This window comes from Myotis daubentonii, chromosome X, assembly GCF_963259705.1.
Source record: "Myotis daubentonii chromosome X, mMyoDau2.1, whole genome shotgun sequence".
Taxonomy (NCBI): domain Eukaryota; kingdom Metazoa; phylum Chordata; class Mammalia; order Chiroptera; family Vespertilionidae; genus Myotis; species Myotis daubentonii.
In genome coordinates, this window is record NC_081861.1 from 30,872,076 (window position 1) to 30,937,390 (window position 65,315).

Below are 65,315 nucleotides of genomic sequence, written 5' to 3' on the forward strand. Positions count from 1 at the left end.
ATTACTGCTTCCCGACTTTTGCCCATTCCTCACCTCTTTACCAATCCAAATGTTCAACTTTATTCAACATAGAAAATAAGTATGATTTTTTTCAGTGGCCCCCCTAATGTTGAGTACATAGCTCTCAACTCCCATAACACAACCATGCACTTGGTAATATAGTTGCCTAATTTTCGTTCCCAAGTAGTTTCAGTATGTACAATGTTCCTGCAACTAGATCAAAGTGTCTTTGAACATAGGGGATGAATCTTCCTCTTGTTATGTTTGCTCCATAGCACGCAGCAAAGATCTGGGGGCATAATAGATATTTGTTAGCTTGAGCTCTGTCCTCTCTATGAAAGGGGGACAAAAACACTTCTGGTGTCAGAGACTGCTTAGAACATGGGAAAAAGACCCTAATTACTTTGGAAGCAGCTGGTTGCCTATACTTTTTTTATTTTTAAACTTTGGGAAATAAGGAGAGAGCAGCCTCCTCTAGGGAATCTAGGAAATACTTGTGAGTAAACATTTTTCAAGTCTTATATATCCTGCTGTCTGCACTGGCACTCAAGAAACCATATCTGGGCTGTATACCACGCCCTCTGGGTGTTTCTGTCTACTGATGACACTGAGTGGACTAATAAATTAGTTCTGAAGAAGTGAGTCAGACGATGAGATCTTCAAGTGGCATAGAAGGCTGATAGGGAGTATGCCTTGGCACAGGCATACTATTCCAGTGGGGCAAGCTGCCTCTTCTACTCATCACAATCAGAAATGTCTTCTCAGAGGAAAACAAGACATGAAGGCATGTGATAATCTATACAAATTCTATTTTAATATCAATTTGTATGGAAACAAGCAGGTGTCAGCGTTATGCAGACACAGAAAAAAAGGGAAAGAAAAAACTCTAGTGATGACTGATCTTGTATTTACATCATTTGGTTTCAACAGGGACAGGAAGTTTTGCTGTTAGCCTCCTGTGGGAACTCCAGTTTCTGTACCTTCCCCTGCTGCCTCTCAGCATCACGATAGAGCAGGGATTTCTGCGCCTTCAATCGGCAAGCCAGGCACATGAAAATTGACTCTACGTTCTGGCTCTCTTTGGGGTCCTTGGCCGATGTCTCAAACAAGAGCATGTTGTGGGCATCGGCAAATTTCAGGGCTAAGTTGGAGGGCACCTGGATCTGTTCCCTCAAGTCACACTTGTTGCCCACAAGCACTTTCGGTACTAGCGGGGGCACAGCATGCCCATTGCATTCTTGGATCCACATTTTGAGGTTGGTGAAGGATGTCATCTTGGTGACGTCATAGACAAAGACCACTGCATGCACATTGCGGTAGTAATGCTCGACCATGCTTTTGCGGAAGCGTTCCTGACCTGCTGTGTCCCACACTTGAACCTGAAAGATACAAAAGCCCATGTTTGGAGTCAGGAAAGGAAACATGAATAGACAGGAGAAAACATGGTTCTGTGACATTATAAAGCTGAGGTGACAAGCCGTGACACAGGAAGTAGTTCTTTGACAGATTGGCAGAATGGATTTATAAAAGTGCTAGAGGCCCAGTGCATGAAATTCATGCATGGGAAGGGTCCCTAGGCCTGGCCTGCAATCAGGGCCGATCAGGTTCCCCTCCTCCCCACCTCCCTGCCTCCCTGCTTCCTCCTTCCCTCACTCCCTCACTGTCCCACCATGTTCTGTGCCGCCCCCTGGTGGTCAGCACACATCATAACAAGCAATTGAACTCCCAGTCTCCCAGGCAAACTCCCTTTGCATATTAGCCTTTTATATATATACTAGAGGCCCGGTGCACAAAAATTTGTGCACTCGGTGGGGCGGGGGGTCCCTCATCCCGGCCTGTGCCCTCTCGCAGTCTGGGACCCCTCCGGAGATAACGACTTGCTGGCTTAGGCCTGCTCCCGGGTGGCAGAGGGCAGGCCCAATCCCTAGGTGCAGACCCTGGTCAGGCTCAGAGCAGGGCCGATTGGGGAGTTGGGGCGCCTTCCCCTGTCATGCACACAGCAGGGCAGATTGGGAGGTTGAAATGCCACCCTCAGTCACGCTCAGGGTAGGGCCGATTGGGGGGTAGGGGCACCACCCCCTGTCACACTCAAGGCAGGGTCAATGGGGAGGTTGTGGCGCCACCCCATCATGCACAGAGCAGGGCCCATCAGGGGGGTTGGTGCTCCGTACCCTGTCATGCACAGAGCAGGGCCAATCAGGGGGTTGGGGCGCTGCCCTGTCACGCACAGAGCAGGGCTGATCAGGGGGTTGGGGCGCCACCACTCTCACACTCAGGGCAGGGCCAATGGGGAGGTTATGGCTCTACCCCGTCACACACAGAGCAGGGCCTGTGGGGGGGGTGGTTGGGGCGCCGCACCCTGTCACACACAGAGCAGGGCTGATCAGGGGGTTGAGGCGCCACACCCTGTCACACACAGAGCAGGGCTGATCAGGGGGTTGAGGCGCCACACCCTGTCACACACAGAGCCGCAGGGCAATCAGGGGGTTGGGGAGCTCCCCCTTATCAGGCACAGAGCAGGGCTTATCAGGGGGTTGGGGTGCCTTCCCCTGTCACGAACAGAGCAGGGCGGATAGGGAGGTTGTGGCCCCGCCCCCGTCACACACAGAGTCACAGAGTCGCAGGGCAATCAGGGGGTTGGGGCGCTGCCCCCTGTCACGCTGATCCCGGTGCCGGGAGGCCTCTCGGCTTCGCTGATCCCGGTGCTGGGAGGCATATTACCCTTTTACTATATAGGATAGAGGCCTGGTGCGTGGGTGGAGCTGGCTGGTTTGCCCTGAAGGGTGTCCTGGATCAGGGTGGGGGTCCCCACTGGGGTGCCTGGCCAGCCTGGATGAGGGGATGATGGCTGTTTGCAGCTGGTCACACACCCTTCAGGGTGGGGGTCCCCACTGGGGTGCCTGGCCAGCCTGGGTGAGGGGATGATGGCTGTTTGCAGCTGGTCACACACCCTTCAGGGTGGGGATCCCCACTGGGGTGCCTGGCCAGCCTGGGTGAGGGGATGATGGCTGTTTGCTGCTGGTCACACACCCTTCAGGGTGGGGGTCCCCACTGGGGTGCCTGGCTAGTCTGGGTGAGGGGCTGAGGGCTGTTTTCAGGCCGACTGAAGCTCCCAACTGCTCCTTTTTTTTTTTTTCATTCTGGGCCAGCTTTAGCTCTGGCTCCAGCTCTGAGGCCTCTGCTGCTGAAAGAAGGTATCTGGTTTGTTTTGGTTCTATAATCAAAACAATGTATAACTCCAGCTCTGAGATCCCAGCTCGCTGAAAGCAGGTTTCTGGGGTTTTGTTTAGCTTCTATATTTGTTACAATGTTTCTTAAACTGCAGGCTCAGAGGCCGGCAAGGCAGGCGGGGAACGTTTGTTTCCTCCATCACTGAAGCAAGCAAGCCTCATGTTAGTTTCAAGCTGCCTGGCTGCCGGCCGCCATCTTGGCTGGAAGTTAATTTGCGTATCTCGCTGATTAGCCAATGGGAAGGGTAGCGGTCGTACGCCAATTACCATGTTTCTCTTTTATTAGATAGGACTAGAGACCCAGTGCACAAAAGTTTGTGCACTTGGGGGGGGTGGTGGTTCCCTCAGCCCAGCCTGCGCCCATTTGCAGTCCAGGGCCCCTTGGGGGATGTCCACCTGTCGACTTAGGCCCACTTCCCAGGGGATCAGGCCTAAGCTTGCAGTCAGACATCCTTCTGGAAGCTAGGGAGCCCTCGGAGGATGTCCAACTAAAGGCTTAGGCCCCCAAGGGAGCTGTGATGAGGAAGCTGGGGTGACAGAGGAGCCATGCTGTCCCGCCCCGCCTCTCCGGGTCAGGTTGCACAGGGGACTCCCGCCGCCCCGGGTCGCAGATAGCAGGCCTGGATGGTGGCGGGGCAGGTGGGATGGTGCTGACCCGCCCTGCCTGCAGTATGCAAATTAGCCACCATATTTGTTGGCAGTTAATTTGCATATCACGCTGATTGGCCAATGGGAGGCGTAGCGAAGGTACAGTCAATTACCATGTTTGTCTATTATTAGATAGGATAAAAGTATAGAGAGAAGTTTCTTTCAGGATTTATAAAGTTTTTCTTAAGATTTTTAGTTGAAAATCTTGAGTTGAAAAACCTTATGGTTTTTAGTTCAAAAACTGGCATGTACATGAATCAACTTTTCTGAGGGCAATTTGGCAATGTTATCAAGAACCTTAAAAATGTTAAAAACTCTTTGAGCCTATAATCTCACTTCCAATCATCTACCAGATATACAAAAGAAATAGCAGATATGTGGTCAAAATTTTGTACAAAAGTCTTAATCACCATGTTATTTATACTTTTTAAAAAACAGGAAACAGCCCTGGCTGGTTCTCAGTGGTTAGAGAATCAGACCGAAGGGTTACGAGTTCAACCCTGAGTCCTGGCCAGGGCGTTTGCAGGAGGCAACCAATCGATGTGTCTCTCTCACCCCTTCCTCCCTTCCTTCCACTAAGTCTAAAAATCAATGGAAAAAATATCCTCGTGTGAGGATTAAAAAATAATAATAATAAATAAATAAAAACAGGCCCAGATGGAATGGCTCACTGGTTGAGTGTTGATCTATGAACCAAGAGGTCACAGTTTGATTCTTGGTCAGGGCACATGCCCAGGTTGCGGGCTCAGTTCCCATTGCGGGGTGTGCAGGAGGCAGCTGATGAATGATTCTCTCTCATCATTGATGTTTTTATCTCTCTCTCTCTCTCTCTCTCTCTCTCTCTCTCTCTCTCTCAGAAATCAATAAAAATGTTTTTTTAAAAAACAAACAGGAAACATCCTAAATGCTCAGTAGGAGAGGAATAGCTAAAGTTTATATAGCTATACAGAGAGTTATTATGCAGCCATTAAAATCTTTTCACCTCAAAAAAAAATGTTTTCAAAGAATAAATGGTGGAGGAAGTGTGCACAAAATATAAGTGAAAGCAGGATATGAAAGTTTTCATATGCTATGGTCCTAATTTTTTTTAAAAAAATTAAGCATAGTCATATGCATAGGAAAGACTGGAAGTGTATACAACAGAACACTAATGATTGTTTAAGGGCAATGGGACTATAGGTAATATTTATTTGGTTCTTTTTTGTTGTTGTATTTTTACAAATTTTTACTCTAAGTATTCATCACTTTGTTTTGGGTTTTGTTGGGTTTTTTTATGACTTTTTAAAGAAAACAAAGTTAGTGTTTAAATTTCAGCTTTTAGCTCAATTTATTTTGCTCACTTCTTTGTTATGTAAATGATAATTTAGCTCACTGGATTTTTCTTCTGTATCTCACCTTTTTGGATAAAGGCCAAATTATGAAGGAAAAATGCTGATATAAGTAACATATACCAGGACGCAACTTCCAAGGGACACTCTGGAGTCGACACACATTCTGCCCAATCTATTTCTCTTTATACATCCAAAATCTTGGACAAGAGAAATTCATATGCAGAATGATGGTCCCTAAGCCTTATGCAATTCTCAGTTATCAAAGAAAATGTGATTATGGTCACTAATTGACTACTGTGGTTCTTAAAACGAAGTATAGCCTTTATTTGGAGTTATTGGTCAGTCAATGTAATCTAGTAAATATAATTGAATCTCCTTGCTCAGTGAAGATCTTAACAGGGCCCCAGAGTCATCATTCTGAACATCAATTTTCATTGTCTAGGCTCCCCTTCATTCCCTCTGTGGACATGGCAACCATATATATGCCTTTGGCATGACCTTCAGATTCACCCATTCTTTTTTGGTGTTGTTAATCCTCACCTGAGGATATTTTCCCCATTGCTTTGCACAGAGTGGAAGGGAGGGAGGAGAGAGAGAGAGAGAGAGAGAGATGAGAGAGACACATCAATTGGTTACCTCCCACACGTGACCCAACAGGGGACAAGGAGTGAACATGCAACCCAGGTACGTGCCCTTGACCTGGAATCCAACCCTTGACTCTGTGTTGTGCCAGCTGACACTCTAACCACTGAGCAACACCGACCAGGGAAGATTCACTCGCTCTTGTTTTTTGATTTTCATTTCCCTAGGACAGACCCTCTTCTCCTCACTTCTGGACTACAGTGAAGTTTTTTGGATTCTAGATGTCTCTACTCCAGTGCTTCCTCATACAGCTTTCAAACTAGCCTTCCTAAATCCCTGCTTTTCCAGCATGTCATCCATCTCATTAAGAAATTATGTTAGCCTTCTTCTGCATGTGGCATCAAATGGAAAATTCTGTCTGCCGTAATTTTACTTCACCCAACCTCGTTTCAAACTACTCAGCTACACCTGGTTCATTTCCTCTGTACCTTTGGTCCTGCTAGTTCAACCTTCCCTACATAATCGGTTGCCCCCTCATTATCCTACCTAGATCTTGTTCATTCTTCTAGGCTTGGTTCATGCCCCCACCTTCTTCCTAAAACCTTCTCCACCTTCTCTTAAATTCTCTTTTCCTAGGCATTTCTAGCGCCCTTTGAGTCCATACCACACCATTCAGAATATATTTATTTGTTCTCTAGATGTTTCATCATTGCTCTTGGCATCTCTCCAGCTAAACTGTAAGCTGTCTTTTTCTGCATCCAATCACTTATCAATATGGTTGTCGTCGAAACTGTCATCATTATCAACAAGCAGTTTTGGCCTGAGCTACCAAAACTACCAGCAGTCTGGCATCCCAGGTATCTGCCAAGGTGATTTCAGAGACAACATTCAACTTTGGTTATGTGAAAAACATAAGTCCTTGAAGACTGATTTGCTTTGGCATGCAGAGCCAGAAAAGATTTTCATTTCTTCCACTGCTCTGGTCCTCTGAGCAGGACGAAAGAGAGAGCAGGCCAGGGGAGGAATGGAGGTCAGTGGGAAGAGAACAGGTATAGCACAAGAATATCCTGATCTCTAACTCTTGCCTCTGAATAAGGCTGAATCCCTAGCAGCCCTCAGGCATATGGCAGATGCTTTACCACCATGAGCTCAGGACTCTAAAAATACCTGCCACTAGCAAGAACAGGGGTGGGAGTGTGTGAGGTGTTTGGGGCTGAGTAGGTTGGTTGTTTGGCTTTTCTTTGGCTTCAAAATTGTGTACACCACCCGAGCTGCCGGAACTACAGGGAGGCCAACTCTGCCTTTCCAATGTTACGGGGAGCCTTGAAGCTTTTATTTGGAGGCTCAGAATTTAAACTGGAGGCACTGCTCTCATTCTAGCTCTTTATAAATCCCACTTCAAACTCTTTGAGCCCCTGTTTGTGGTGAGAAGTGAGCCAGGAAGCAGGCTTCTCACAGCAGAAAATCAAAAAAGCCATCACAAAAGGAAGAGCACAGCAGTCAGGCTCACTGGACACACACATGACCTCATTTTTGTTTGGAAGTTTGATGTTCCTATTCTTCTCAACATCCTTATAGGCCCCTGTCACCTTCTTCCTCTTTTTCAGCTGGCACTCCTCTCATCCATCATTCATTTCCTGTGGGCACTGTATCTACATGTTGACCCTGGGGGGACAACTGCCCCTTAACCACATACATGCTCCTCCAGTCCTCTTTTCTCTCCAAGGGTCAGTGGGAAGTAATGGAGTTAAACCAACTTGGATGCAAATCTCAGCCCAATTACATACTACTAGTTAGGTGTCCTTAGGCAAGTAACTTAGTCTATCTTCAGTGTCCTCCCCTGGAAACTAAGGATAACCATAGGAATCTTGTAGTGATGCTGTGAGGATTAGCATTACTTGTAAGTACATGGCACAGTGCCTAATACACACTCTCCCTTCCTCCCCGGCCCCAAACCTCCACCATCAAGTCTGGCCCAACAAGTAATTGACCGGGCACTGTTGAAATGCAGCAGTTTTGGAATTGGGAGACCTGGTTCCTAGCTCCTTCACTTACTAACTGAATAAATGACTAGGCAAATGAAATAACACAAGAAAAAAGAGCTTTTGCAAAATATAAAGTGCTCTGCACATCTTAGTTGTTGCTATTGACTCAGAAGGCCCATCAGCCCTGCCCTAGTAGCTGCTCCTTGGACCCATTGGTTCTCATCCTGGAAAGCGCAGAAAGCTTGGCTTCTTGTTGATGAGATAGAGCCAAGGCACAGGCAGTCAGTGGGGAGGGGAGGACAGAGGAATGCAAGCAACCTGCCATGGTGGCTGGGGGTAGGTCCAATCAATATAACAGGGATGTTGGAGGAGGGTCGAGGGGCACATCCTGGGGAGTTACCAAAGATAAATCTAGCCTTTTTCATCGTTTTCCTGGGGCCACCACTGCCTAAGCAAGCTTCAGCAAGTCCCCCACTCCCTGCACATGCTCATAGCTGACACAGATATTTCTTTTCCCTAGGGAACATATCTGGCATCTTTCCATAGATGATGCATGAATGTCCTTTTGTTGGAGGCCAGCGGGGGAGAGTAGATGTAGAAAAGTGGAGAAAAATACATCTGTAACCTCCTGAGGGTGCCTGAGTGGATGATGGGAATAGTTTAAAACAAATATCTTTTTCACTAGCTGGACTGTCCCATCTGCGTCTAAGATACACACAAGGCTGCCCCAGCGGTTGGCAAAGAAGGACAGAAACAAAGAGGAACTAATGCACAGAAAGCGAGGAAACAAGGCAGAGAAACACACACTGATGGGTAATTAAACATTAAGCTAACTGGCAGAAGATGGAAGCTCAGAAGCCCTAAGGAAGACATGATGTCATTCTGACTGCAGGCAGCTTCTGAGGGAACACTTAGCTCAGCCTTCGTCCACTTGGTAATGTAACACAGGAAGGTGATTTTTCAAATGATCAGCAGAGAAAGAGATACCCACAGTCTTGGTTGGCGCCTGCCCACAGCCATGGCTAACCTGCAGTTTGCCTGGTCCGCAGGGTTAGGGCTGAGGGGGTGCTAGGTGTAAGGAACCAAACTGGGGAGGAGGAAGTGCTCCCATGAAAATTTACAAAGAATGGCTCCAAAATTAGTTCTGAGTCTCCCCTCTAATACCTCCTTCATCCCACCCCTCACACACCCCCATTTGGCATTTTCCAGTGCTTCTAGTCCGAGACAGGCTCAATATGACTTAGCTAAAGCTAAAGGAGACAGTTCCATAATGATCATTATGGGAAACTCCACTCTTTCTTTGGAGGTTGGGGTATGCCTCCACCAAGGTTGATGTCAGGAGCGACTGTCAGCTTTCCCATACGATGTGTCTCTGTGTCCCTGTCACAAGTGACTGCATAGGCATGGACAGCAGGACAAGCCCAGAGCAGGCATTTATTATTGAAAAATCACCAGAAGGGAAATAGGAGACCTGAGTTGTAGGCCTGGCCCTGTGTGATCTTAGGCATGTCACTTTCCCTCTCTGAGCCTCAGTTTCCTATCTGTAAAATGTGGATGTGGGGTTAAAGGTTCTCTAAGGTCTCTTCTATCTCTGAACATTTTCTGATTCTCACGGCTTGAGACAGTCAAAGTACAAAAAGTAAAACCTAGGTACTCAGCTCAGTGTCTGGGGTGCAGTTAAAGGAGACACCTTGAAGGATTCTGGGTCCTGGGACTATAACCCTGGTCCCCTGGCCTAGAAGAGACTATCAGGCTGCTATGCTGGATGCCACTTGCCCCTGTGCACACTCCCCCAGGCCAGATATTGCCCCTGAGGGTAGAGTGAGGTGGTAGAGAGCATGGGCTCTGAATCTAGGTTGCAATACTGGTCCTGTCACGAGGAAGGCAGGATAATGAGGTGGTGAAGTGCTTGGTTAGGTTCAAAGGTCAAAGACTAAAGCTCAGATCCATATGCCTTTGAGCAAGTTATTTAATCTCTCTAACTTTGATCTCCTTATCTATAAACAGGAATGATAATGACAGTCCTAATTTCATAGGTCTGCTGTGAAGATCAAATATGGTAGTGCATGTAGAGTAGCCAGTCTGGGCTCTTGGTTTATTCACAAAGCAGGAGTTTATTAGTAGTAGTAGTATTATTATTTACTCATTGGAGGCTTTTCTTGATGCTCATGTTAACTAGTAAACACTGGATTATAAATGTTATGATGGGGAGCGTGTGAAGACACATTGAATGGAGACACCAAATTGGGTTTCAAAGCCTCAGGGATGGCCCTGGTAATTAAGAGAGTTGTCCCAAATGTGCTGAATCAGTCATCCCCCAACAGGGATTGACGGTATATGCTACCCTGGGACACAGGGAAGCAGCCCAGTAGAGGCCACACCCTACTCTTGGACTAAGAAGAGCTCACTGAGTCCTCTTTCCCAGGCTCCTTTGAGAGCTGGCATTTTATAGCCTGACAGCCTTCTATTGCTGGCTGTGGTCTAGGGCCACTTCAGCCTGGCACACAGGACTTTTCTCTCTCCCCCAAAGGGAGAAGCCTTTGGCAGCCACCTCCTAGTGTGGTTTTGTTACTTGTTTCTTGAGAAACTCCAGGCCAGCCGGAGTGTGGGGCCAAATCTCCTTTGAGATCATGTGCTCACTGCCACGCTCTGCCATCTTCCCACGGACAAGCTGGTCTTCGCCTGCTGGCTTTGGCCCTGAGGTTGCAGCAGCTTTAGATGAGGCAGGGTCAGCATCTCCCCACTCCCATAGCTCACCCTGAGATCCTTCAGAATCTGCCCTCAGAGAGCTCCTTCAGAAGTGTCACAAGGTTTCACCCTCTTGAAATATCATCTTCCCCTAAAAAGCCTGTATTGAGCACTTCTCTGCACGTGGTGTCCTGCTCAGCTCTGTTTCTAGTGACTCACACTGTCACAGGCTCTGCCCCTTGGGAAAAGTCCAGAATCTTTGGCAGAGACTGTAAAATCCAGTTTGGCTAAGTATTGGGCTGTTGTAAGGGAAGGAAACTTTTAAAAATTTCCCCAAGGGCATTGGGTGGTGACCCTCTTCCACTCATTTTCACCTCCCATTTTACACTTTCTAGTTTCCTCCTCTCTTCTCCCCCAGACTCCCAAACACTTCCTTTTTCCTCCATGTAAATTTCAGGTGGACCTCTTTCCCCTCTCTTAAACCCAGAGAGCTGCTTGGCTCAATGTGACACTTGATTTTAAACAGGCAGTAGCATTACATTTTAAGGGTCTTAAGGGTCTAAGAGCACATCCATAAGTATATTTCTACTTTGGATTGTTAAGGCATGCTTTAGAAATTCCAGAATCTTACAACTTTACATTAAAGAAGCTAGACACCCCAGAGAAAGTCCTAAACAAGCAACCGTCAACATAAAGCCCTGGGAGAGGAAAAAGACAGATACCTACTTTGACTTTGAAAAAGAAATGTAGCAATTCCTCCAAAAATGCAAGGGCTGAAAGTGATCACTATTACAAAACAGTGCCCTATATTCCTGACCCTGGGACTCAGTTGTTCTAGAGAGCTCTCCCTTATCAATACTGAGCTGTCCATCTTCCTGAAACATCTAGCATCTTGGCCCAGTTTCTGAAGCCATTTTAAAACACATTCATTGTAGCCCTAACAGGTTTGGCTCAGTGGATAGAGCGTTGGCCTGCGGACTCAAGGGTCCCGGGTTCGATTCCAATCAAGGGCATATACCTTGGTTGCGGGCACATCCCCAGTAGGGAGTGTGCAGGAGGCAGCTGATCGATGTTTCTCTCTCATCAATGTTTCTAACTCTCTATCCCTCTCCCTTCCTCTCTGTAAAAAAATCAATAAAATATATTTTTAAAAACCCACATAAAACCAATAAAAACATTTAAAAAAATAAAACACGTTCATTGTGAAAACCAAGAAGTCAAGAATCTTGCAGAGTTTACAATGTTTTTCATCATTTTCCCCAGTTGCTAAGCCCTTCTCTCCATATCACTCTGAAGATGGGCCTTGTGGTATTTGGCTTTTGACCAGCAGGAGGGAGCTTTTAACCTTTACCTGACGGGGTCTGACCATAAGCTCAAGAAAAGGTCAGCTATGGGTCCAGTGGAGTTGGTCTTTAGTGCACAGTGTCTTTTGAGGTGACTTTCCTACCCATGGACCTGCCCCCTTCCTACTCCCCTGACACATGAAGCTGCCCTTGTCATGTCCTCCCTCCCACTAGCCTCTGCGCATTGAACTATTCCTGTCCTATTGAGTTTCCACCTTTTCTGAACCAAAAGTGAGTACAAATGGTCAGACAAGAATATCTGTACTTAGGCTACTTCATTAACTACTGAGAAGGGAGGACCAAGACACTTCCGTTGACCCTCAGATAAGTTGCTCTGCATTTTTACAAAGGCCTGCTGAAGACAATACCGACACAATGAGTAATGGCGAATAGCGACAAATTTGAGAAGGACTGTTCCAAAAGAAGTAGTTTTGTCTATTATGAAGGGCTGGTGGGTGACCCTGTCTCCGTTTCTTTGAAAGGGTTCATGACTTTGTGCCAGAACCATCCTACTCCACCCCTATTCCATTTCAGCCCCAACAGTAACCATAAACTGTAATTTTCTATGGATTTCCATCCTTTCCTCCCCTCTAATGCCTTAACCAGAGTGGGGGTTTGCAGCCTATTGGCCCCCAAGAGGTAGAAGAGACCTCAAGATATGTAAAGTGCTTTGGGATCCATCCCACACCAGGACCGACTCCCTCCTGCCTCCCTCTGCCCACAGGTGCCGCTGCTCCTGGCACAGGGTAAGGATGGTATCACACATGCTTTTCCTGGCGGAAGCTGTCAGGTAGAGGCAGAGGGCATGAATGCACCTACTCCGGCCTGCCCCCCAAAACGGGTGAGGTTGGAACCCCGCGGCTGAGAGAGGAAAAGGGGGATGAGGAGGTGCCAAGGGTCTTGGGCTCAGCAAACAGCGACACAGCCACGCGTCTGAGGCTTCACAACCACTAGATCCAAGCCTCAGGCGAGGCCCCCTCCCAGAGCCCACCCTTCCTGGACCTGACCGGCTGCATCACCTTGATCTTCTCGCCCTCGATTTCCACGGTCTTCTCCCTGAAGTCCACACCGATGGTGGCTTCAGTCTTGTCCGGGAAGGTCCCGCCGCAGAAGCGGAAGGTCAAGCAGGTCTTGCCCACGTTGGAGTCCCCAATCACGATGATTTTGAAGATGCGAATCTGCACGTACTGGTCCAGCGACGAGTCGAGCTCCAGGGATGCCAGACCAGCGGTGGAGGCAGGTTGCAGGCTCCCATGGCCCAGGATGGGCTGCGCCATCTCCCCAGGACGGGACCAAACTGGGGCCCCAACCCCCCTTGAGGGCTCCACACAAAGAAAACGGCCACGTTAGTGCGCTCGAGGCGAGCGAGCTTTGTGCGTGTGTGTGCGTGTCCGTGAGTGTGTGTCCGCGCGTGTGTGCGTGCGCCGGCACCGTGCGCGCGCGCGTGCAGGGGGTGCCTCTCAACCTAGGTCCCCCTCCTTCTCCTCCAGCTCACCCTCCCCACATTTCCGAAGCACCAACACAAAAGCCAGGCAGGGAAGGGAGGCATGGAAGAGAGACAGCAAGCCGCGAGCCTTCTCCTTCTGCCTGTGCCTCAGACCAGACTCGGGCTTGAGACCCACAGCGCGCCCATAGCTGCTGCCGCGCCTTAGGCTAGGATCCTCCCTTGCCCGGTCCCCAAGGATACACCGCAGGGAGGACGCCTATGAGGAAAGGGGGGTGGGGAGAGCGGCGCACACCACTACGGGATGGTCTTCCCTTCTCCTCGCCCGCATTTAGCTTATAGATCTCGGGCTTTCCCACCCCCACTCTCTTGAAGCACGCGGGGGTCAGCGGGCCAGGAGCATAGCTGGGGAGGACAAAGCTGCACCCTAAGGCATCTCTGGAGCACTTCGGCCTTGCAGCAACATTACTCTACTGGGCGGGGCGGAGACACTGAGCCGAGCCGTCTTGGCCCCGTCCCGAGCCTTGGGATAAAGGGATGCTCTCTTATAGAGGAAGCAGGTGCACTCGCGAGCCCCGAGGAGGAGCCCGGGAGGGCGCTGCCAAGACAAGCCTCGGGTAGCGGAGGCCCGCGCAGCTGAGAGGAGGGAGCCAGGGGACCCTGGTGTGCGTGTGTAGGGGGAGTTACTGTTTCTGTCATAGACTTGCCAGATGTAGAGGGGCGCGTGCCAGGCGCCAACCTCCCCCTCATCACACCACGAGCACCCATCCTCTGAATGTTCAGGAGAGCGACTCCCATTGGCTGCTGCAGTCAGTTGTGTTTGACTGGCCAATGGGGAAGGCCCGCCGTGGGAGAGGGCCAAACAGGGAGTAAGGGAGGGGGGAAGCTAGTGGTGGCAGCTCCAGCAAAAGGGGACTTTGTTCCCGGGACTAACCATTTCAGGCCCAGGTGGAGGGATCTTGGGACAAGGCATAACCTCATAGTGTCTTGCATTCCCGCGCTCTCCATACAATCATGTCCTTCTAGAATGGTGGAGTGTCAAAAGGAACTGCAAACCGAGGGTTCACCCCTCTACAACTGAATGTAGAAGAAAGTGGTTGGGTCTAATTTTCCAGAAGCCTAGATTATGCTTGGAAGATGATAAATGAACAGAACTTTCTTATGGTATTAGGGGGCAGCTTCCCAAAGCTTACTAAGCATCACACATCTTGGTCAAGATGAGTATTCCCTCCCCTGAAAGTGACTTCAGGTTCAGAATTTGTTTGAAATAATTTTACTGAGGTATAATTTACATACAATACATTGTACCCTCTTTATGTTTGCTTTTAAGACTTTATCCATCCTCCCACATATGTCATAGGAATAATATTGACATATGCCAATAGCACCAATATGAGCTGTTTGCTAATGCCATCAGGGTCAGGGATTCCAGCAGCACACATGAGCTGCCATCTTATTTGTATGTAAGGCTGAGCTGCAGAAGAGACAAACGTGACTAAATCCATCCCAATATGAGAAAAACAATTTTTTTAAAAAGAAAAAAAACAATTCAATGCATCATTGATAGGTCTGTAATGCAACTGCTCAGCCAAGTCCAGGTTACACAAAATGGTTAGGAAGACAGGGTCTTCTAGTTAACAAGCTTTTTAGCTGAGTTAGCAGATATATTTATAGCTAACTCTTTACACATATATGTGGGTCACCCATTTCTAAAATCCTAGATTATGCTATTCAATATTAAAACCATCTCAAGAAGGATTTAATCTTTGTTGACTAAACCAAGGTCATCATTATGAATACCAATTCTCATTTTATAGTGTGGATAGCTATCATCATTTTTTTTTGGCTAATGTCTAGGTAATAGTTTTCAGCAGCATTCTTCTCTGCATTTGAAGCTAAATCTGGTAATCATTATCTACAGAAGAGTAGCCCTGGCCTGTATGGCTGGGTTGCTTAGGCATTGGCCTGTGCACCCAGGGGTTGCTGGTTTGAATGCAGGAGCCTGGCTCCATCCCCGGTGGGGGGGAGGGGGCAGCCCATGGATGTTGATGGATGTTTTGCTCTTGTATCAATGTTTCTTTCTCTCTCTCTCTCTCCCCTCCTTCCCCTCTCTAAAATCAATTTAAAAATCTAAAAAAGTTATACATTCCTGTACTTCTGAACACCCATTATCCTATATTTTGTTTCTTTTGTTCTATTTCTATTACAGATGTCCCTCATTTTCCCCACCTTTGCCTCCTACTCTGCCCCCGCCCCCCTAGGCCTTCACCCCACTATTATTGTCTGTGTCAAAAGGCTATGCATGTATCATATGCATACGTATTCTTTGGTTGATTTCCCACTCTCCTCATTCTCCTCCCCTCCTGAACATTATCCTAAATGAGTAAGGGAACTCTGAATCATTTTCACCCAGTAAAGACTGCTTCCTGAATTAAACTTTCTAAAACAATGCCTTTGTAATTTCACCCTCTATCCCTATTTTACTAAAAAAAAAAAATGTAATCACCTACAAGATTAAGGACAAAATATTTGGCTAGCTCAAATCTGGTCCCACATTATTAACCTGTCCCTATTAACTTCCTAGTATGTACTCCCTGCCATTGTCGCCTGAAAATGTACTGGGTTTTGTTCATTTTTATACCTCCAAGCCTTTTAATTTAAATAGCATGGTGCTTTCTCATTTAATCTTCATATCAAACCTGTGAGATTTAGTAGACGAGGAAAGTGAGGCATAGCTAAGTGACATGCCCAAGTGGCAGGGCCAGGATTCAACCTGGGGCAGACTGCATCCACAGTTAACGGTGTATAAACACTAAAAACATTTCCTTTGGTCCCAGTGTATTCACCATCTGAAATATCATTTCTCCTCCTCCACTATTTGAATTTTTCTACTCATCCTTGAAGACAGGCTCAAGTAATACTTCTTGCGTGAAGTCCTTCCTTAGCTATCCCATCTCATAGTCTTTTCTCTTGCTCTGGTACTACATCACATATATATTTTAAATGACCAGTATATGTCATCTCCCCAACTATATAGTGACCACTTCCTATACTTTTCATAAACCTCTAGATCCCCCTTCATAGTAATGGCCAAGTGGCAAGTGTTCAATAAATACCTGTTAAATGAATACGTAATCCAAAACTTTGAGAAAAGACATATGTTATGTTTTGCATACAGCCAAAATTTTATTTCCAATTTAGCTTACATTTGGTAGAGTCAAAACACCTATTTATACTCAGTCACCGCACCTACCCACACCCCCCCCCCCCCGCCGTGCCCCAACTCTAAAAGTCCTGTTTAGGAATTCTCACAGTGTCTGAAGCATGAAAACTTTGCCAGCATCCTGCTCTCAAGCACGGAAGATTGACAGGAGACTTTCCGCAGCACCCGATACAGCATCTAGGAATTAGAATTGCACAATATAAAAGCGATATGGGGCAAGAGAGAGCGGAATGAATACTTGCCCTAGAAGCAGAGGTTGGGTGGGAAAGTGCCAGCAATTTGTAAAAGATCAATCTAAAACTGGGAAACCGGGAGACCCAGCTCGGACCTATATGTTAAGACTGGAAGTGGAGTCAAGCCAGAGAATCCGGAAGGCTTAGTACCCAGTAGCTTGTGGTCTAAAACAAAAGAACAAAATTCAGTGCTGGGGCCATGCTTCGTGAGGTGCTGTTATCATTTTCCTCCAACAACACAGCGGCAGCACTGGCCACAAAAGCCAGGCCAAGCGGCCCTACGGGTCTCAGCTTGGACGGCTTTCTGAACTCGCTCAGCTGAACTCACTGCTCCCCATCCGTGGAAACTTACAGCAAGTCCAGCGCGGACTTTGCAAGCTTGGGAGAAACTAGGCGCATGCGCAAACCTTCTCCCCGTGTGGGCCAATCACAATGCGGAGCTGAGTACTAGGCCTGCGCAGTAGGTCTCCGGTAGCACTTCCTCTTCCCCAGTTCTAGCAAACCTGCTGAACTGTCCAATGCCCACCCGGAGCTGTAAGGAGGAGCCTGCGTGGAGTGCGTGTGCGTGAAGCGGAGGGGGGGGGGAGTGGGCCTGGGCCCAGGGTGTTTGACCGGTCAGTGCGTGAGAAGAAAGGAAGGAGGAGGTCCTGAGTAGCGGCTGCCGAAATGTACCGGTGTGGAAGCCTGGCCGCGGGTGCTTTGAAGCAGAAGCTGGCGCCCTTGGTGCGGACTATGTGCGTCCGAGGCCCGAGGCAAAGGAACCGGCTTCCAGGTGACTGACCCATACCGGGCAACCCCCACCTCCTTAGACCAAGGGCCTGGGCTGCTTAGGCTCCCAAAGCCTCGCAGCTCTTCCCGCCCCCACACCCGGATAAACTTAACACGCTCACAGTCGCATGAATTCCAAGTTGGCGGGATCCATTAGTTTTGCAAGCTGTGCGCACCTGACCTTCAAGGGAATTGAACCCAGTAGTTGGCTCGAGGCCTTTTCCTGGGAGGATTTGCTGTTCAATTATAACAGAATAGCTGGATGTTTAGTGTTATCCAATGCCACCTCCGGGCCACCCCTTGTCCACTTTTTTAGACAATGAGGTTAAGTAGACTTTGTCATTTACGACTGTGAGACTTTAAACAGAACATTTAAGCCCCACGCCTTAGTTCCTTCTGTAAATCGGGATATTACCTGCTCTACCTTCCAAACCCCAGATGAGATCCGTAGATTTGAGTGGCCTGTGAAACACAAACAGTGCATTGCAAGTAAAGAGTGAGTGAGGTGTGCTCCGGACACCAGGAGAGTTGACCCATAATTAATTTGAGGTGTCTGGTCAGTGTAATTCTTGGTGGTCTTTAATGCTTCCAAGAAAGAGTTTGTAGAACGCATAGTGTTTGCTTTCCATGAAGTTGTTTCATCAGATTTTAGAGCTGGAAGGGATTCTGTGGTAAAGTTCAACCCATTCATTTTATAGGTAATAAACCGAGGCACGGAGAGGTGAAATTTTCTTGCCCAAGGTCATGTACTTAATTAATAGGTAGAGCAAAGGATAGTTTGCCAGTCTCTAGGGCCCTAAACCCTTGCTTCAACTCCACACTGCTCTTTAGCCCATTGTGCTTCAGATATCTCTGAATTTATCGGAGCATGTCTTGTGCCTGCTCATTTTCAATCAGCACAATTTCATGGAGGTAAAGAATTATCCACCTGTAGGAGGTGTGGGTTTATTTATTTTTAAATCAGTGGTTTTTGAATGACTGTTGAGGACACTCACATTTGCAATGTCAGAAGTTATCCTTTGAGACCTTTCCAACATGCAACCACCTTCTGGGTGATTTAAAAATAAAAAGTGGAAAATGCTTCTCTTATTATATTTGGAAAGGTGCATTTGAAAAGTTTTTCCAGTTGCTATGCCTGAAGAAAATGTTTCCTGATGGGTGTGTATCTGAGATATGTCCTAAGACATATTGCCCATGGAACTTAAAAAACCTCTACCGTGGCTTTTAAACTAATACCCTGTCTATGATGGCATCTGTATGTATGTATGGGTTTGTGCAATGAAATGAGGTAGCTCTATGCAAGTTGCACAGAAATTTTGGTAAGCTGAAGCTTTTCATCCACATTGGCCTTTCAAACTTTGTGCACTTATTTTGCTTAAAACTCAAACATTTACCAGCATTCTGAAGTCTGATGAAAAGTTTTCACAATTAAATATGGATTTCCAAAGTTATATTGATTTACTAGACATTTGAAGCTGGTTGGTGATATTAGAGCTAGTACTGAAAAATTACAGACTCAAAATGTCTTTTTCCCCACTGAATAACTTTGTATGAAGGTACTCTGCTGTAGAATATATTCTGACGTCTTGACATATCCATCCATCTCTTTGGATACACTTATTCTTTGCCTTTTGGCCAAGCACCAGAATATAACATCATATCCCTTTAGAAATAGATGGGGCTGAGGTTACAATTTCAAAAAGAAATGATTGTCATTTTATGAATTTACCATGCTTTGTGGCCTCATTACAAATTGCTTTTAATCTGATGTCTTTTTCACATAGTTGTATCTGCCATATATTTTTGCATAGGTGGGAAAGAGGCATTGTTTGTTTATATGCCATTTTCCTCCTCCTTTTTTACCTTCTCCCCCTTCAATTCTCTGCCAGGATGTTAGCAAACTTTAAATCTACCTCCACATCTGTCACCATTGTCAGGTTCACTTTCATTTTGTGTTGCCTTTTTTTCCCCCTTAAAACCGTAATTGGTACCATTTATTTACTTTATTTTGGGTGTTCTGCTTCTTTCCAAAAATGATTGAAGGTAATTAATAGTCACCACTTTACCAGTATGCCTGCATTCGGCACCAAGGAGGAGCAGATCGGTTAGGAAATATATATTTTCTGTTCTGTAGTATTTTTATTTGGTCGACAAACATTGTGCTGCCCATGTGATCAAACTGATCACAGATCCTTGACCAGAGGGGTCAAATGTTTGAACATTTTCCTCTACTCAGAATCCTTCTCACCTCCTTAAAAAGGAAATTGGGCCCTCGCTGGTGTGGCTCAGTTGGTTGAGTGTCTTCATCCTATGCACCAAAGTGTGGCCGATTCCATTCCTGGTCAGGCACATCCCCAGATTGCGGGTTCAATCCCCTGCGGTGGCACATATGGGAGTCAACTGATTGATGTTTCTGACATCAATGTTTCTCTCTCTCTAAAAATAAAAAAAAAATAAAATACATAAAAAGGAAATTGAACTCCTTGTGTGTAAGGAACCAGACTTCCTGGACACTGCCAAATGATACTTTCTTTTGAAGCCTAGAAGATGAGCCTTTTCCCACGCTTTCTGCTGAGGCAAAGCTTTCCAGAAGAAAATCTATGGCAAGTCAGCCTTTTCTGCAACCAGTTCATATATTATATTTTCTAACATTTAAGGGCATTGCTCCAGTTACAGTATGATCATTCCAAAGTTGCATGGTCATATAAATTGAGGGGAGGATGGAACCCAACCCTACCGAATGAGAATCTCCAGGAGAGAGGCCTGGGAATTTATATTTTAATAAACTCCTTGATGTAATTAATATGATCAGGCAAATTTGGGAAGTACTATTTTGAATGGATAATGATTCTTTTCCTTCTTTTCCACTGACCTAAGGATTAATAAAATAGACTGAGTGACCTTGAGTCTCCTATGATTTGTATCAAGCCCGTTTTCTGATAGAATAGAGTCATTCTCCCCTCCTACACTGTGCACTCCCCAAGGACAGGGATCATGTCCTATTTATTTTTTCTCCTCAGCATTTTGTACATTCTCTGGCATGTGATAAATTCTCAGTGATTGAACTCTAGTACTTTAAAGGGCTTAACTTTGCAGAACAGTTAAATTTTCTTTCTTTCTTCCTTTCTTTTTGTCATCTGAATCATTTTTCCTCTGACCTTTCTTCAGAGTGGTTCATACTCTACTATAGCTATTATATTCTGATTCTTCTAAAATTCCATCAAAGGTTGATGCTAAAAAAAAAAATACAGAGGTTGATCAAGGTAAATAGTTGTTGGATTCCTTATGAAGAAGTGCCTAGCTACAATGAATAGATCACCTAGACTTGTCCTGCTTGTGTTTTATCCATGTCAGAGAAAAATCAGTTTTCTTTGACATTCAAAGATAAGATTCAAGAGCATATAGACCTCTTTATTTGAGATTCCTAGGTGCCTCAATCGTGTGGATGTATTTCTGGAAAAGGCCTTCCAGGAGTATGGATAAACAGGAGATTTTGAAATCTACAGAAATGAACTCAGTGGTGATTTAGGTAGTATTCTAATGCTAGTCTGTGATTTTGAGGTTACTGATTTATTATTAAGCAACCTTAAGTAAATAAGATCTGGCTAAAACTTCTTTGCAAAGAATTCTTCAAAATGTTTATTTCTTATCACTAAAATTGGGAAGAATTTCTAGTTTGTTCCTTCATTAATTCAACCAATATTTATTGAACAAACCTACAATCTGTTAGGAACTGTTGCTCTGTGTAACATTTATTCAGGAAGTGAATCCTTGGCACAATATGATGAATATAGACAATAGTATCATATTATAATTATCAGGCTAGCTAAGAGACTAGATCTTAATTATTTCAACCAGCAAAAGGAAATTATAATGTGATAAGATAGAGGCGTTAACTATCACTACAATGGCAATCATATTATAATATATAAATGTATCAAATAAAATAATTGAATCCTAAGTTTGAGAAAGAAAGTACTACCTCTGTATTTGTGGTCTGACTGAAGAAAATCTGAAACAAGTAGATTGGTGCAATAATGAGAAATCAAGGATTAATTTGGCTTTCCCACATCAGTAAGACAAGTGAAAAGGCATGTTTCAGTCATGATATAAAATTTCCTAAAGTTTTAAAGCACTGGGGGTAGGGAGAAGTGTAGGAGTAATTTTGTAGGTAAAAGAAAAATGGTGGGAAATATCAACACCATACAATACTTATCACCTTTTACAAAATTAAAGTCACTTTGTAGGTATGTAAAAAATTGGTTTGTTAATGATAATAGTGTATATTGCATTTCTTTTCCAGCAGTAGTTTGTTTTTTCAAGCAGTAGTTTAAATGTTAACCAATTTACTTTTTTAAAAATTAGTTTACTTATAAATATCCTTTTTGGGGGCATATTGAAGCAAAAACTGCTGAACATTCCTAAATCTACACTCTTAGTTTTATCAGTTTGTGAAAAGCAAACAAAACCAGAATAAACACATTACTATTATATTAAAATAAAGTTATCATTTCTGAATTCAGGATCTTCTAATCTAGAGGAATCAATGGAACTTAAAAAAATTTTCAGCAACCAAACTTGGGGTGGGGTGAGGGACAAAACTCATTGAAATTGAACTAAACTTCATTGAATTAAACTTAACTATGTGAAACTTTTTCTACCCAGTTTCATTTGCTAAACTCTGAGAGTTGTCAGTTTCTACTTATGTTTCATCATTCTCATGGACTTCTGAAAATCAAAAGCTTACTCAGATTGAGATAAGTTTCTCCACTCTTGCACATGATTTATTTTCATTATTTGTTCTTTCCCAATATAAACCATTTTGTTTCACATGGCAATGAAGGATTCTAAAGCAGGTAAGAAAATAAATAAACAGCTACCTCAAACCTTGCACAAAATAAAACCCTGCCACACAATCTAACCAAGACACAGCTCAGTCTTGCATGAAAGGTAATATGTCTTGGAAAACAGAAATGTTAAAGTTCAGAAGAAAATCAGAAAAAAATTACGTGAATTTATCTCCTCCAAAGAATTGTTTGGTCTTAAGTATATAGTACATATACCCTATAGTAGCACTCAGCACACATATTCATGTTTCTATGACCATGCTGAGTGGGATAAACAAAAGGTTCCAAGGAGACTCTCACATCAGGTTTTACTAGCCAGTGAGTTATAGAAACTTGATTTTTAGTCTATTTTGATTTCTGAATTATAGATAAGAGACTATGGACCTGTACTCTTAGAACTGAAAACATTTTTCTAAAGTTCTGGATTGCACATGTTCCCAAGGATTTCAGGTAAGAGAGTGCAGTGTCCTTACACTGTGAAAGGAAGGGGGAAAGCTCCCTATTTCTGATCTCTGTAAGTACATATGGAATGCTACTACCAGTGCCCATCCTGTTTGTCTTTTTTATATATATACTAGAGGCCCGGTGCACAAAAATTTGTGCACTCGGGGGGGAGGGGGGGTCCCTCAGCCTGGCCTGTGCACTCTCGCAGTCTGGGACCCCTCGGGAGATAATGCCCTGCTGGCTTAGGCCTGCTCCCGGGTGGCAGAGGGCAGGCCCAATCCCTAGGTGCAGCCCCTGGTCGGGCTCAGAGCAGGGCCGATTGGGGAGTTGGGGTGCCGCTCCCTGTCATGCACAGAGCAGGGCGGATTGGGAGGTTGCAATGCCACCCTCAGTCACGCTCAAGGTAGAGCCAATTGGGGGGTTGGGGCACCGCCCCCTGTCACACTCAAGGCAGGGTCGATGGGGCGGTTGCGGCACCACCCCCTGTCACGCACAGAGCAGGGCCAATCAGGGGGTTGGGGAGCTCCCCCCTGTCATGCACAGAGCAGGGCCCATCAGGGGGTTGGGGAGCTCCCCCCTGTCACGCACAGAGCAGGGCCCATGAGGGGGTTGGGGAGCTCCCCCCTGTCACTCAGAGTAGGGCCCGTGGGGTGGGGGGGTTGGGGTGCCGCACCCTGTTGCACACAGAGCCGTAGGGCTGATCAGGGGGTTGGGGCGCCTTCCCCTGTCAGGAGCAGAGCAGGGCTGATAGGGAGGTTGTGGCCCCGCCCCCTATCACACACAGAGCCGCAGGGTGATCAGGGGGTTTGGGCACTGCCCCCTGTCACATGGATCCAGTGCTTGGAGGCCTTGCAGCTCCGCTGATCCCGGTGCTGGGAGGCATATTACCCTTTTACTATATAGAATAGAGGCCTGGTGCATGGGTGGGGGCTGGCTAGTTTGCCCTGAAAGGTGTCCTGGATCAGGGTGGGGGTCCCCACTGGGGTGCCTGGCCAGTCTGGGTGAGGGGCTGAGGGCTGTTTTCAGGCTGACACGTGACTGAAGCTCCCAACTGCTCCTTTTTTTCTTTTTTTTTTTTTTATTCTGGGCCAGCTTTGGCTCTGGCTCCAGCTCTGAGGCCTCTGCTGCTGAAAGAAGGTATCTGGTTTGTTTCGATTCTATAATCGAAACAATGTATAACTCCAGCTCTGTGATCCCAGCTCGCTGAAAGCTGGTTTCTGGGGTTTTGTTTAGCTTCTATATTTGTTACAATGTTTCTTAAACTGCAGGCTCAGAGGCCAGCAAGGCAGGTGGGGAACGTTGGTTTCCTCCGTCACTGAAGCAAGCCTCATGTTAGTTTCAAGCTGCCTGGCTGCCAGCCGCCATCTTGGCTGGCAGTTAATTTGCATATCTCACTGATTAGCCAATGGGAAGGGTAGCGGTCGTACGCCAATTACCATATTTCTCTTTTATTAGATAGGATATTTTATTGAACTTTTACAGAGAGGAAGGGAGAGAGATAGAGAGCTAGAAACATTGATGAGAGAGAAACACCGATCAGCTGCCTCCTGCACATCTCCCACTGGGGATGTGCCTGCAACTCAGGTACATGCCCTTGACCGGAATCGAACCTGGGACCCTTCAGTCCGCAGGCCTACGCTCTATCCACTGAGCCAAACCGGTTTTGGCCTGTTTGTCTTTTAAAGCCTGGTCAGATCAGGAACATATCTACCTGCCTCTAGACCAGTGATGGCGAACCTTTTGAGGTCGGCGTGTCAGCATTTTGAAAATCCCTAACTTAACTCTGGTGCCATGTCACACATAGAAATTTTTTTATATTTGCAACCATAGTAAAACAAAAATTTATATTTTTGATATGTATTTTATATATTGAAATGCCATTTAACAAAGAAAAATCAACCAAAAAAATGAGTTCGTGTGTCACCTCTGACACGCGTGTTATAGGTTCGCCATCACTGCTCTAGACCAATGGTATTAAAGTACAGACCTGCAACATCGCCTGAGACAGAAACTCTGGGGTTGGGTTTCTCCACCTGTGTTTTAACAAACCCTACATGGGATTCTGATGCAAGTTTTAGAATCACTATTCTAGATCAGGATGGCAAACTACAGCCCACAGACCAAACATGGATGCTTTTGTACAACCCCTTGAGCTAAGATGGTTTTTTTATATTTTTTTCAATGGCTAAAGAAAAATGTTAAATAGACTATTTAAGGACACGTGAAAATGATTTAAAATTCACATCTTAGTGTCCATTAAGTTTTATTGGGACATAGTCACACCCATTCATTTATATATTGTCTGTGGCTGCTTTTGTTTAACATCAGCAGAATTGAATAGTTGCAGCAGACACCGTATAGGCCACAAAGCTGAAAATATATATACTATCTGGTCCTTTACAGAGAAAGTATGTGAATCCCTGCTCTAGATTAATAGTTAATACAAGGAATATCATAAGCATAGAAGGTTCTGAGACCTTCTTCATCTGAAAATGCCAGCATCCTAATGGAGGAAGAAATGTACCATATTCTTTCATTTCAGTGTGTGAACGTTGTTATGATCACCAGGTCATTCCATAGCTGCACAGAGTTTTACATCAGCATAAACTTCGTATTATTTCGGAGGACTAAGAAACAAGTAATTGGTGGATGTTTTAAATTTTGTCATTCTAAAAAATACTTCGTAGCCCAAAATTCTTCAGTTCTTTGGGGGAGATAAATTCATTTAATTTTTTTTTTCTGATTTTCTTCTGAGCTTTAACATTTCTGTTTTCCAAGACATATAACCTTTCATGCAAAGACTGAGCTGTGTCTTGGTTAGATTGTGTGGCAGGGTTTTATTTTGTGCAAGGCTTGAAGCAGCTGTTTAGATTTCTCTTAAGTGGTTGTTATAATGCTCCAGGTAGCCTGTAGTTAACTTTTTATATCTATTCAGTCAACTCTCTGTGTTTACTTTATTTATGGTGAAGAAGTAACGAGGGAAGTATTTGATGAATTGTCCATATGTTTTTCATTATCTTTTCTGGAGACTGTAAATTTCCTCCCTGGACAGCATTCTTAAAAGCTCTAACCACTTTAAGAGTGTGCATTCTGATACCTGTCGTATTTGTATACAATTTTGGTGGTTTTTTTTCTTGGTCATTGAACAGTCAACGTCACGCAGCCAGTGGGCAGTAAGTCCTGACTTGTACAATGCATTGACATTTAGTCATAAACATGTATTAACTATTTTATTTTTATGTGTGTGTGTCTTAATAAATTGTGTTCCTTAGGCAACTTGTTCCAGCGATGGCATGTTCCTCTAGAACTCCGGATTACAAGACAAATGGCTAGCTCTGGTGCATCAGGGGGCAAAATCGATAATTCTGTGTTAGTCCTTTTTGTGGGCTTATCAACAATAGGTGCTGGTGCATATGTAAGTAGAAAAGCGGCTTGTGTAAAGAAGCTGCCAAACAGTTCCCATTAATAGCTTCAGTAGTACTCTGCTTTACAACTTTTGCAACTAATCGCCCTTTCTCCTTTTGAAAAAATTTCCAGTAAGCCTTCTTTATTTAACGTGCCTACTGTCTAATATCCTATGAGGGCCAATTTGGGAATGACTGAAATTTAATCTCATGTTGATTATCCTTGCTCTTTTCACTTGTCTTTTTATTCTTTACTTGAAAGCCACTGTGTTTTCTTAGATTTGACCAAGTACCAAAAAATTGTACCTTTGCTCTTGGGTGTGACACACTAACCTGTGAATAAGGACAAAATTCATTGCAGCTCATTAGCACAATATTTGATTTTGACCCATTTGTCAAATGTTTTATTTTTCCTCAGCTTGGGATAGACATTAAAAACAAAAACAGCCTACAATTCAAATAGTAAGCGTTCCTCATAGGAAAACTATTCCTGAATATCACCAAAGACTAAATTATAGAATTAGTCCTAGTATCTCCAATTTTAGAATGGAGTTTGTGTGAGGTGAGAAATATGGTTTTCATTGCTACATAATTATAGCACAATTCCATCTCCCTGAATGAACTCTGATCAGCTTAATTGGTCACCAAGGAATTATGGTGTACTTTTTTTTTTTTTTTAACTTGGCAGGGTTTACTGTGACTAAGCAGGTCAGTTGAATCATATAAAGTTGAGGGAACCAACTTAGATAACACCTAGTAACAACCTTGATTGAAGGAAGCTGTTTGTTTTACTTACTGAGAGCAAATGGTTGGACGCCATTACAATTTTAGTTCTTTCTACATTGGTAAGACAGTGAACTTAGCTTGCTTCTTGATCACTAGGTTAAAAAAAGAGACGCGAAAATTATTTGAATTTATCTAGCTTGTCATTCCCTGACCTGACTTCCAAATGCATAAGAAAAGTAGGTAGCTCTTGCCAGTCGTGAGTCAAATTAGAGTGAAGAGTAGGTGAGCTCTGTCAGCTAACAGACTTGGAGGAAATAGGCATTTTCCTCCGATCCTGGAGCAGCATTTTTTTCTTTTTTAGCACAGGGTAACCAAAACTGCGTCCCCACCTTTGTGTTGAATGTTTCTTCATTAATACTTAGTTCTTTTTCTATTTCCTTTTGTTTCTTTCTTGGCCTTATCTTTACCTACAGTTGTGCAGTGTCATCACCTAGGATCCCCTTCTAGATCACTAGCGTCCGCAGGTGCTTCTGGGAAAGATGGCAGCAGACTAGTATACTTCTTAATTGTAGGAGCAACAGTCACTGGGGCAGGAGTTTATTATGTAAGATGCTTACACTAAAATACATCTTGGGGTAGGGTGGGTGAGTCCACGGCACTAATGAGGACATGATCCATTAGAATACAATGAAGTTTTCACAGCATGTGCTTTCTAGGTCTTTATTAAAGGGACATTGTCAGTCACTAGGGAGTCCTCAAATCTCATTCTTCAAACTGTTGAAGTCCTACCATATATATCCAAAGCCATACATTTAATGAGTATTATAAATACTCATCACCAACCCTTTCTTTTAAAATTTTTGCTAATTTCACATTGCAATTATTTTTATGATGCTAAATTATATTGTGCTTTAGTGCTGCATACCTAACCAAGACAGACTCAAAGAGTAAACATCAACTAAGCAAATAAAGATAACACGAACAGCATCCATTTTGAATTATTTTAGGTAAAATTTGCCAAACAATCAATTCACCCTACTTTTATTGATAAAAGGCATTTTACCAAATGCTTCTGAGGAAGTCCAAAAAGCCAGAGAAATCCTCCCCATTCACCCCAGCTTCTATTTGAAAGTAAATTCATTTGGCAGTGTCCCTTTTGTAATCTCTAATTTGGTCAAACTAGTGGCTGAAGTGGTATAAGCTAACATATTCCTGTAGATTTCTTTCTTAAGTGCCTCTCATTTATAATTGAGATACCACCCTCTGAGTCTGAACTTTCCCATTCCACAGTTCTCTCAACTTTTCCTGTCAGTTCCATTCCATTCATTCAAAAATAGATTTAAAGTGTTTGCATCTGATATGTTTGTAAAATTTAAACCTATTAAACCTCTTTTATGTTGCTGTACCAGAGTTGGATGGCCTCCACAGAGCTGGCCAGGCAAATCTCTTGACCCCAGGCCACAAGATCGGGCCAGTCACTGTTGCTTTCTCCTGCCTTAGAAACATCTATGAAGCACCAGTGCCTCTTAAGCCATTCAGTTAAATGCCTCATTGCCCTCTGTGTTTATCCAACACTGGTAATAATAAAGCTACCATATTATAATGGTTTCAGGTTAAATGATAAGCTTTTGTCTACCTATAGCCATTTTCTAGTTCGTAGAGTTTTGTTTTGTGTGTTTTTGTTTGTTTGTTTGTTTTTGTTTTGTTTTTTTAGTTCATAGAGTTTTATATTAGGTTTTAAATCATTTAAAATGTGACCTGAGGTGGCTTAGATTTTTTTCTCTGAAATTGATATTAGTCTAAAGAGAATTGTTAACTTAAAATCAGAGTTCAGACTTGATGACATATGGCTATAAGTTGTTTATTGTTTGCATTAGTCTGCACTGACTGCCATAACGAAGTACCACAGACTTGGTAGCTTAAATAACAGAAATTTATTCTCACCCAACCAGCATGGCTCAGTGGCTGAGCGTCTACCTATGAACCAGGAGGTCACCATTCGATTCCTGATTCCCAGTCAGGGCACATGCCAGGGTTGCAGGCTCAATACCCAGTAGGGGGTGTGCAGGAGGCATTCAATCAGTGAGTCTCTCTCATCATTGATGTTTCTATATTTCCCTCTCCCCTCCTCGCTAAAATCAATAAAAAAAATATATATATATTTTTAAATATATTTTATTGATTTTCCACAGAGAGGAAGGGAGAGAGACAGAGAGTCAGAAACATCGATGAGAGAGAAACATCGGCCAGCCGCCTCCTGCACATCCCCCACTGGGGATGCGCCCGCAACCCAGGCACATGCCCTTGACCGGAATCGAACCCGGGACCCCTCAGTCCGCAGGCCGACGCTCCATCCACTGAGCCAAACCGGTTTTGGCAAAAATATATTTTTAAAAGAGAATTTTATTCTCTCACAATCTGGATGCTGAAAGTCCAAGATCAGGGTGCCAGCATGGTCAGGTTCTGACAGCGCTCTCCTGGCTTGCAGATGGCCCCCTCCTACATCCTCACATGGAGAAGAGAGAATGTGAGCTCTCTCTTCCCTTTCACCTGCCCTATAGGATTAGGGCCCCACCCTTATGACTTCATTTAACCTTTATCACCTCCCCAAATACCATCACATGGGAAGTTAGGGCTTCAACACACGAAGTTGAGAGGGATACAAATATTCTGTCCATAACAGTGTTCATAACGTTTCTCATATGACAACGTGTTCCTAATTTAAGTGTAGATACTATAATTCCTGATTGTGGAGCCCTTTACCTCCCCCCAGCCCCCGCACACACACACACTCTCCACCCTCCCAAAATAAGGGAGCAGCACTAAGAACAAGTTTTCTGAAATGTTTGTCAGGGGTCTATACTTTAAACCAGTGGCTTTTTCATTTTTTTTTTTTTACCACAATCCACAAGAAGAAACAAATTTTATCTTGTAATGGTTATATAACTATAAATATGGAAAACCGAGAATTTTGAAATAATACTTACTAGTTGTAATATACTTCAATAGTTTCTATTCTCTTCTATTTGTGTTTGTTTGTTTTTTCATGCTGGTCATAACGTACTAAATTGATTTTACAGCCCATTAATGGGCTTTAACCTCAGTTTGAAAAACACTGATTTGAACACTTCAACTTAGATCACAATGTGAGCATTCCTCCCTCTCTTAGTGACTTTCTCTAGGACCACAGGCAAATCCCCTAATCTTAGTCCTGTTATTTGTCAGTGAGCAAAGTCAAGTGGCCTTTAGAATACTTCATGAGATTTAGTATTTGGGCCCCATGCCATTGTTCAACTGATAGGATCATGTTCCCTCTGAGAAAATGGCCTGTTTCCTTTCAGATTCCTTTAAGTTGACTAAATGCCACCATATTCATCTGCTTTCATGAGTTGTTTCCACTAATATTTTTCTTTTTAAATTCTCACTGGAGGATATTTTTTCCATTGATTGCTAGAGAGAGTGGAAAGGAGGGTAGAGAAAGAGAGAGAAACATCGACGTGAGAGCGACACATCGATTGGTTGCCTCCCGAACATATTGGGGAACTTGCAACTGAGGTACATGCTCTTGACTGGGAATCGAACCCGGGACCATTTGGTCAAAGGACCAATGCTCTTAACCAATTAACCCCCCGCCCGGGCTCCACTAATATTTTTCATAAATTTGTAGTTTTTCTTAACCTTACATGTATTCATATCACTACTTAGAAATCTGTTCAAACTGAGAATACAGAAACACTTGGAGGAAAGGTAAATTTTTATTTAGTATGTCTGCAGACTTGTTTTTATATCAGAACATTTTACTTAAAAGCTAAGTATATAGATAAATATGGTTATAAATATATGACAAACCTCATTCTTGTCCTTTCCCCACTAAGCCTCAAGATATTTCTTGGTCTGTTCTTCCTCTCATGTGTGACATTATTAGGAGGTGTGAGAGGGCCTAGCCTATTTTTGGATATCCCTCTGAATGTGAACATAACCCCAGCTTATTTCTCTGTTCACTCATGTTGACCAGCTTAAGCAATCTTTTTAGGTAAAAGTCTCTTTCTTAAAACAAATGTATATGTATACACACACATACATACAGAGATATATGTGTGTGTATTTAGAGTATGGGTAAATACTGGAGTCATATATATATATATAGTATCTGATGCCGAAATTTAAAAAAAACACAACAACACTTTCTAGCCTGGCCTATGAACAGGAGGTCACAGTTGGATTCCGAGTTGTGGGCTCAATCCCTGGTAGGGAGTGTGCAGGAGGCAGCCAATCAATGATTTTCTCTCATCATTGATGTTTCTGTCTCTCCCTCTACCTTCCTCTCTGAAATCAATAAAAATATATTTGTAAAAATAAACTTTCTTAATTAATGTTAGCTGAATTCATTTTTATGAACTTAGTAGAAAATTCAAGGTATAACAATTGCCTTTTAACATACAGTACTTAGTTTTTTAATCCGTCCTTATATGTTCGACGTTTCCAGGCTGATAAATGTTGAGGTCTCAGGGGCCAGGTTCTTTATTATAGCACGGTGCCTAATGAGCTGCTCTGTAAGGGCTCATAGAAATATTCTTAAAACATGTTTTATTATACTTCCTCTGATTTCCTATACTTTCTCCTCCAATTAATTAATAATCTGGGATTCCAATTGACATAGCATCATTTAAATTCCTGTCTTGTTGACCCTGTGGGGTACAAAAGAGCAAAAAGTGTTCTAATTAAAAACAAGTCATTCTTGCCTACTGCTTTTTAAATTGTTTTTTTTTTCCAATAAGTTCTGATGCTGTATGTAAAAAACAGCTAGTCATAATGCTAAAGTACCCTTCTTCAATTTGAAAACATAGAGAAAATAGTATATTTGAAATAACTACTGGTATTTAAGCAAAGTGACCCTTAATGAATATCTGAGTGTCATGAAAGGATAAACCATTGAGGGAAAGATTAGTTACTCTATCAGACTAGGATATTGCGGTCATGTTTCATGGACAAAACTCAGGACACCTACCAGGGAAACATGTGTCCTGGCTTCCTACTCTGGACCATGTAGATTCGTTTCACAGCTAGTATCCAGCATAGTCCAAAATCCCTTTTATAAAGTTCAGTCCTTCCTAACACTTTATTCTTCTATAAAATGTTTTTCTTATTTCTTCATACCTTCAGAATTAAATACAGTCGGAGGAAAATTCTTCATATAGATAGACCCTGAGGAAATTTGAAACTGGAAAATTTTCATCTGCTTAACCTGTATTCTTTCCACACCAAGTTTGTACACACTCAATATTTTTTATTTCTTAAGAAAATAAATTTGCCTTAGTGACTTTCACATAGAAGAACTTACCTCCGGTAGACAAAAGCTTCTCATTTAATTGGAAAATAATGAAACTGCTGATGGTATGAGCTAGTGCTGTTATGAAATAAATTTTCTCCGTGTTTGGATCTACAGGCCTACAAGCTTATAAAAAGTGACCAAAAAAGATATAATGAAAGAATTTCAGGATTAGGGCTGACACCAGAAGAGAAACAGAAGAGGGCTGCATTATCTGGTACGTATAATTTGAGGCTCAATATATGAAGGGAAAGTTGTAAACAGTTTGGTACTATGCTTTGTAGTTATCTTGTTGACAGGATGATGCTGAGAGATTCGAAGCTTCCAGAATCTATGGTATTACCCCACACCTGACAGCGATTTGTTAAAGTATTTGCCTGGAATTTATGTTTGAGAAGAAAGTTAGTGGGGATCATGATTGGTTGTTTTTCTTTTTGTGTATGTGTGTGTGTGTTTTCCCCTTGTTTTTTTGAAGGGGGTTGTTTTTCTTTATATTAGACTCTTAAAAGGCAAGTTTTATATTAAAAAGGCAAGCTTGGAGAGGAAGATTATTGGAAAAGAGAGAAAGGCCTTTTTTCAATGTGGAAATTATTTTAGGTCTATTTTGTTTCTTGAGTTTTTGGAGTTTTGAGTTGTTAAAGATGTTTTTGTTTTTCTAAAGCATGTAGTCCTAGCCAGCACTTCTATTACACACAACTGGCTTGCTTTTTTTCAGAGAGAAATGTTTTAATCCTATAATAAGCCCCATAACCCTGGATGGGCGACTTACATTGCTTTTGTAAATAACACTTCCTTATTCTTGAAAATTGTATAATAATCCCCAATTAACCTCCTGGGTGTTTTAGAAATTGCTAAATATTTAAGCTCGGCTCTAGTTCTGACAGACTTACTAGTAATCAATGAATGATATTGGCTAAATCATTCACTTCTTTTTTTGGGTATTTTCCACTTATGAAATGAAGGGAATAATTGCTTTTCCTGTCCAATCAGGATCCTGAGAAATTAAGATAATTGTAGATACAGTATTTTGCTAGCTTTATGTAAAGGATTGAGACAAGTGCAAGGTGGTTTTAAAGTGGCAAGGAATCATCTGAGACTTTAAGAAAATTCACCCTGTCTGGTCTGTTGCCTACAGCTCCAGAAGGAGAGCCAGTTGCTCAAGTCAGGGTACCAAGTCATGTTCCATTCCTGCTCATTGGTGGAGGCACTGCTGCTTTCGCTGCAGCCAGATCCATCAGGGCTCGGGATCCTGGGGCCAGGGTAAGGCACATATTGTTTTGTTTGTCACAGAGGGTATAGTCTGCAAGCACTTAGTCGATGTGAACACTTTGACATCTGCCTCTTAAATGACTTGGTTCTGATAAGTATCATTATTTTGTGTCAAAAGGTACTGATTGTATCTGAAGATCCTGAGCTGCCATACATGCGACCTCCTCTTTCAAAAGAACTGTGGTTTTCAGATGATCCAAATGTCACAAAGACACTGCGATTCAGGCAGTGGAATGGAAAAGAGAGAAGGTGTGTTCACTTATGTAAAATGGGCCCAACTAGCAACTTCAACTAAAAACAGGGAGTAGGTTTGGATTTTGCATGAAACATGTTCAGTGCATAGGATGGATGGCATGACTGCACTGCAGTCCACTCTGGTATGCACTTGGTGCAGCTTAGGGACAGCAAGTTACAGTGGCAGGAGTCCTGGATTCTGTTACCAGATCTACCAACAATTGAAGGTATGTTGTTGGCCTCTGAAGCACTAGTGCTCCTATTTATAGGACTTTTATGTTAGACTTCTCCAGGGATGATTAGCTTGGCCTGTATTGTCACTTCCTTACACTTGCCTTAAGCATGTCCCATAAATGCACAAGAAAAGACACTGTTTTATGACACTTTCTTTGACACTCTAGCAAACATTCCAGATTGTGGGGATAGAGGAGGCACATGGTAGAGAAGAACCTCTTTATTAAAATGTTTACACGAGAGACTTAGAAATGCAGGTCCAAGCCTTTTGCTTTTATTTATTTTTTTAATATATTTTTATTGATTTCAGAGAGGGAGACAAATAGAAACATCAATGATGAGAGAGAATTATTGATTGGCTGCCTCCTACTGGGGACCAAGCCCGCAACCTGGGCGTGTGCCCTAACTGGGAATCGAACCATGACCTCCTGGTTTATAGGTCAATGCTCAACCACTGAATCATGCTGGCTGGGCCAAGCCTTTTCCTTTTAAAGGATGGCTTGGATCTCTTGATTCAAGTACCATGCAGTTTTCTGGGGTCTGATTTTTTTTCTCATTAGTGATCCCTTTGATATTGGAGTTAATTTTATAAAGCTACCTCCTCTATCACCCCCACAATAATGTTCCTTTCTCAAGCAGAATGCATACTTCCAATTATCTTAGCCATCCCTAATTAATATCTCATAGTTACTATCTACTGTTTGAGGCAAAATAATCATAGGAGCTAGACCAGGGGTGGGCAAACTTTTTGACTCAAGGGCCACAATGGGTTCTTAAACTGGACCGGAGGGCTGGAACAAAAGCATGGATGGAGTGTTTGTGTGAACTAGTATAAATTCAAAGTAAACATCATTACATAAAAGGGTACGGTCTTTTTTTTCAATAGTTTTATTCATTTCAAACGGGCTGGATCCGGCCTGCGGGCCGTAGTTTGCCCACGCTGAGCTAGACCATCGACCAGTTGGCCATCAACCAGTGCCATCCGGACAGCTCGTTGGGTGAATGTGTGACTACCAGTTCCTAGAGCACTCCTCTTATTCTAATTTTTAAATGAACCTAAATCCAAAGCAGTATTTCTCAGCCTCTGTACTATTGACATTTGGGGTTGAATAATTCTTTGTTGTAAGGGAGGTCTGTGGACTATTGGGTGTTCAGCAGCATCTCTGGCCTCTACCCACTGGATACTAGTAGCATTCCTCCCCCGCAAGCTGTTATAGCCAAAAATGTCTTCAGACATTACCAAATGGCCCAGGGGAGGGGCAAAATTGCCCCTAGTTGAAAACCACTGATTTAAAATATCTCTGTATATGTACTAGTAAGTCACAACCAAGCTTTGGTGGCCCTGGAGACTTACATTGGAAAATGTTCCTAAAAGTTTTTCATGATGGAAACAATTTTATTAAATTTGTGGGGGCAGTTGATAGCAGTTCCAGGTGCTTATAACATCTTCTCCCTTTTCTCTGTACAGCATATATTTCCAGCCACCTTCTTTCTATGTCTCTGCTCAGGACCTGCCTCACATTGAGAATGGTGGTGTGGCTGTCCTCACTGGGAAGAAGGTGAGCAAGTGGGCTGCTTCCATTGCCAGGCTCCATGTATATGCCTGTGTGGGCAGTGAGTATGGTGACTTGTATTCCCAGTACCATTTTTGTCTTTCCTGCCATTGTAGTTTATCAAAGAAGGATTGAGTCATTTTAGGATTAATAGTGCCAGTCTAAATGCTTAGTGTTGCTTCTTGGGGAAAGCACCAGAACCTAGAGTAGCATGCCAACCTACCTGCCCCAGGAAGTTCAAATCATTGAGGACCATGACCCTGAAGTTGTTCCCTCTCCTGATTAGCATCTCTGTCCTTCCTTCTTCTTCCTATTTCTCCACACTAACCTTTCTTTGGGATTGTTGATGATAAGAAAATGGCAAATGTGTATTCACGGTAGTAAAATAATTCAGGCATAACTTCAGCATGGAAAATATTGTCAGCCTTTACAAAGGTAAGTGGATGAGTAATGGGAGCAGTGTTATTAGAGGTATTTGTGGGGCACAGGGAGAGTTTGTTTTGTTGTGCTGTGTTTCACTTTTGTTAATGGGAAGTACTAGAGTGCATTTGTAAACTAATGGCGGTGTTCCACTAGAAACAGAATGGTTATCAGGAGCAAAGCCCAGAATAGATGAGGTAGGAGCACAAGTGGAGGGACTTGTGGTAGGGACAGGCCTATTTCTATAAAGGGACATTAGGCAGAGAAGATGAGTATATGTTGAGACATTATGTATTAAGTATCCCCTATGTGTAAATAACACACAAGCCCTTGCCCTCTAGGGACTAACAGTATTAGACAAAAATATACACAGATAATCATAACAAGAGATATAGAATGAGAAAGAGATGCACAATAGCCCTGGCCAGGTGGCTCAGTTGGTGGGAGCATGATCCCATACACCAAAAGGTTGCGGGTTCGATACCCAGTCAGGGCTCATACAGGAGGCAACCAATCAGTGTCTCTCTCTCTCTCTTTCTCTCTCTCTCTCTCAAAATCAATGGAAACATATTCTTGGATGAGGAATTTAAAAAAAAGAAATATATGCGCAGTATATTGTGGGAATTACTGGGAAATGTGCCCAATATAGTGATGGTTTCAGGGAAGGCTTCCTGGAGGAGAAGGTCTTATAGAATGGGAAATCTGTGGAATGAAGAGGTATTCACAAGATTAGAGTGAAGTGAAGAGCATTCAAGTAAAAAGGAACAGCATAAGGAAAGGCACAAGGGTATGAAAAAGTGTGTTTGGTGTAGGGAAACATAAGCAGCTAGGTACTGACAGATCAGAAAGTACAAGTCTAGAATACCAGGTGGTTATGTGAGAGTGGATCTATGACTGTGACGTTCAGGGGAAGGGTCTGGGCTCAGATGGAGATTCAAGAATTATCCACATACGTGTAGAAATTGTAACCATGAAAGTGAGTGAGGTCTCCCATGGAGAAGTTCTATAGTCAGAGGAGGAGTATGAGGAGTATGGAAGGGATGGAACCCTGGGATCCCAACATGTAGGAAGCAGGCTTAAGAAGAAGAGTCCATTAAGGAGACTAGGAAATAAGTTAAAGGGCAAGATGAGGAGAGCCCAGGACAGGGACCGAAGTTGGAGAGAGTTTCAAGGAAGAGAATGTGATCCACAGTGTTATTGCAGCAAAGAAATCTGGTAAGAATTGTGAAATGACTCATTTGATTTAGTGGCACAGATATCATTGGGAAGTTAGGAAAGAGTTGATAAACTACTCTTTCGAAAGATTTAAATGAGAAAAGAATGGTGGCAATTGGACAGAAACTTGAGGAGGACCTAGAATCAAAAGTGAGACTCTTAGGATGGGTCAGACTTAAGCATGTTAATGGGCTGAAGATCCAAGATGTCAGGGGAGATAGGGGGATGAGTGGGTGACTAATAGGCGAAGGTTCTAGGAGGGAAAGGCACAGAAAGATAGCAGAAAAGACACCTCATCCTAGAAGCTGGAAGAAAGGAACTAAGGTTTTTATTTGGGGTTTGGGAGGTGGGAAACTTATGGGAAGCTGAGGAAGATCATATATAATGGCTTCACTTGTTTTTGCAATAAACTAGGATACCACCAGGTGGTTTTGTGAGAGTGATCAGTATGAAGATTGAGTAGTGGGGTGGGACTGAAGAGGGTGCTTACCCAGGACAAATCAAAGACAGCTAAATAAGCTACTCATCCATCTGATCTCAGTGTACAGTGGGGCCTTGACTTACGAGTGTCCCGACTAACGAGTTTTTTGAAACACCAGCTGTCTCTCGGCTGATTTTTTGCATTGAGTTGATAGAGTAATTTGAGTTAACGAGCTCCTTAACGAGCTTGGTCTCGGAACGAATTAAACTCATAAGTCAAGGCCCCACTGTATGTCATTGCCTCCAGAAAGCTTGATTGGGTGCACCTGTCTTATGTTCCTAGCATGATCTGTACTGCCCTTATCAGAACATTTCTCACTTGATTTCTCATACTTGTAGTATTTGTTAAATTATCTGCTTTGCTGCTACACTCTGAAGGTAGGGAAGGTATCTTATCTTTTTCACCATTGTATCCCCAGCACTTAGCACAATGCCTGACACATAGTAGGTGCTTAATAAATATGTCTTGAATGAATGGTCTTGCCGCTAATAAGGAGTAGAGCAAGAGACTGGAACCCCAGTCTCTATGACTCCAAAGCTCAAGCGTTTTACCATAAGATGGAATAGGGTGCAAGGGAATTAAGGGTGCTGGCAAAAGAACAGTGGGATGGAATAGACTGCTGGGCAGAGAAAATTGAAAGCAACTATAGATGATAGTGGGACTGAGAGAAAACTGGAAGGATAGAAAATTGTGGCCAAAGAGTGGGATATCTGAGGTAGAAGTAGAGGATAAGAGATAACAACAAGATTCTGGATGTGACTCGGGAAAAGTATGAGCCAGGTTTGCAGGTCTTCAGTGAATGAGGAGGAATGGCTGGGAGGTGGCTGGATAACAGTGATTTGTAGGGATATAGGTAGTTGTCCCTCAGAGGGGGATGAGAATACAGAAATTTGGAAGCAGCAGCAGCCAACACTCCTCCTAGCCTTGTGATGGGAGGAGTGTGGGAGGAAGGAGCAGTCTTGGGAAGCAGCTAAGTTGTAGTGAGGGTTAGAAGTTGTACAAAGCATCCTGTAAAAATGAATATGATGTAGGAGAGTTGACAAGGAAATCAGGGTTCAAAAGCACCAAACAAATAAGTCTGTTCCTGGTTTCTCATCTCCACAAATTGAGCAGGAACTTTGAGACTGTAGGGACTTGCTCTAAGGTTGGATGGTTAAGGAGTAAGAGCCACCTGAAGAAACTGGGTACAGAAACTGGTGCCAATGATTATCCAGAAATGGTTTCTTAAGGATTGATCAACTTAGGTCAAGAACTAATTCTTCCCATTGGGCCTGAGGTAGGTACAGGGTTCCTTTTTGGAGCAATGAAATTGATCTGGAATTATAGTGGTGATGGTTGCACAGCCTTGTGAATATACTAAAAACCACTGAATGGTACACTTTAAAATGGTGACTTTTATGTTAAGTGAATTATATCTCAAAAATGTTTTAAAGCTAATTTATCTTTATATCTTTTTATGTGTCTATGTGTCTGCACCAGGTAGTACATCTAGATGTGAGGGGCAACATGGTGAAACTTAATGATGGCTCTCAAATAACCTATGAGAAGTGCTTGATTGCAACAGGTGAGTATTTCTGGAGATGACTTTCTTCTCTGATATATAGCTCATTCAAGTTCTAGTATAGACGGTATTACTTAATCTTAAGAAAACCAAAACCCAGACTCTCTGAAGTGGGTATCTGTATCTTACAGCTAACTATTGGCATCACATCAGCAGCATTTCTAGATTATCCTTGCCGTTCCTTCCCCAAAAGGCATGGATGTGTATTAAAGAGGATTGCTTTTTTTTTTTAATCTCCCTGCTTAGCCCCTGCACTCTGCTTTGTACCCTGAAAGTGATATAGCCTTGTGGCTTCATTGCCCATTCTAATCAGAAATCAAGAGAGGAGCCCAGCTGACGTGGCTCAGTGGTTGAGCATCAGCCTTTGAACCAGGAGGTTGTGGTTCCTGGTCAGGGCACATGCCCAGGTCTGGGGCTGGCTTGATCCCAGATCCCTGTGTGGGGCATGCAGGAGGCAGCTGATCAATGATTCTCTCTCATCATTGACATTTCAATCTCTCCCTCTCCCTTTTTCTCTGAAATCAATAAAAATATATTTTAAAAAAGAAATCAAGAGAGGAGACCAAAGCAGTTGCTTTAACAAAAGTAGCTATGCTATCTGGTGAGAAACTAGTGGAGGAGAAAGGGGAAGCAAAAATTAGGCCTTGTGGCCATCTGCGAGGAGGGCGGGGCTCTTTGAAGAGATACTCTTAAATCTGCTTCTCAAAGGAAATGAATAAAAGCCTGCTGTGAGCGGAGTTGCAGTAACAAAGCCTCCTTTGCAGTTGTGCTGCAGTGGCACCAGCAGGAGCACACACATCACAGCACCACCTTTGTGGGGGATAGTGTGGGCTAGCTCCTGCTTGTTGGGCTAAAGCGTTTTCTTCTTATTTCCAGGAGGCACTCCAAGAACTCTGTCTGCCATTGATAGGGCTGGAGCAGAGGTGAAGAGTAGAACAACACTTTTCAGAAAGGTAATTGTCTGCTTTAGTGCTTTCGTTGTGTCAGTTTTGAAGAGGTAGCATAATCCTATGGTCCCCAAGTACCCACCCAGGAACTGGGAGATTCGAGTTCTCTTTATGGCTCTTCTACTGACTGGTTATTTGGCTTTGAGCAAGTCACTTCCTCTCTCTGCACCTCAAATACCTCACTCAAGTGTTTTAAGCTCCTAGGAGAAAACTGCATTTGGTGTTTTTTTATTGCTTGCTATAGTTCCTTCTAGCAGCCCTTCTATAGTTGTTTTTTTCCTGATGCATTTGAGTCATTGGAACTCCTTAGAGCTTCTTGGCATTTTTCATTGCAAGTTCAATAGTGGAGACTTTGGAGAGAAAGGTTCAGAGTACCTAAGTGAAGAAGACAAGGGGGTTTGCTTCTTATCACTGTGCTTTGCTTTATGAAAACTGCTGAAAATTTCCAGCCACTCCTATGGATATTTGAAAAGATTTGTACTGTCCTTGAAGTTCTGGGCAGAATAAGGTTTTTCAGCCTTTACACTACTGACATTTTAGGCTGATATTTGCTGTGAGGTGCTGTCTGTTGCATTGTAGGATGTTTATCAATGTCCCTGGACTCTACCCACTAGCGGAAAGCAGCAACTCCCCATCCCCAGTTGTGACAGCCAAAAGTATCTCCAGACATTGCCAAATGTCCCCTGGGGTGAAGGGGCAAAACTGCCCCCAGTTGACAACCACTTTTGTCAGATTGAGTGTGACACTGGAGAAAAAAATATACATCAATAACATGGGCTATTCTGAAGTGTGACATATATATAGTTAAAGAACACTAACAAGCCCACATGGTGTGGTTCAGTGGTTTAACATCAACCCATGAACAAAGAGGTCACCCGTTGGATTCCAGCTCAGGGCACATGCCCAGTTGCGGGCTCCATCTCCAGTAGGGGATGTGCCTGAGGCAGCCCATTGAAGTTTATCTCTCATTAATCTTTCTATCTCTCTTTCCCTCTCCCTTCCTCTGTCTAAAAAAATCAATAAAAACATATTTAAAAAATAAACTCATCTTCCAATTATAAAAAAAGAACACTAACAAGTATGTGACCTTGAGAAAGTCATCTATCCTCTTTGGGGTTTCCTATTCTGATCATTCAAATAAAGAACCGATAATTCAATAATAAAATTATCTTCTATCAAGCATTTTATATGGATACAGTTTTGTGTTAGCAAGTGCTTTATTTACATGTCATCTATTTTTTCTCATAAAATCAGCTGTTGCAGTTATTTTCTTCATTTTATAGTAGACTAGAGGCCCGGTGCACAGAAATTTGTGCACTTCGGTGGGGGGTCCCTCAGCCCGATCTGTGCCCTCTGGCAGTCTGGGACCCCTCGCGGGATGACCACCTGCTGGCTTAGGCCCGCTCCCTGGGGGATTGGGCCTAAGCTGGCAGTCAGACATCCCTCTGGCAGCCCAGGAGCCCTTTAGGGATGTCCACTTGCCAGCGGGGAGCAGGCCTTAGTTGCAGTCGGACATCCTTAGCGCTGATGAGGAGGCAGGAGAGGCTCCCACCACCACCACTGTACTGGCAGCCATCAGCCTGGCTTGTGGCTGAGCAGAGCTCCCCCTGTGGGAGCACACTGACCACCAGGGGGCAGCTCCTGCATTGAGCATCTGGAACCTGGTGGTCAGTGTGTGTCATAGTGACCAGTCATTCCCAGTCATTCTGCTGTTAGAGTCAATTTGCATATTACCCTTTTATTATGTAGGATAGAGGCCTGGTGCACGGGTGGAGGCTGGCTGGTTTGCCCTGAAGGGTGTCCCAGATCAGGGTGGGGGTCCCGCTGGGGTGCCTGGCCAGCTTGGGTGAGGGGCTGATGGCTGTTTGCAGGCTGGCCACACCCCCTTTAGGGTGGGGGGTCCCCACTGGGGTGCCTGGCCAGTCTGGGTGAGGGGCTGAGGGCCATTTTCAGGCTGGCCAAGCCCCCCCCAGCGACGGAAGCTCCCAGCCTCTCCTTTTTTTCTTTCTTTTTTTTTTATTCTGGGATTTATTTACCTTCTATAATTGAAACTTTGTAGCCTTGAGAGGAGCTCAGAGCCAGCCAGGGTGGGTGGGAGGGAAGCTTGGCTTCCTCCAAGCCTCCTGCTCGTTCCAGCACGGTGGCCACGGCCGGCTGAAAGCAGATATCTGGGATTTATTTACCTTCTATAATTGAAACTTTGTTGCTTTGAGTGGAGCTCAGAGCTGGCCATGGCAGGCGGGAAACTTGGCTTCCTCCATTATTGGGCCAACCAAGTCTCCTACTTGCTCCAGCTCCGTGACTGCTGGCTGTCATCTTGGTTGGGTTAATTTGCATATAGTTGCTCTGATTGGCTGGTGGGCGTGGCTTAAGGTGTAGTGAAGAGACGGTCAATTTGCATGTTTGCCTTTTATTAGTGTAGGTGTAACTGAAGCATAGAAGGGTGAGTGGCTTGGTGAGGTGACTTGGGCAATAAATGACTAAGTTAGATTTCAAACTCAGGCATTTCAGCTATAAAACCTATTTCTGGAAATATTGTTCCAGGCTTTATTTATATGAGAAGCCAATGCCCCCCATAAGCGGTATAATTCTTTGATATTAAAGATATTACAATAAGAACACTAATTCTAAAAAATAGCATATGGGCTATAATTGAGCCACTTTATACAAGGAGATTTTATGTGCAAATTACTGTTGTCAAAGATTTAGCAGAAAATATGTCCTGGTATTATCCTCTGCCCTTTGGGAAATCAATGAACTAAACTGGTGTGATCCTGCAGATTGGAGACTTTAGAACCTTAGAGAAGATTTCTCGGGAAGTCAAGTCGATTACGGTTATCGGTGGGGGCTTCCTTGGTAGTGAACTGGCCTGTGCTCTTGGCAGAAAAGGTGAGTATTGGGGGTGACCTCAATTTTCTTCTCTGGTCTGATATCACATGACTAGTTCTGATGAGGGATCCTTTAGTGACCACAAAGCTGCCATTTGAGCAACCGAGCAGCAGTGCTTTCTTTCTTTTTTTTTTTAAATTTCTTTATTGATTAAGTTAAAGTGGCCCGGTGCACGAAATTCGTGCACATTGAAAAGGAATTAATTAATTAATTAATTAATTAATCAATCCGGGCTGGAGGGGTGACTGTTGCAGGAGTTCCGGGCTGGCGGGGCAACTGCTGTGGGAGATCCGGGCTGGCGGGGAGACTGCTGGCGGTCGCAGTCACCCCGCCAGCCCAGATCTCCTGGCGGAAGGGCTGGTTGGGGGCGTGACTGATGGCTGACAGGCAGCAGTAGCCCCGCCAGCCCAGATCTCCCGGCGGGAGGGCCGGTTGGGGGCGTAACAGCTGGCGGACCGCCAGAGTCACGCCCGCCAGCCCTGGGTCGGGTCGCACAGGGGTTGCCCGCCATCCAGGTCACAGATAGCAGGCCCAGATGGCAGCGGGGCAGGCAGAATGGCGCTGTCCCATCCTGCCTGCAGTATGCAAATTGGCCGCCATCTTTGTTGGCGGTTAACCGCCATCTTGGCTGGCAGTTAATTTGCATATTGCCCTGATTAGCCAATGGGAAGGGTAGTGGAGTGACACTAATTACCATGTTTCTCTTTTATTAGATAGGATTACATATGTGTCCTTATCCCCACATTACCCCCCATTCCCCCCATTCATGCCCTCCCCCCCCCGTTGTCTGTGTTCATTGGTTAGGCCTATATGCATGCATACAAGTCCTTTGGTTGATCTCTCCCCCTTACTCCTCCCCTCCCCTACCTTCCCTCTGAGGTTTGATGGTCTGATCGATGTTTCTCTGTCTCGGATCTGTTTTTGTTCATCAGTTTATGTTGTTCATTATATTCCCATAAATGAGTGAGATCATGTGATATTTATCTTTCTCTGACTGGCTAATTTCACTTAGCACAATGCTCTCCAGTTCCATCCATGCTGTTGCTCTAGGAATATATCACAAGAAACTAGAAACACCAATTAGAAAGGATATATGCACCCCTATGTTCATAGCAGCACAATTCACCATAGCTAAGATTTGGAAACAGCCTTAGTGCCCATCAGCAGATGAGTGGATTAAAAAACTGTGGTACATCTACACAATGGAATACTACACTATGGTAAAAAGAAGAAGAAGAAGAAGAAGAAGAAGAAGAAGAAGCAGCAGCAGCAGTGCTTCCTTTCCTCTAGCTTCCAGGCCAAGATTCCTTAGAAATAAAATATTAAGCAAAGTGAGTTATTAAGATGGTAAGGGCAGTGTAAATTGCAGAAGTGTACATATCTTTGAACTGCTGCTCCCTGTAAAAGTCAAAAACTTCCTTCAGACACCTGGTGGTTCCCAACATGATTTATCTGTGAGTTCTGTCTTGAATGTTTCATGGCAACCATTTTTCTTAAGCTATGTGAAATTAGAGCATCTTCTCAGGGGGGTGCTCACTATTCAGAGGTCCCGAGGCACTTGTGTAAGCCTGAGGTGAGGCCTGGGTGCAAGTGCGCTGAGTTGAGAGTATGTAGTCACATCCAGGGACAGCAGTTCTGGCACCTGTTGTATTTTCTTTGTGAATGCCCTCGTGCCCCAGTGCCCCGCAAATGGGAGCTCTCGCCTGAGTCAGAACATTGTCCTTTCCATATTAAATGGCCACCTGCCTGTTGGTCCTCTACTTCTCTTCCAGTCTTAGGGCTGGCTTTTGCCTCATGCTAAACCTACTCTTTTTCTTTTTCCCAGCTCAAGCCTCAGGCACTGAAGTGATTCAACTCTTCCCTGAGAAAGGAAATATGGGAAAGGTCCTCCCTGAATACCTCAGCAATTGGACCATGGAAAAAGTCAGACGAGGTAGAGGGACTCTTTCCATATGCTGCCACTCTTTCCTTTGATTCAGGCCTAATGCAATGTTTGCTTCTTTGGGAACCCCTTTGATATAAACCATATCACCAGGCAGATGAAATGTTTCCACCATTCTCCAGTCAGCCAAGTTCATGTAGATTCTGAATCTGATGCACCAAATTCCTGGAAGTGCTGAAAATGAGCTACGAGTATAGGTTATGTGCGGCTCTCCAAGGCTGCCTGCATGCTGATGATTACTAGTTTTGTGGCATTGTGCCTCTCTCTAGTCAGTTTCCCTATTTTTTCATGAAATTGGTAAGCTCACCGGCTCAGCTTCAGGTCTTGTTTGCCTTCACAGAGGGAGTGAAGGTGCTGCCCAATGCCATTGTGCAATCAGTTGGAGTCAGCGGTGGCAGGTTACTCATCAAGCTGAAAGATGGCCGGAAGGTAAGGAGGGGAAGACACGCTGCCAGAAGACCTTCTAGCCCTTCCCTCCCCTTTCCTCATTCTTACTCCTTCATTTGATACCAGCAGATTAGTTTTCTTGGCAGCCACCACTAAACTGTCATGATTTTCTGAATGAACTGTCCATGCATTAAAATAAGAATGGTGAGAGCCAGAGTAAACACCTGTGACCCACTTTCCCATTGCCCCTTCCTATCACATCACAGATTTTTTGAGACCTGACTAGGGTGACAGATTTATCTTCAAGTGATATGGGATATGTGGACAGGGGGACTTTATGAAATAGAACTTAAAATATGTTTACCAGAGCCCAGCCGGCATGGCTCAGTAGTTGAGCATTGACCTATGAACCAGGAGGTCATTGTTCGATTCCTGGTCAGGGCACATGCCCGGGTTGTGGGTTCGATCCCCAGTTTGGGGCATGCAGGAGGTAGCCAATCAATGATTCTCTCATCATTGATGTTTTTATCTCTTTTTCCCTTCCTTTCAGAAATCAATAAAAAATGTACATATATCTAAAAAATCTGTTTACCAGAGGTAAATTAACCAATGATTTTTTGTAAACCCCCAGTTCTTAATGACATCACATACAGTTGCTATGTCCATAGGCATACATGGAAACTGATAACCAAATTATTTCTCTTTTCCCTCAGGTAGAAACTGACCACATAGTGGCTGCTGTGGGCTTAGAGCCCAATGTTGAGTTGGCTAAGACTGGTGGACTAGAAATAGACTCAGATTTTGGTGGCTTCCGTGTAAATGCAGAGCTCCAAGCACGCTCTAACATCTGGGTGGTAAGTATGCTACAGCAAGACCAGGCATGGTTCCTTGTCCCCAACCTAGGAGCAAGTCTGCCTGGTGGAGTGCTAAAGCTCATTATTAGCTTACCACAATAGGATCGGAGTATTTGGAGGCCAAGAGTAGAGAACAGATACTTATGAACTGCTTGCTTTATAAGAACAGGTATGGTCTCATGCTGCAAACTAGTGGAGAAGGAAATGAACGGTGTGCATACCTACAGAACTAGAGCTCTTCCGGTACTGTTGGCAGCAGCCATTGGCATCACCCTGGCAGGCGTATGCATGGCTTTCAGAGTGGTCTGCTGTTCCCTTTGCCTGAACATGAGTCCAGGGAATGGAGAATGAGGCAATTTGATGACATTCTCTAGAAAGGAATATTACTCCAATTTCATTTTTTTTTCCAGAACTATTTTTAGCTGTTTTTAAAAATCTGTTGTGGCACAAACAAGACTATAGTATGTAGGAACCATGAGGTAATTTCCCCGTTGTTAGATCATTACAAATGTATTGTGTTTGATTATGGACTCTACAGCAGAGGACATAGGAACATTAAAAAGTGTTTTCCCTTCAAGCTTTTTTTTTAAAAAAAAGATAAAGTATACTGTGTTTTATTTTTAACTTGTTATAAAAGAAAAACACACTCAATGTGGAAGACAGACAAGTAGGAGAAAGGGAAAAATCACCTGCAGCAAGCACTGTTTGTGTTGTATAGGTTTTGTTTGTTTGTTTATTATCCTTTTATTTTTTAATCTTTATTGTTGAAAGTATTACATATGTCCCCCTTTTTTCCCCATTGACCTCTTCTAGCCCATCCCCACCATGTATATTTTTTTGTGTGTGTATATTTCCTTCCCTTCATTTCCTTGTGCATAGTTTTTTTGTCATAGATGGTCATGGCAGCATACTATGTGTTAATATTTGTATTCTTCTAACATTTTAATGTATTTTCTATATTGCTTCAGATTCTGTAAACAGATTAATGACTACATAATATTCCATTAAGTGGATTTCATAATTTATTGCACTATTGTCCACGTGTTGGTTTTTAGGGAAGTCTTTGGGGGAATCTGAATAGCCACAAAGGTGAGCAAACATTAGAGAGTTCATATGCCACCTGCTTTATGAAATTGTCCTCGCTTACCTCCAGCCAAGGGTTCTCCATCTGTGAAACACTGAGCTCACTTGATTTGTACCTCTCACATGGCACATTTCTTGTTTGCATTTTAAGGAGCAATGCTGTACCTTCCTCAACTAGGTTATACACTCCTTGTGGGCAAGGTCTCTGCCAGGTTTGTCTCAGCAACCCAGACAGTATAATGTTTTGTACAGAAGAAAGATTCCATAAATATTTGTTGAATGAATGAATGAATACCAAATAACAACAACAAAAAAATCTTATCTAGGTAAGAGACAGTCACATCTAAAAACTGGTTTCCACACATAGGAAAGAATATTCTGCAAATTGCGGTTATTAAATACTAGAAGCCCGTTGCACTAAGATTCGCGCAATAGGCCTTCCTTCCCCTGGATGCTGGCACCAGTTTTCCTCCAGCACCCGGGACCCAGGCCTTTGGTTCGGCCGCAGCAGAGAAGCCAAGCCTCGAGGCTAGGCTTCTCCGCTGCGGCCACCAAGCCTCTTCAGTCTTCAGTCTTCAGTCTTCAGTCTTTAGTCTTCACTCTGGCCGGAGCCTTCAGTCTTCGCTCCGTGCCTGTGTATGCAAATTAACCGCCATCTTTGTTGGGTTAATTTGCATGGTCACTCTGGCTGTTGGGTGTAGCGGAGTGACACAAATTTGCATGTTTCTCTTTTATTAGTGTAGATTCTGCCTCTGTTAAGGGCAGAATGAGAAGAAATAGGTATGTGCTAGAGCATAGAAGGTTTAAGATAGCTTCATGGAAACATAGAATAGTTTTTAAAAATGGAATTTCAGCTATTTTTAATAGTGTATATATGATTCTGGCTTGTAGATAGAACTATTAATTAGTTGATGTCACGAGCATTTTTGAACCCCAAAAGTTTATGTTCTGTCTTTAACTTGCTTTTTCTTTTTAATCATGTGCTCATGTAATGTATTTGTCTCCAAAGGCAGGAGATGCTGCATGCTTCTACGATATAAAATTGGGTAGGAGGCGGGTAGAGCACCATGATCATGCTGTTGTGAGCGGAAGATTGGCTGGAGAAAATATGACTGGAGCTGCTAAGCCATACTGGCATCAGTCAATGTTCTGGTAATAGTTCTGTGCCTTGAGGACTCAACCAGTTAGAACACAGAATTAATGGAACCAGAGTTATGGTTTGGTTTCCTTGTGGGTCAGTTAGCTTTATATGGGGCGGATTGGGGGGATTCCTTCTCATGTCCACACATTCTACTCCAGATCAGCCTTCTGGTAAAAGGGCCCCATTTGGCATAGCTTAGACTGTGTGAATGAATGGAGAGGGCATTTTCACTTCCTATTAAAATAGCTCAGAATTCAAACAATAGTAGGTGGTACAAAAGTATACTGTTTAGGTATAGACAGCAGTATATTTTAATTTGTTCTTTGCTGCTAACCCTAATGAGCCTAACAGGCTGACAAAAAAGGCAGCCTACTCATCTGTAACCCTTAAGATAAAGAGTTCAAAGTCAGATGTATATAGATAGTTCTCTGGGTAGCAAAAATTTACCAATGGACATTCCTGAATACTGAGGCAGGCCTTGTTTGGCACACTCTCATCCTGTTGATTTGAAAAATGCAATACTTAAGAAACTTCAAGGTTTCAGAAACCTCTAAGGGAAATTCTCAGCTGAGAGAATAAATTTTAAGATGATCACACCCAGATTTCTGAGTGGGCAACAAAAACATAACAGATGGATTTCAGGGTCAATACATATAAGATAATGCAGTTAGGAAAAAAATAGTCCACAGTTATACAATTATCAGCTAGGTCCCAGGAACAGAAAACAAGAAGTCATTGTAGACTGTTCCCTGAAGACACCAGTCCAATGAGCTGTGGCCAAGAAGATAACAAAATGTAGAGGACCAGAAACAGAACAGCTCAAGCACCCTAGATGATTACACACCATGGTGTGTCTGTGCTGCAAATATTATGAAGTTCTAGCATATTAAGAACCATACAATGGTGATAGGGAAACTTTCCAAGAAGAACAGTTAAAATGACCAACTAGGTGAAGGATCCCCTTTATAGAAAGCATTCTGGCCTTGAAAATTGAAGGCAAAGATGGAAAACTGTCAGTTAATGAAACCATGAAATATTCCTGATTCCGAATTCCATAAATATGGATCAGTCTTCAAAACTTCTAAAAGGAAGTCTTAGGATGAGTTAAAGAAAGGTAGTGAATAGTAAATGTGGGAACCCATCACTCCCCAAATGTGGTATGGGATAAAAGCATGAATAAATTGAAGAAAGTGTAGAATGTTGTGTGGATATGTGATAGTATAATGCAGTGATGGCGAACCTTTTGAGCTCGGCGTGTCAGCATTTTGAAAAACCCTAACTTAACTCTGGTGCCGTGTCACATTTAGAAATTTTTTGATATTTGCAACCATAGTAAAACAAAGACTTATATTTTTTTTCTTTTTTTTTATTATTAGTTAAGGTATTACAAATGTGTCCTCATCCCCCCCCCAAAGACTTATATTTTTGATATTTATTTTATATATTTAAATGCCATTTAACAAAGAAAAATCAACCAAAAAAATGAGTTCGCGTGTCACCTCTGACATGTGTGTCATAGGTTCGCCATCACTGGTATAATGGCTTCTTAAGGAAAATAAAAGTTGCTTGGGAGAACCGTGCTTTTTCACAATTGTTCCCAAGTGCCCTAGCAGGAGATAGATCAATTTGGCGTTTCTCTCATTGTCGCACATAGCAAGTTCCTTGGTTGGCATAAAAGCGTGGTGTCTCAGAGAAAATGTTCTACTGTGTCATTCTTTACAGTCCCATCACAGAGCAACCTCTTCTCTCTTCTTCCTTAGGAGTGATTTGGGCCCTGATGTTGGCTATGAAGCTATTGGTCTTGTGGACAGTAGTTTGCCCACAGTTGGTGTCTTTGCAAAAGCATCTGCACAAGATAACCCGAAATCTGCCACAGAGCAGTCAGGTAAGGACAGCCAACCACTTCTCTCAGCACGGCACAGTGGTTGAGCATTGACCTATGAACCAAGAGGTCATGGTTCCATTTTCGCTCAGGGCACATGCCCAGTAGGGGGCATGCAGAAGACAGCCAATCAATGATTCTCTCTCATCATTGATGTTTCTATCTCTCTTCCTTTCCCTTCCTCTCTGAAATCAATAAAAATATATTTAAAATAAATAAGCCAAACCCAAAGTCCTCACTCTTTAGTGGTTTGAGATGGCAAAATTAGGTATCCTGGTCAATGCATAGGCATAGATATTATAGGTCTCCATCCTAGACTCTGGACAGTGGCTATCTCAGCTATTTTGTTGTTTAGTTTGTCTCTAGGGAATAGGAAGACCTGCCTGATAAAGGAAACCTAAACTTGTTAGCTGTTTTTCGTTTCATTTTTTGTTTTGTTTTTTTGTTGCTGTTTAGGGCCTGCTATTCTCCATGAACCCTGGGTAGTGGGAACTGAGCTGAGTAGTTCTTGAGCTGCCTCTAATTCCATTTATCAGATCTTAATGCCAGGTTTTCTTTAGATGGGAGGCAACTCTCTTGGAATGAATTTTTCTCCCCCACACATCTTTCATTAACTCCCAGGCTTATTCTCTCTCCCTTTCATGACCTTGGCTAAAGTTATTTAATGTCCATGTCCTCTTGTCAGAGGTGTTTCAAGGACAAGTTGCTCTTTTAAGAAGGAGAAAACAAAACATTATATGGATACTAGAGGCCTGATGCATGAAATTCTTGCACAGGTAGGGTCCCTAGGCCTGGCCAGAGATCAGGGCTGATCTGTGGGGTGACCAGCGGGGCAATTAGGAGGCCCCCACTTGCACCCACCCTGGCTGGCCTGGCACTGGCCCTGCCACTGCTGGTCTACTCCCTCTGTGGGGTGGACCACTGGCACCCGCCATGGCTGGCCTGGCACCACCCACTCACGGGCCCCGTCCCGTCCCCCCCCCCCCCACCAACCAGTCGCTCTGCAGGTCGTTCAGCCATTCGTTGATTTGCATATTAGGCTTTTATTATATAGGATGTAGGTCCTTTTTCTGTGTAATCCAAGTTGATTACATACACCCACTCCTTAATTCTGACCTCTCTTGGGAAGTGGATCCAGGAGAGGGGGCCCAAGGACTTCTCAGCTCCAGGTCACTACGCTGTCCACTGGTCAGTATTACTTGGAACCTGGTTATTCTCAGAAGACACGGTGCCCCCTCCCCACGCCGTCCCCTGTCCCACCCCACTCCCGCCAGGAGAAAACACCTCTACTGTGGTTTTTCCATATGGAAATGCCTTCTTCTTTGTCTAGACCAGTGATGGCGAACCTTTTGAGCTCAGCATGTCAGCATTTTGAAAAACCCTAACTTAACTCTGGTGCTGTGTCACATATAGAAATTTTTTGATATTTGCAACCATAGTAAAACAAAGATTTATATTTTTGATATGTATTTTATATATTTAAATGTCATTTAACAAAGAAAAATCAACCAAAAAAATGAGTTCACGTGTCGCCTCTGACACGCGTGTCATAGGTTCGCCATCACTGGTCTAGACTGTCTTCCTAGTGGCACTGTACAATAGACCTTTTCACTCTAATAGCATCATCGGTCTCTGCTCTGTTCCATAAATTAGCCACTAGCCACATGTGACTGTTTAGCACTTGAAGTGTGGCTACTGCAAATGAACTGAATTTTACATTTTATATCATTTTAATTAAAATATTTAAAAACTTAATTAATTTTTAATTAGAATAGCTATATGTGGCTAGTGGCTACTGTACTGGACCATGCAACTCTAGAATGTTTCTCAGAGGACAAGAGCAAGTCTTTTGCAATTTGAGAAATCCAGATGCCAGGAAATATCCATAGTATAAATTTAAAATGAGCCCAGCCAGCGTGGCTCTGTGGTTGAGCGTCAACCTATGACTCAGCAGGTCACAGTTTGATTCCAGGTCAGGGCACATGCCTGGGTTGCCGGCTCGATCCCCAGTGTGGGACATGCAGGAGGCAGCCGACCAATGATTCTTCTCTCATCATTGATGTTTCTATATTTCTCCCTTACTTTCTGAAATCAATAAAAAATATATTTAAATAAAATAAAATGAGATAGGAAGGGAGGGAAGTTTTGGGTCAGACTGATACAGTGCCCAGGAGCTGACAAAGAAGAGCTTTCATTGCCTTTGACAATGAAGAGGGGCTGAAAAAGGCCAATGTTTACCGAGAGGGCATAGAGAAATCATCTAAAGCAGCTTAAAGCAGGTGTCAAAACAGACTTCTAGAATTTTCCAAGCTCATAATAACTGTTTTGTTTCGGTTTGTTTGTTTGTTTGTTTGTTTGTTTTGGGGGTTGGCTACAGGGACTGGTATTCGATCAGAGAGTGAGACAGAGTCAGAGGCCACAGAAATCCCTGTTCTTCCAAGCAACCCTGGGGTCCTCCAGGTCCCTGTCGAAGGGGAGGACTATGGGAAAGGTGTTATCTTCTACCTCAGGGACAAAGTGGTGGTGGGGATCGTGCTGTGGAACATCTTCAACCGAATGCCGATAGCAAGGAAGGTAAGTGACTTTCAGAGCTTCTAAAGCAGCAGTTCTCAACCTGTGGGTCGCGACCCCTTTGGGAGTCGAACGACCCTTTCACAGGGGTCGCCTAAGACCATCAGAAAACGCATATATAATTACATATTGTTTTGTGATTAATCGCTATGCTTTAATTATGTTCAGTTTGTAACAATGAAAATATATCCTTCATATCAGATATTTACATTACGATTCATAACAGTAGCAAAATTACAGTTAGGAAGTAGCAACGAAAATAATTTTATGGTTGGGGGTCACCACAACATGAGGAACTGTATTAAAAGGTCGCGGCATTAGGAAGGTTGAGAACCACTGTTCTAGAGGAAGATGGGTGCCCTGGTCAGGTACTGCTTGACCAGGCACCCAGGTCAGATTGTACCTGAGCAGAACAAAGAGACAGCCTTAGCTCAGGAATGTTTCTCTTTCACTCGGTATCTGGCTGGGTGGTCCCAGAGTTGGCACATGCTCATTTGGGGTTGGTAGAAAGCTGTTCCCACAACTCCCTCCCAGTGTGATTGGGGACTGGCCCAGGCTGCCCCATTGTACAGCCCGGCCAGATTGCACCTGGAGTGTTAGTGACCCACTGTTTCTCTCTCCCTCAGATCATTAAGGATGGTGAGCAACATGAAGATCTAAATGAAGTAGCTAAACTATTCAACATTCATGAAGACTGAAGCCCCCCAGTGGAATAAGCAGGCACTTTGCTGTCCCTGACAGCAGTTTGGATGACTAAAGGAGCATTTTTTTATTCCTCCGTGTGTATGAGTGTGAATGATCATGTCCCTTGTGAATATTTCAGCGATGTAGGCATATTCTTAATGTTCACATCACTAAATAAAACCTGATTCTTCTAAATTAAATTCTGCTTTCTTTGCAATGGAGTGGGTAGGTGAAGGGAGGAAAGCCATGCATATCAGAGAACAAGAAGATTGGAACTACTACCAAGTGCATGATTTTTCTCAGCCTTGTATTCCCTGCTTCACACTCTAAACTCCTTTCAGTTCCCCCAAACTTCTCTCTCGCCCCTCCAGACCTCTCTGTGTGCACTGGCTGTGGTCTGCCCACAGCGTTTGACCCCTTTCCCCTCTGGGGAAGATCCTAGTCTCTATGAAGACGTTCCTTGCTCAGCCAGCATGCTCAGTGGTTGAGCATCAACCTGTGAACCAGGAGGTCACAGTTTGATTCCCTGTCAGGGCACATGCCTGAGTTGCAGGCTCAATCCCCAGTGTGGGGGGTGCAGGAGGCAGCCAATCAATGATTCTCTCTCATCATTGATATTTCTATCTCTCCCTCTCCCTTCCTCTCTGAAATCAATAAAATTATTTTTAAAAAGATTTTCCTGACCCTTTAAGCCTGTTCCTTTCTTATGTCTCCCTGCTGGTCTGCCACTTCCTGGAAGACAAAATCATGGCTTTAATATCTTGATCTTGGTTATATCTCCAGAGCTTAGCATAGAGTCTGGCTCACATAGGTATTTAGTAAATCACTGTTGAAAGAGTGAACACATAAACATATGGGATAGACTCTACCTGGAAAAACACCTGTATATACTACCACCACCCTCCCAGAACTGCATTGGCCCTGCGGGGGATCAAGAAGGGAGGCAGAAAGGGCATTTACTGCAAACAGAGACAAGGGTTCAGAGACCTGGTACTTCATGGTTAAACTTGGAGACTCACTCCTTGAGGGATCATGATCTCTTGACTCCTCCACCTACTCTCCCCCAAACTAGAAATATGCCCTCTCCTAACCCCTTTTATCTAAATAGGCTTATAGGCATACCTCACTTTATAGATGGTTTCCTGGGGATAGAAGTCAGAGTGTCCTAAGTCAATTGAATTTTGCATTTCAATTTACTTTTAAAAATCAAATCTACCCTAGCTAGTTTGGATCAGTGGATAGAGCATTGGCCTGTGGAGTGAAGGGTCCCGGGTTTGATTCTGGTCAAGGGTACATACCTTGGTTGCAGGGTCAATCCATGGCCCTGGTTGAGGTGGGGGCGGGAGGCAACCAATCGATGTGTCTCTCTCATATTGATGTTTCTCTATGTCTCGCCCCTTCCCTCCACTCTCAAAATCAATAGAAAACAATGTCCTCAGGTGAGGATTAACAAAACAAAAAAAAAATCAAATTTTATTTAAATCAAGAGGAAATTTTTACCATTTTCCAGAATCCAGTGTGAATCTTTTTTTAAAAATAGATTTGATTTCAGAAAGGAAGAGAGAAACATCAATGATGAGAGAGCATCATTGATTGGCTGCCTCCTGCACGACCCACATTGGGAATGGAGCCCAAAACCTGGGCATATGCCCTGACCGGAATCGAACCAGGACCTCCTGGGTTCATAGGTTGATACTCAACCACTGAGTCTTGCCAGCCAGGCCAATGTGAATCTTTTTGAAAAGAGAAAATTATGACCACTCTGGATTTTTTTAAATATTGAGTTTGTTTACCGGGAGTTGCAACTACAATGAAATCCCCTTTGAACACTAGAATGGACCAATGTCCACTTTATAAATAACTGCACTAGAACAATTTTTACTATATATACACACACATAGGTTTGGTGAAATATAACCTGACACATGACATTTCCAAATCCATCGGTAGGAAACTCACCTAGTATCCTGTGATATAGGGCTCATTATCTATATTATAAAATCCCAGTGGCCCTAACACCATAACAGCCAAAGACCAGCACGGGTGGGCGGGGCCATGCGATTTTGCGCTCTGGGCTTCTAGTACAATAATAATTGTTGCTTACAAAGATGATGGTAGGACACTCTTAAGTTCCTGAAGTGTTTCACAAATCATTAAAAAAAAAACACATCAAGTTGTGATTTACCTTGTTTTAGCATTATGTGTAATTTAGTGTAATTCTTTGACCGTTGTGATCCTTATATGGAATGTCATAATTCAGTTTGTTAAATAAAATGATATATCCATCTAATCAATGTTAATTGAGTGCCTACTATGAGACAGGAGGATGTCAGAAGAGGAAAAGGAAGAAAACATGGCCACTTCTCTTAAGGAACTCCTGGTGTCAATGAGGCAGGCAAACGTGAGCACAGAAGTATAATATAGTGACATGTGTTCATAGAAAGACAAAGTACTGTGGACACACCAAAAATGGATATCAACCAGAGCATCCATCCTTGGTCAACAACTGCTGCTAGATCACTTCCTAAAGCATCAGTCAGTTACGTCTCCCCTTGTTGAAGAACATAGTGACTCCCCGTCACCAACCACATCAAGTTCAAAGTCTTCCATAGTGCTCCTGATCTCAGCCCATTTTGCCTTGTCCAGCTTCCTTTCCCATGACTTCATACACACGTGTGCATGCACACATACACATCTGGTTATCGCCACCTTTAAACTTTTGTTCATGCTCTTCACATCTGGAACACCATCCCTATTCCCTTTTACCTATCCAGATCCTGCTCATCTTTCAAGGCCCAAATGAAATCCCACTTTGGTGTCGTGGTAATAGTTGGACTAGTGTCCGTGAATGATTTCATCTCTGAACTCCAATTGCACTTACTGCCTTTGAACTTGATTGTTCTTTAAGTCATTTTCTGCATTACTAGTGGCCACTGCCTAAAATTGATTTTAAGCTATCCCAGAGCAGAGACTTTTTCTCAAGACAGAAACAACATGCCCCCCCCCCAAAAAAAAAAAAAAAACAATGGCAAATGCTGAGCAAGTACTTGGTTGCTTGGTTGGATGATGCTAGATAACAGGGCTTACTGTAAAAATGGGCCTCTGCCCTGGCTGGTGTGGCTCAGTTGGTTGGGCATTGTCCTGTGCACCAAAAGGTTGCCGGTTCGATTCCTGATCAGGGTACATGCCTGGGTTGTAACTGGATCCCCAGCAGAGGGGACATGTGGGAGACAGCCAATCAATGTTTCACTCTCATATCAATGTTCCCCTCTCTCTTCCTCTCCCTTCCCATCTTTCTAAAAATCAATTAAAAACAAACAAACAAAAACGAGCCGCCCAGCCAGTGTGAATCAGTGATTGAGTGTGGACCTATGAACCAAGAGGTCCCAGTTCGATTCCCGGTCAGGGCGCATGCCTGAGGTTGCCAGCTCAATCCTCTGTGTGAGGCGTGCAGGAGGCAGCCGATTAATGATTCTCTCTCAACATTGATATTTCTATCTCTCTCTCCCTGTCCTCTCTGAAATCAATAAAAATATATTTCAAAAGAAACAAAGCCTCTGCCTTATAGCCCCCGTTCTCTATAATCCAAGTTATCAGACCCCCATCACTTCACCCACTGCTATGACTTGCCACTTACCCCAAGGATCACAGGGAAAGGTTTCTGACTGTACAGATGAGCAGTGCCAGTTGAGGTTTGGCCCTCAATAGCCAGTCTGTAATTAGCTGGGCCACAGCACAGTGCAGAACAGGGCTGGTCACACCCTGCAAAGCAGAGTTGGGGCTCTGCCAAAATATCAAGCGTTTGGAACCCACCCACTTGATTTCAACCTCGCTTTTCTTTGCTGTTTTACAAATTCTATCAGATGGCACCTCAGCACCTCTTCATGATGGTACTAGCCAGCCGTGGGCAAACTACAGCCCACGGGCCGGATCCGGCCCGTTTGAAATGAATAAAACTAAAAAAAAAAAAAAGACCGTACCCTTTTATGTAATGATGTTTACTTTGAATTTATATTAGTTCACACAAACACTCCATCCATGCTTTTGTTCCGGCCCTCCGGTCCAGTTTAAGAACCCATTGTGGCCCTTGAGTCAAAAAGTTTGCCCACCCCTGTAAATAACTAGCCTTTGGCCACATGTAAGGCACAGCAGATGTCCTCTTACTTTAGCTGAAGAGATGGGCCCAAAGGAAGGAAGTGTGTTTGATTGGAAAGAGGTCAGAGTAAGCCTCTGTGTAGAGGATGAGGTCAACATATGTGACTTTTCTGTAGTTGTTTTAATTAACAGGGCCTGTTTTGGAGACAAGAGGCTTAAAGCAGAAAAGGATAGGGGTGGGGTATCCACAGTGACCTACTGCAGGCTGCTTCCTAGAAGGAAAATCAGCTCCTCTAGAGACGCATTTATACAAAGGAACCCTCCCCTCCCTTCCACCACTACCCCTTCCCGTTCCCGCTCCTTTCAAGTTTGGCAGGATCACCTCTGTCCTTCCCTGACTCCACCTAAAGCTGGGCACCCTTGTTGCCCTAGAGATCATTGGGACTCAATCCTAGTGCCTTGCTCTCTTAGCAGAGGGGAAGTCCTGTGGGCCCAGAGGTGAAGCAGGACTGCCACTGGCCTCTTTCCCATCTTATCAGGGAACTTCTGGCGGGCTCAGACACATGTACACAAAACCACACACAGAGACACACAGCCCAAGCCAATAATGACGTCCCCTGACTGGCTGGTTCTACAGATGGGTGTGACTAGGTCAGAGTACAGGGAGGGTCTAAATATTTAGATACTGAACTGCCACGCCATGGTAGGAAAACAGGGATCATCTCAAAATGAACATTCTGAGAAAGATAAATGCAGCCCCTGACATCCAGAAGCTGACCTGGAACTGTAGGCTAGGCTTTGGTGTTGCTACAAACTGTCCTGGCACTCACGTTAGGCCTGGGTGTTCTACTGAACATAAACAGATTCATGACATTAGCATCTAACAAGGCTGCCCTGACCATGGTGGACCCAGACAAAAACAAGACTACTCCACAATCATGTGTAAACACAGACAAAAACATGAAAATTGCCCAAACCACAGAAATTATCAAATACACTCCCCACTTTCCTGGCCAATCTGAGTGACTGCTGCTTCCTTGCCAGTTACAGCACTAGCTTCACTATAGTCTGCCCTCCTAATAAATAAGGTTTATTTAGGCCAGCCATTGTGCTCAGTGGTTTGACCTATGAACCAGGAGGTCACGGTTCGATTCTCAGTCAGGGCACATGCGCGGGTTGTGGGTTCCATCCCCCGTGTGATGCATGCAGGAGGCAGCCAATCAATGATTCTCTCTCATCACTGATATCTCTCTCTCTCTCTCTATCTCTCTCTCTCTCTCTCCATTCCTCTCTGAAATCAATAAAAATATATTTTTAAAAGATTTCTTTAATTCAATACCCATTGAATTTACCTGACAGCATCCAATCCAGAGCAAAGCCTGGCTTCCTTAAACCCTCCCCAAATCACCCAGGCCAACTCAAATCCTACTAAGTCCTTTATAGCACCCTCTTCCTGACATACCCCATAGTTCCCCATGGTGTGCAATACCCCTCACTACAGTGAACATAAACCCAACTTGTTCAACCATAGGAGTATTCTAGTGGTCTCTGGTTAGTGGGCATTGACAACTCAGGGACAAAGAGCCAAAATATCTTCCTTAGGCCCGCTACAAGGCAGAGACTCCTGTGAATTTAGGCTAGTCTTGTACCTTCCTGAAGATCTTGCCTCATCTCAGTAGAGTCCCCAAGGTCTGTGTTGGGGAAAGCTCAAGAGTCATGTCTGGAACAGAGATGCCTGGCTTCTTAGGCAGGTTCCCACCTACAATATCTTGTCATTTGCAGCACAACACAGAGATGCTTCTGGAGCAGCACCTAATGTGGGTGTTGAATTTATGAATACATACTTGCATGAATAAGTGTATTTGTTGGTCAGCTAGCAAACATTTACTGTGCAGCTACTGCATGCCATGGTATAATAGTTCCTGGAGATAAGAAGATGAGTAAGGGAGCATTATCTCAATTCATTGAGGTTTTGCTTCCTGGCATATGTTGACAGTGTGGCTCAAATAAGATCACAAAAATTCACAAAGAAGAAGAAGAAGAAGAAGAAGAAGAAGAAGAAGAAGAAGAAGAAGAAGAAGAAGGAGGAGGAGGAGGAGGAGGAGGAGGAGGAGGAGGAGGAGGAGGAGGAGGAGGAGGAGGAGGAGGAGGAGGAGGAGGAGGAGGAGGAGGAGGAGGAGGAGAAGAGTAATACACTCCCTGCTCTCTGGCTTTATAACCTAGTAGTGGACACAAGTCAAGGGGAACTGTCAGTGCAATGTAAGTGCTGGGAGTATGGTGTGTGGGTTCAGATTGGAACTTCTTTACTCTTCAGATTTCTTTATAGTTCTGCTTCTACCTAGTCTAGGCTTTTCTTTTTTGGAATCCTCACCTGAGGATAGGTTTTTATTGATTTGAGAGAGAGAGAGAGGAATGGAGGGGTGGGGGGAAACATCAATGTAACACAGAAACATCAATTACTTGCCTCCCATACTCGCCCTGACTGGGGATTGAACCCACAACCTAGATATGTGCCCTGAGTGGGAATTGAACCCACAAACTTTCGGTGCATTGGTCGATGCTTCAACCAACTGAATCACCCAGCCAGGGCATCTAGGCTTTTCTTTCACCGACCAAATGATGGTTCTCCCTCCATTCTAACGTTTATGTTTTCTCTTTCATCTCTAGGAACACTCTTCTGGATTTGAGTCTTGTTTGGCTCTACCATTCACTCCTGGAGAAACCAGGCAGCCACTTTTCTAAATCCTGGCATCATCTGTAAAATGAGGGGAACATACTAGGTCATCTCTCCACCCTCAGCTCTAACCTCCTGTGTATGGCAAAGTCTCTTAGATGCTTGTATAGGGCTTTCTTCATCTTTCCATGGACTCAGTTGCCTTTGATCTCTAAGGTTGACAGCAAATGTTAATGGGACCCAAAGCCTTAGGCAAACATCTTTCCACCTTGTCTCTGCTGTCCCTTTGGTTCAACTAGACTTACAGGTTTAGTTTCATGTTTGTTTGTAGCTTATGATTCTTCTTTAGCAAGTTACATCTAGGACCCCTAGAAATAGCACCATTGCCTTATTTGCTCTCCCTGGGGAGTATGACAGCCTCACAAATGGCTCCATGAAAGGTAGCATCCTTTAGCCCCGTAAAAAAATTGGCTCCCAGCCCAGAATTTCCCCAGGAAGGCTCTATGGTGGGATTATTCTCTGCCATAATCCTAGCAAATACATTCCTATCCAACCATTTAATGGCTCAATCCCTGACAAACATACCCTGCAGAACTGGTGGTTGGACAGCCACCGTAACCCAGGGCGGCTCTCAACTTCATGCCCAGAGGAGAGCTCAGAACCCCTCCCCCTCATGCCACAAAAGCCCCAAGACCAGCCTGTTCATCCCCTTTGCTCTTTGTCCATAGCCATTTCGACATTGGCCATGGCCTTGACAGAGCCCGGCCTGGAAGTGCAGAGACAAGTGAGCTGGGAAGCTTGCAAGCTTCAGCAGCACCTGGCTCTTGGCTCTTACAGTACAGACAAAAGGAAACTTCATGCAATACCATGATTTGCTGGGTGGGAAAGATTCATAAGGATTCCCTGCCCTCTGGAGGGAAAAGGGAGCTTTGGGCGTTTCAGAGGAGAGCAGCAGATCTCCTTCAGCTTGAAGCCTTCCCCAGCCCTGGCCTGAGGCCCTTACCCACTTTGTAGAGACTAGTATCCCAAGCAAGCTGTGTGGGATTCTGGCCTCCCACGCCAGTGGAAGTCCTCAAACTAGGGGCACAGTAGGCTGGGGGGTGAAAACAGAGCATCCTTGGCTTCAAAGTTACCCCCCATCTCAACCCGGACCCAGCCAGCACCAAGCTCTAGGAGGAAGGGCCATGGTGACCTATCAGGTGATCAGTTTGACTTAATGCAAGGGTCCAGGGCAGTTCAAGGCTCAGGGCAGTCTATACTTGTCCCCATGGTAGCACAAGCCTGCATGCTGCCCTGTTCCTTGGAAGAGTTGGTTCCAAAGAAGAGCTATCAGCTTCCCAGCCAGTTCGGAAGCCCTGAGGAGGGAAGGAAATCCCCAGATTCCCTCCTCTCAGCAGGTATTCCCTGTGGGAGGGGAATAATTGCAAAAGGATACCTTAGTGAGAGCTCTGCTCAGAGTTGGGAATATGCAGTGTCCTCCCTGGCATTTCCAAAACAGCGCACAGTGGCCAGGTTGTGACAGAAGCATGGAGTTCTCCACTGGGTCTTTCCTATGAGCCAGGAGCTGCCCTGAGGGTACGGGAGGAAGGGGGTGGGGTGGCGGGCGGGAGCAAGAAAAAAAGGATCCAGGGGAAGTTTCAAGGTGTGTGTGTGTGGGGGGGGGAATTCTCATGAGTCAGCGAATCCGGTTCAGTGTGACTTCACTACTTCCCGAGAAGAGGCGCCCGCGGCAAGAGGCCGCTGGGAGCGAAGCAACAGGAATGAAAGGTCAGAGTCGCCGGCAGCCTGTGGCCGGACAGGCTCGGGGCTAGCCCGGCCTTCCGGGACTGGGGCGGCGAGGGAAGGCACGCGCGAGCCGGGAAGGCTCTGGTGGGAGAGCTGACCTCTCCCCTCTCCTCCTCCTTCCTCCTGGGCCCCAGGCTCTGCGCCGTGCAGGCTCGCCTGCAGGTGGTGCTACTGAGGCGCCCTGGATGCATGTCTGGGGGTCAGGGCGGAGCTCAGCCCTCAGGGATCTGGGCTTTGGAAGGCAAGCAAGCAAGCAAGCAAGCGGAGAAAGGGGGTGGCCACGCAAAGGCGGGAGCGGCCGCCAGAACCCCCTCTGTCCTGGGGGCCGGCGCTCCCCGTACGTGGTGGGAGATCTGGAGAGCCTACCTGCTGCGCTAGCGCCAGGCTTGGGGCCGGCTCCTGCAAGCTTCTAATAGTCCACTCTCTCGGGCCACCTCCCTGGCCCCGTGGAGCTGGGCCAGCTCACCTTCAGCAAAGGGGCTGCGGTTTCAGAATGTCTTTCCTCTCCGTGGATGGCGCTCTTGACCCGCGGGCAGTAGAATGGAAACTTTGAGTCGCGTCTTGGGTGTTGGGGGTGGGCTCTCCTGAACTGCCACTCCCTAGCCTGGCATCCGTGAGACCCAGAATGCATCTCCTGCACAGGGATAGACTGGCTGGTGCTATGATACAGTCTGGGACCAGGGTTTAGCCTAGATGAGGGGTTGGGACTCAGCCTTGGGCTGGATGTAGGGCAATGGTTAAGGATTCCAGGCTTGTCAATCCAGTAGTCAGCAGCCACAAAGAAAAAAAAAAAAGCTAAGAGGCCCATTTAGGGCTCAAACTTGCAACCTTGCTTCCGTAGATAAAACTTTGCGTCCTACCTCCTTGCAGGCCCAGAGCTCTGGAAGTCATGGTGCTGCTGACCTCGTGCTGGTTCATGATTGTGTGGTGGCTGTTTAGTTAACATGTATCAGGGCACAGAAATAACCTATGGCCAGACACCTTTAAGCTGAAAAAAAAAAAAAAAGAGTTGTTGGGGCTCCAGTCTCATCCTTTTCAGAGGTTCCAGTGGCTATTCCCAAGACACAATTTTACATATGTACAAAGTGTGTCTCCTTTTTCTGTGCCAAGATACAAAAGCTATGCCCTGTACTAGTGTTGTTCTGGGTGCTTCTTCTCCCTGTTTTCAGGATGTCCAAAGCCGTCTGAGAAAGTTATCTAAGGATTTTCCATAAAGAAGAGGAAAGGGGTAAAAAGAAAAAAAAAAAACAACCAAAAAACCCAAAGGATCCTAAACGTTCCCAGGTTTCAGTGTGTGCCAGGAGAAATACCGTCTGTCTCCCGCCCAGACCTCAGAGCCCGGGCCTCCTTCCTACAGGGCGGTGCCCAGCTATTCCTGGAAACCCCCTCCTTTCTACTAACCCCTTCCCCAAGGTGTCTCCTCCCAGAGCATGTCCTAGGAAAAGGATCATATCAAAGCTTGACGTCCCTGTCCCCTCTCTCTGTCCCCAACCTGACTTGCCACAGTCCTCAGACTGCCCCCTGTTTTGATGCCCTCAGGCTGGCTTGTCCTGGAGTAGGGTCTGAGTTTTGGCCTCTCTCTCCAGCCTGGCTCTGCGCCCCACTAGGTGACTAGGACAGGATCTGATATATTAATTTGTGTTAATGTGATAATGGGAGCTAGTGGGGTCACGTGCTAGCCACTGGCCAATTTCTAGCCCAGCTGGGGCCTCCAGGCCTCAGCCTCAAGCGGAGGCTGCAGGGGTGGGAATTTCAGGCTGACTAATCTCCACAGCCGGCTGCTGGGGGCGGGGGAGTGGGAGGAACCGAAGCCCGGGACGATCCCAGGGTGCTGGTGCCTTCGAGCTGCTGCTGCCTCGGTTTCAGTTTCATCCTTGGCTGACACGTTCCTCTGACTAGTGGAATTGCTTTGGTTTCCCTCCAACCCCTCTCCCCTCTCCAGCTGCCCCCCTTTGGACTGCTAGCTTCCCTCAGCCAGCCCTTCACTTCTTGAGGGGAGAGATGGGAAGATAATTTGGCAGCAATGAAGAAAAAATGTACACGTAGACACCCTCAGAGGCACAGACTCACATACCATACTGCCTTACAGACAAATGCGCGGGGGGACTCACATCCAAGAATTGGCCCTTGTGAGCGGCAAGCACACCACACACACACACACACACACACACACACACACACACACACACACACCTCGGGTCAGGGTTATGCTCTCACATCGGAGAGACCCACATGGACACACACATAGGCAGGCAAGGCCCTACAGATACCCGTCCCACACACAGCTCCACACACAACCACTCACACACCAGCAGCAGCAGCCGAGTTGGATGGCTTCCTCAAAAGAGGGCTGGAAAGTTTGTTTGCTGCCAGAGAAGGGGCCTAGACATTCCATGAAATGACTCATACTGCACCTTTATAGACATTAAATGTTGTATTTTTCTGGATTAAACAACAACAACCCTGGACCCCTGTCGTGGGGGCAGGGCGAGGAAACTGAGGAGTGGCTTCATTCCCACTGGGTCTCTGTCTAGCTAGCGCATATTTCAGGCTTGTCCTTGCCTCCCTGTGGGATGGGGCGATCCAGAAACAGCAGAATCATCTACCTCCTGGTACAAACCTCAGCCTGGAGCCACCCCTTGGCAGGATGTGAGGAAGGGTGAAATGAGGGGCTGAGGAGTCCCCCTCAGAGCCTCTCCCCACTACCCCACCTCATCAGTTCCCAGGAATTTGGAGTCAAGCGCTGTGCCCCCACTGTGGTATCCCAGTCTGAGTCCTTCCTGATCTCTCTGTCCAGTCAAACACCCCTTCCCAATTCTCTTGTGTCCATTCTCACTGCCACCGTCTTGCCCAACTCCAGGGGGCGCTATTCCTTGTAGATAATGTGTAGTGCCCCAATGCAATGTCACTGGAGCCCTCTCCACTCCCCTGAGCCTCCTCTCCATCTGAGGAGGGAACACCCAGCTTGATGACAGCTTGTGTCCCTGCCCCCCAAGGACCCACAGAAGACCTCCAGGTGTTGCCATCCCTCTGCTCTCCATCCCAATCCCTTGGTACAGCAGCAACCACTTGTTTTTTCCTGTGGACTATGAGGGGAAGCACCTTTTGAGCATCATTTGGCATCTCTGCAGGGCCTGGTGGCACAGTGAAGCCACCTGCCACACAAGATGGGTGTAGGGCCAGCAGATG

The 65,315-nt window shown here is 44.5% G+C and overlaps 2 protein-coding genes across 3 annotated transcripts; one reads left to right on the top strand and one right to left on the bottom strand.

Moving 5' to 3' along the window:
- Positions 1 to 792: 792 nt before the first annotated feature.
- RAB33A (RAB33A, member RAS oncogene family) lies at positions 793 to 13,718 on the bottom strand. Its single transcript, XM_059679332.1, has 2 exons — positions 12,827 to 13,718; positions 793 to 1,379 (listed from the first exon to the last, which is right to left on the bottom strand). The coding sequence occupies exons 1-2, from the start codon at positions 13,082 to 13,084 to the stop codon at positions 924 to 926; spliced, it is 714 nt and encodes a 237-aa protein (XP_059535315.1). The 5' UTR covers positions 13,085 to 13,718; the 3' UTR covers positions 793 to 923.
- A 3,497-nt stretch (positions 13,719 to 17,215) lies between these two features.
- Positions 17,216 to 53,772, top strand: AIFM1 (apoptosis inducing factor mitochondria associated 1). 2 transcript variants are annotated; one of them, XM_059679464.1, is made up of 16 exons: positions 17,216 to 17,479; positions 27,370 to 27,500; positions 32,343 to 32,442; positions 33,361 to 33,485; positions 33,613 to 33,743; positions 35,431 to 35,521; positions 39,111 to 39,195; positions 40,069 to 40,145; positions 42,920 to 43,028; positions 44,854 to 44,961; positions 45,311 to 45,399; positions 46,071 to 46,211; positions 48,304 to 48,446; positions 50,196 to 50,320; positions 52,695 to 52,891; positions 53,515 to 53,772. In XM_059679464.1, exons 1-16 carry the CDS (start codon positions 17,374 to 17,376, stop codon positions 53,584 to 53,586), a joined length of 1,830 nt encoding a protein of 609 aa, XP_059535447.1. In that variant the 5' UTR covers positions 17,216 to 17,373; the 3' UTR covers positions 53,587 to 53,772. The 2 variants fall into 2 exon arrangements, with proteins under 2 accessions (XP_059535447.1, XP_059535446.1); XM_059679463.1 differs by lacking the exon at positions 27,370 to 27,500 and adding an exon at positions 26,039 to 26,181 and having other exon boundaries at positions 17,221 to 17,479.
- The last annotated feature ends 11,543 nt before the right edge of the window (positions 53,773 to 65,315 follow it).

What these genes read in the sequence shown, in the direction of transcription:
- RAB33A (XM_059679332.1), bottom strand. Translation starts at nt 13,084, where the DNA reads ATGGCGCAGCCCATCCTGGGCCATGGGAGCCTGCAACCTGCCTCCACC. An exon ending in TCGAGGGCGAGAAGATCAAG is followed by an intron (nt 1,380 to 12,826) that starts GTGATGCAGCCG and finishes TGTATCTTTCAG; the next exon opens with GTTCAAGTGTGGGACACAGC.
- AIFM1 (XM_059679463.1), top strand. Translation starts at nt 17,374, where the DNA reads ATGTACCGGTGTGGAAGCCTGGCCGCGGGTGCTTTGAAGCAGAAGCTG. An exon ending in GAACAACACTTTTCAGAAAG is followed by an intron (nt 40,146 to 42,919) that starts GTAATTGTCTGC and finishes GTGATCCTGCAG; the next exon opens with ATTGGAGACTTTAGAACCTT. An exon ending in AGCTGAAAGATGGCCGGAAG is followed by an intron (nt 45,400 to 46,070) that starts GTAAGGAGGGGA and finishes CTTTTCCCTCAG; the next exon opens with GTAGAAACTGACCACATAGT.